The sequence below is a fragment of the Ursus arctos genome, unplaced genomic scaffold (genome assembly GCF_023065955.2).
Source record: "Ursus arctos isolate Adak ecotype North America unplaced genomic scaffold, UrsArc2.0 scaffold_2, whole genome shotgun sequence".
NCBI lineage: Eukaryota > Metazoa > Chordata > Mammalia > Carnivora > Ursidae > Ursus > Ursus arctos.
In genome coordinates, this window is record NW_026622874.1 from 29,909,377 (window position 1) to 29,963,556 (window position 54,180).

The following is a 54,180-nucleotide window of genomic DNA, read 5'->3' on the forward strand; positions in this document are numbered from 1 at the left end:
TATCAAGTGTTAGTGACTCTACTAAGCAGCTTACATACATTATCTTACTCAATTCTCACCACAGCCCTGTGAAGAAAGTTCTAATATTATCACGCTACAGTGAGGATACTGAGGCATAGAGAGAGTAAGTAGTCTACCCAAGAAACATTGCCAGTAAATAGGAAAGCCAGAATTGACCCCAGATCTATCTCAATTTCAAACTCTTTACCACTGTACTACATACTCTCCTGTTATCCTAAGGTGCGTAGAATAATGACTAAAGCCTTGTATTTTATCTTCCGATCAAAATCCAGAAACCTTAATTAAATATCTATCTGACACAGGAGCCAGCTTGAAGCGGGTTCCCACTGACTAAGTGTGGGACAAATTCGGCACCAAAATTAAGTGCAATGATGAATTATAAACCACTGAAAAATAGGATTCATGAGTTGCCTTACTGATAACAGATAGATAGATACACAGAAACATAGATACATAGATGAGAGATAGATAGATGATAGATAAGTAGACTACTGAGGATTAACTGGTAAAGGTGGAAATATTGCTGGAGCTGGAAAATCATCCTTTGGCAATCATCAGAGTAAAGATGGGATTAGGCAGAAACCATCGATCTGTGATAAATCTAAGGGAGAAATGTTAATGAGCAAGATATTTGCATGTTCTTAAAGCATCTCCCCAAAGACTGCTTTTTAGTTCAAAGGAGGGAAAAAATTAATTGTACAGGAGAGAAAATTGAACAAGACCTTGACACATGAGAAAAATTTACATTACCAGTAAAGGGTAGATGGACGTTGTGTGTCTCCAGCTGCAATACAATCTTAGAAGGACGAAATGTTAATTTTGCAACATTCCAGCCAAGAATGTACAAACAAAACATCAGACAAATGCAATATGAAAATTAAAAAAAAAAAGGTGAGGGAAAGTGTATTCTTAGAAAATGTAAACATCATAGGAAACAAGAAAAAGCTGCGAAAATGTTCCAGATAAAGGAAGCTAAAGCAGACAAGACAACCAAATGTAAGCCTGACCCCAGGCTTGATGCTTCACGTAAGCTGGGGGGCAACATGGACAATGATATCAAAGACATTGGGGTGCCTGGGTGGCACAGTCGGTTAAGCGGCTGACTCTTGGTTTCAGCTCAGGTCATGAGATCAAGCCCCGCATCAGACTCCACGCTTAGCTCTGAGTCTGCTTGGGACTCTCTCTCCCTCTCCCTCTGCCCCTCCCCCTATCACGTTGTCTCTCTCTCTCTTTCTCTCTCTCAAATAAATAAATCAATCGTTTTAAAAAAGACATTATTAGATCAACTGACAACATTGGAATATGGGCAATGTACCAATGTAAATTTATGAAGTTGGTAAATGTACTGTGGTTATGTGGAGAATATTCCTATTTTTAGGCAATGCACATAACATTTAGGGATGAAGGATCCTGATGTATGTAGCTTACCATCACCTGATTCAAGGGAGAAAAGAGAGAGAGGGCCAGTGCTAAAGCAAATGGGATAAAATGTTAACAATAGGTGAATCTAGGTAAAAGATTTACCTTTTAATCTTGAAATTTTCCTAAGTTTGAAAATATGTCCAAATAAGAAGATTTTTTTTTTAAAGGTCAGTCTGATACCACATAGCAAGCGGTGGTCGGTCCGAGTCCTTAAATTGTGTGGAGGGGAGAAAAGGAATGACCTACACTGAGTCATGAGAATAATTGTCATCAGATGTCATCAGATGCAAGAAGCTTAAGGCTGAGCTGATTCCCTGCAGTTTAGGGGTTCACCAACCAAAACAAGGAATTATGTGGGTCACACAGAAAACAGACTCACAAGTGAACAAATTCAAATGATTCCACCCTGAGAAACATCAGGAAAACCAACATCTCTGTATGTGTAAGACAAAGGTTTTTAGGCGTGGGCCTATAGCCCACTTACTTCAACACAAGTCTACCCAGGAGAAGAATTGGCCCATTCAAGCTCACCTTCCATTTGCTGCTCCTTGAAATATGTGGGGACTAAGAGGTTCTGTGCTGGTTGGAAAAGGTAGTTGACAGAGCAAATTGCTAGCATTGACAAGGATATGGTAAGTGCTAGAGCTTGGGGAAACTCTAGAATGAGTAACAAATTCGTGGACAGCTTTTGATGATGGGATTATTGTTATTGTCACAGATTTGAGTTACTTACTAGGCCCTGAGGATACAGAAAGATAAAAAAAAAATCCCTGTTCTCAGGAAGATTTGGGAAGAGAGACACACAAAGGTAAACCACAGGACAGCAGGTGACAAGTATGAAATGATTGTTCTTGTCACTGTATGTTAGAGTTTATGGACTAGGACAATCAGGAAAAGCTACTGTGGGCATGGAACACCAAGTAAGTGGTAGGGGTAGGCCCTTGCTCCCTCCCTTCTTTCCTCCCTTCCTCCTTTCCTTCCCTCCTTCCTTTCTTCCCTCCCCCCCTCCGTCTTTTGCTCCCTCCTCCCTCCCTCTCTTTTTCTTTCTCTTTCTTCCCTTCCTTCTCTTTCTTTCTTTCTTTCTTTCTTTCTTTCTTTCTTTCTTTCTTTCTTTCTTTCTTCCTATAGACATTTTTTTCAATAGATATTTATTCTGTTTTCTAATTGCAAGGTACTGTGCTAGACACTTAAAGAGAACAGTGAGATAAAAGATGATGCTGAGAGGAAGAAAGAAAGGCACATTTGCGGATTAATTGATGATAATAATGGCTAAAATATAATGGGCCCCTTATGTGTTGCCTGTAGTTGCCATAACACTTGAGCACAAACATAGTGGCTTAACATGACAGAAATTTATTCTCTCACACTTACAAAGGCAGAAGTCTGAAATCAAGGTGTTGGCAAAACCACGCTCTAGGGAAGATTTCTTGTCTTGCTTATTCCAGCATCCGGGGACTGTGGGCATTCCTTGGCAACCTGTCTCCACCCTCCCATGACCTTCTGTTCTGTCTAGTAACCCCATGTGTCTCTTCCTAGTACACTTGTCATTGGATTCAGGGCCTACCTAGATAATCCAGGATGATCTTTTCATCTCAAGATCCTTAATTACATCTTCAAAGACCCCTTTCCAAATAAGGTAACAGTTGCCAGGAATTAGGACACGGACGTATTTTCTGGAGCAAGTCATCCAACCCATTATAGGCCCTTTCCATGTGCCAGGCATTGTCCTAAGCATCTTATATGTATTAACTCACCTCATTCACAATAACCTAATAAAACGTTATTATTTTGGTCCACAGTGAGGAAACGGAAGTGCAGAGCCATTAGCTAACTTGGAAGCATTACTTAAGATAATTTGGCTTGAGTGGTGGGCTTGTGTTGAGGAGGCGTGAGAGAGAAGTTTGGCTAAACAAGTTCAGGTCCTGTGCAGGATGCCTCAAATACCTAGATAAAAGGCCCTATTCTGTGGGTAATGGGCAGCCACTGAGGGTTTTGAGCAAGAGTATCATGTGAGCATTGATGTACGAGAATATTGATCAGAAGGCACTGTGTTAAGTAGATTGGAGGAGGGCGGGAGCGGGAGGCCTATTAGCAGCGCTCACGTAATTGCTATGAGAGCTGTGTAGGCCTAGACTGCAGAGCAGGCCACAGACACAGAGAGGCTTACTTAATAGCTTATCCTTCTTTCATCCCAACATGTGGAGCCAACTCCATTTTCCATTAGACTCAGCTCTGCCATCTTCCTGGGTGCCATTCCGGGAGGCAATTGAGAGAGAGGCCAATCTCCATTTGCCCCAGTTTAGCAGACACTGGTTTTTCCATTAAAGGATTGCTCTCAAATTGGAAGGTACCGAAACAGTGCCTAGAAATGCAATCCCCGTACCTTTGATTGCGGTCGCTTGTAAGACAATGGCACTTTGGGGACTGAAGGATGTCTCTCTTGAGGTTTAGAGATGGTCAACTCTGACCTGATGATGGAAGAAGCCTTGAAGCCAATTTAAAGCATAAATAAAGTCCATAACAAGGACTCCTGGGAACGGTCGTTGATGCAGCTACCATGAAGCCCCATCTCGGCTGTCTTCCTCCAGAGTCAGCAGACAGGCGGAGGCAAACATCTCTAGTCTCACCTCTCATCTACTCTTCTTGGTGACCATTGCTGCTCCTGTACAATCTGAATATTAAACACCCCTTATTCACTGTTAGTCTTTTCGTCTCCTTCTGATATTTGATCAGTAACACCACGAAACAACATTTCCTATTGGATAATACATGGCTTGAGTCCGAGGGACCCCCAATCATACTCTGAGTCCTCAGCCCAACCTATTATTCAGGCTTCAGGAGCCATCAACGCTAGTCAGAAATATCAAAATGTTTCAAAAGCTCGAAAGTCTTTTTTTTTTTTTTTCTGCCACAGTGAAAACAAAACCTGAAATGCCTATTTCACACCTGGAGTTTAATTTTAAGGAGGGCTTTCCTATAAGGATAAGATATTTGATTCATTAAAAAGTTTTCAATACAGAAGTAATACCATCCATTACAAAATAAAATTCAACTACCACTCTGGCACGTGAATGTAAAATTAACAAGTAAAATATTCTTAAGTTTGAGGAGACTATCTTAACTCCATGTAATATCGTTCCAGGGTTAAAAAAAAAATTTTTTTTTTCTAATACATTTGTCCTCTGTGTGCTCTGAGGGCCACCAACATTGGAATCCTGCAGGGGCTTCTTGGAAATGCCACATCTCAGGTGCCGCCGCAGCTCTCACTGAATCTTGAAGCAGAACCGGCAATTTACCAAGGCACTTCAGGTGAGGGCCAGTTTTGCGCTGTTAGTCCTTCGGAAGACAGCTCAGCTGTGACCGAACTGGAAAGACAGAAGCAGACAGAAGAAGGATTAACTAACTCATTCTACAGAATGATGTGTGAACAGGACCGAATTTTGGAACACGCCCCTAGGGCATCAGACTTCGGAGTGACCTGTTAAGGAAATGTCACTCACAAGTAGGCCACCTCCCCTTGGTCCTTATAGTAATTACAAATTAATCAGAAAATCCTAGAACCAGAAACTTTAGAACTGGGATGAACGCCAGAATCTAGAGTAGTTAGTGCCTGTTAGGTTTTGAGCCTCAAACTGGGTTTGTCCCCCCCCCCCCAATTTGGGTATGAAGTTAAAAATAAACACATTCTTGGTGCGATTAGGGCCTCACAAACCCTGGGACCTGGAGCACATTTCTTCATATCTTGGAATCTCAGCCCGTAACCTGTAGGATCTACTCGGCAGGCTTCACAGAGTCGCCATATACCTGAAGGAAGGAACATGGAAGCGCTTTGAAACCTGTGAGAACCTCGAATGTTATCATAGGGCAGATTTCAAGGCTGAGTCCCAGTTTCGTGCAGTTAATTGCATCTCGTGTGAGATAATATCACAGCAAAAGTCTGCTTGAAGTAAAGAAGAAGGTGAGCTAATTAATAAGAAAATGTCATGGTGTTTCCAACACCGTCCAGAAGGAAAAGGTGCTCTGATTCTCATGTGCAAGGGCAGATGGGTTACCGTGGGTGTTCCCTGTTCAGGTCCTGCTGACTGAATGCATGAATTACTGAGCTTGAGAAAGGTGATTTATTAACATTCATTCATTCGACAAACACTGACCGAACCAGGCTGGCTAGGGTTACAGTGCTGAGCAAAAGCACGTGCTGCCCTTGCCCACAGGGAGCTCATAAGCTAACCAAGGAGTAGATAAATGTTAATTGCATCATTGTTCTGGGCCACAAAAGATCAGTCCGAGGAGCAAAGAGCACTTGCACTAGAGAGATTTGACCTGGTCAGAGGTGTTAGAGAAGACCTCCCTGAGGACATAGCCCTTGAGCTGAGAGCTGAAGGATAAGCAAGAGCTAAAGTGGGGGAAAGGGAGAAAGAGAGAACGGTGTGTGCACAGGCCTTTTTGCAGGAGGGAGAATGGTGGTCGGAAAGGCCAGTCCTGTTAGGTGATGGCTTGAGGCTGGGGAGGGCAGCCAGGGCCAGACCATACCCAGCCCCATGCACTTGGGTTCCTCCCAGAACACTGGGAGGCCTCTGAAGGATTACGCTGTGGTGGTGATGGTGGTGGAAGCTGTGTGTTTTGCAATGACCAGACCTGGGTTTTGAAAAGGTGACTCAGGCAGCAAAGGAGAGTATAACGCAGGGGCAGGAGGGCAGAGTGTGTGCAGAGACAGGCAGGAGACTTTTACAGCCTAGGAGAGAGAACGGAAACGCTCCCCTCCACAGAAGATCCAACGGCTGGTCTAGTTCTCTCCTCCCTGGTCAGCCTTGTTTCTGAATAGCCCGGTCCACCAACGGGGAGGCCGGCTGTGTGCAATGGGCTCTCCCCTCTAGACAGAGGAAGTGAACAGACCAAGGGTCCAGCCAGCAAATCAGTCCATGTTGAATCCATGGGAATCCGTCTCGAGCAGGTGAAATGATAAAAACGCAGTTTCTGAGTCTGCAGGTTGAAAATGCAGCCCTGCCTCCATGGTAACCCCAAGTACAGGCAGCCTGAAAGGGCCAGGCTGAGAGTGTCGGCCAGGCAGCAGCACCCCCCTTACTCACTTCCTAACTCCAGGGCAGAGGTCATCTCTTTCATCCACTCACTGAAAAGATGTAGAAAGGTCTAGGGAGGCTAAATAACTTCTCCAAAGTCACAGAGTAACTTCTTACTTTTTAAAGATTTTTAAAATTCATTTGAGAAAGAGAAAGAGGTAGTGAGCAAGGGGAGGGGCAGAGGGAGAGGCAGAGAATCTCCAGCAGACTCCACGCTGAGCATGGAGCCTGACTCAGGGTTCAGTTGGAACCCTGAGATCAAGACCCTGAGATCATGACCTGATCGGAAAACAAGTCAAAAGCTTAACCGACTAAGCCACCCAGGTGCCCCTGAAGTCACACAGTAACTTAAAGGACCAGTTCCCTGGCCATTCTAAAACTCATTAGGGGTGTGATACTTTCAAGATGCCCTACTCGTCAGCATCATCTTTATAGACAAGTAATGGAGAGAGTCATAGAAACATGCTTTTAAATTAAAAAAAATTTTTTTTTAAACTTCTGTTCGTTGTACTTTAATTACAATCTCCAGCTCCTAGAATAGAGGGCTAAAGAGAGAATGGGCATTCCATCTAAACTGACTACCTGAGCCTTCAATAGTTTCTGGTCTAATGTGACGCTGCACGCACGAAATTCACAAATGTCTTTAACGAGCCTTTCTGTATAGGTGTCACTGCCTTTCCTTCTCGAGTTAATTTCCAGGCATGACTGGAGTACTTTGATCCAGTTTTCAGTCTCCAGGAAAAATGAGCTTTCCTTTGCTACTCACTCTCACCCGCCATTCCTTAGCCTAACCAAGTACAAAAAACTCAGCGATTGTCCTGGGCCTCTCAATGTACATTCTACTCTACACTGTTCCTGCTTCCCCTTTGCTTCCTCATAGGGTTTCCTGCTCTGACCCTTTCTTTCATATGGTTTCCCTTACACCCCTGAGCCCTTTTGTGATGTTTCTGGGCTTTATTACTGCATTGTTACTTGTTTATTCTTTTTTCTACTGCCTGTTCCCTCAGGGAGCAGCTACAAATTCCAACCTTGGCCCTCATGCTGTTGCTAGAGATTTTACTGTATATTTGTAATAATTATTCAAGTACATTCCAAAACAAACAAACAAAAACACCCCAAACAGATCCATTTCCCCCATCATTTTTGCTTGAAGATTGAGCATTAGAAGTGATTTACTGTCAACCAAAGTCAAATGCAGTCTGGTTTTCACATGGTTTTCTTCTTCCCGTGGTGCAGTCATGAGTGTGATAACCGAGATTCCGAGGTGTGTCTGTGTGTAGCAGTTATTTGCGAGGGTCCTTAGAAACCTGCCTTTGGGATGGATCGTCTTCAGGCTGGCTTCCTGCCTTGGGCAGCTCCAGGTCGGGGGAGCTTGGCATTGAGAGCAGGGAGGGGTCCTTAGAGGCCTTTGAGATCACAGTTTGTGTTACACATTTGATTTTTCACTCAAATTGGCAGTGTCTTTCCAAAAGGAGCATTATTTTCTCATCTTTAAAGTATGCTGAGTTTAGTCGGTTTGGATACTAAGCGAAGTATCAGGAGAGTTCTCAAGATTTAGGAAGAAAAAGCCAAGCCATTTTACTCAACCAGGGACCACAACCTCCAGAGTTGTTGGTGAGTAATAGTTACGGTCTCCTTCCGTGTTAACACCCCCCTCCTGGCTGTGTTAACATTGGGAAAGACCCACCAGCTGACAAAGGACAAAGGACAAACGTCAATCAAGCTACCGAAGTATTTTGACTACAAAGTGCTGGGGGGAAGAAAAGTTTATTCAACTGAAAGGTTTTGCTGGTATTGCTCTTTGTGGAGTTCAGGATTATAACTTTTTATAACCTGGAAAATGTAGCTCCCTCCCCCCTCCTCCCCCTTCACATGTGAGAATAAAGCACATTGTGAAATGGCTTTTACAAAAGAAAGAAAAGTCTGTACAAAATAGGTTCTCATAAGTGACTATTGGGTTGAATTCAACCTAAGAGCCTGTTTGTTGGTTGGTTTGTTTTTGAGAGAGAGAGAGAGAGAGAGAGAGAGGAGAGCACAAGCGCCTGCCAGCGCCAGAGGTGGGGGGGAGGGGCAGAGGGAGAGAGAGAATCCTAAGTAGGCTCCACCCACCTGGCCTGGCGGAGCAGGGCTTGATCTCCTGACCCTGAGATCATGACCTGAGCCGAAATCCAGCATGGGACGTTTAACTGGCTGAGCCACCCAGGTGCCCCTGAGCCTATTTTCATACGGGTCTGAACATCTTCCAATTCGGTCTGCTCAGTTATTGAAGGGATTGCTATCCCGTTTGCTGAGCACCGCAGCCTTCTACGTCTCCTTATCGGGTCCTCTTTGGGCATGAAATTCTCACATTTGGAGAAATCCATTGTTTAAACGAAGGGACACAGCAGCTCCCAAAAGGCAGCAAAATGGTCTTCCAACATGGGGTATCTTGACCCGTAAGTGGCTCCCCAAGTTCTAGAGAGGAGGGGATGGTTGGAAGGAAGGTTGAAGCTGTGTTTAGGGGAGATTATGAATTCCAAAGACCCATCTCCCCACTCCTTAGCACTGTCACCATCCAGATTTCATTTCAAATTTAGCACATTAAAAACGGGCTATTTTCCCCTTAAAATCAGCTCCTCCCTCCACCCTCTCCCCCAGCTTCCTCACCTGTTTAAAGCAGTATTTTCCTTATCAGGTTAAAACATTTGAACTATCTTTATTAAATTCTTCTCCTCAGTTTTCACTCTCCCAATTCACCATCAAATCCTATCAATTCCCCCTTTTCTACTGTCTTGGAAACTTTTCTCCTTTCTTTTCTACGACTGCAGAACAGAAATAGAAGATGAGGATCCAGCTCTGTAGTTTGGATGGAGAAATGAGAAACACACCACATACAAATGGGGGGAAAAAAACAGAAATAGAAATATTTTTTAAAATGCAAAATAACACGGCTCCAAACTAGCCTTATATATAGATCGTGAGCACTGGCTAGCACTGCTTTTGTCTTGTAGCAATCCAGAACAGTGGGGGTTCTTCCTCCTGTTCTGGGGCTGTGGTGAGGCCTTTAGGGGGTCCAGCTTAGGTTATTCTGATCCCAGCCACCCCTCCGCTTTAGGAACAGGAAATCTTCACTTCCAGATGAACTAATCATCACTCAGAGTACAATGTGTATGTATATGCACTCTAGTGTTGGCACAATTTATTGAGTATTTCATCATAACTTAAATATTTTATATGTTTATATTTTACTTCCACCTGGACAGAAGCTCCTTCTTCTGTATTCTTAACTGCCCCTCCTCTTCCCCATAGCAACCAACACAGGGTTCAGCTCCTTGTAGTCTATAAATAAAATGTTTGTTAAATCACAGAGCCTTAGAATTTTGACTCAGAAAGAATCTTGAGTTCCTCTTGCCTAATCCTTTACTTTATGGGTAAAGAAACAGGTCTAGATAGATCAGTTGACTCTCCCAAAGTCACACAGCTGGCTAGTGACAAAGCAAGGACCAGAACCCCGGGTTGCTCCTGCTTGACGTCTGGACCCTAAACTGTCCTTAGATAATCAGTGACAGAAGGTCTCCTAGGGTTGGTGGTGAGAGGGGTGGTCTGCTTTACTGAAACATTCTCAAAGATTCAGTTCATGCCCCTTGCAGGACCTCTCAGAAGGCCTTAACTCCTCAGCCCCGTGGGGAGCAGCACTCGTTTTATGAATGCGTCGCCCTCGTCCCTGGTCTTTACAGGAGGGCGCACCCGGGAGCCTCGCACCCACCGACTCCCCCTCTCGGCCCCTCCCTGGCTGCCTGCTGTCACACAGCGGTCAGGGTCCCTGGTTCTCTTCTATTGATGCCGGCCGGTGGAGGCCATGAGAGGGAGGGTCTCCAGCCCCTCGCCAGGGTGGTGGTGGTGGGGGGTGTCCTTGGCTTCGCGGAGAAAGAACTCAAGAGCAAGCCATGGGGCACCTGGGTGGCACAGCGGTTAGGCGTCTGCCTTCGGCTCAGGGCGTGATCCCGGCGTTATGGGATCGAGTCCCACATCAGGCTCTTCCCCTGTGGGCCTGCTTCTTCCTCTCCCACTCCCCCTGCTTGTGTTCCCTCTCTCGGGGGCTGTCTCTATCTCTGTCGAATGAATAAATAAAATCTTTAAAAAAAAAAAAAAAAGAGCAAGCCATTCAGGGAAAGAGACAAAGGTGTATCTAGAAGAAAGGGGCTACTTAATAGACAAAGTAGTGGTCTCTCCTCCCAGGTGAGGAAAAAGACCTCCCCCTTTCCCTCTAACGGTTTTCTAAGTTGTTGTGTGTGTGCGCGCGCGTGTGTGTGTGTGTGTGTGTGTGTGTGCGTGCGCGTAATTGGCTGACGTATAGGAAGGGGCTTACTGCTTAGCTTTATCATTTACACTGAGCGGTGAGTTTTTCTGTTGTCTTAGGGTTGTGGAATTACCCACAGGGAGCAATTTTAAGAATGTTCAGCTTCTATGACTTTCACTGCCAGAGGGAGTCGGGTCTTGTGGTCTTCCATGAGTGGGATCTTGTGACTCTTTTTATGACCTGACTTTTAGGTTAAGGGTCAGCCTAAATACCAAAATGGCTTTACTTTGGTCAACTTGTCTCTCGAGCCTCCCTTCACCACGTGGACTCAGCTCGGAGGATCAAAGTCTGTTGGCTGCCCGAACCCCGTACGTGTGTGGGGCGCCGCGAGGACCCGCAGGGCCCGAGCCGCGGCCCGGCCACGCGGGGGACCCCGCTTGCCCCGCCCCCTCCTGCTGCACGCGGCCCGCGCCCCCAACCCTCCCCCACGACGCCCGCCGCTGCACCCGGCCGCGGCCCCCGGCCCACGCCCGGCTCCAGGAGGGAAAGGCCCCGCCCCCATCTGTTGGAGCCTTGACACCGCCTCCTCCCGCCCCGCCGAGCCTCCACCCAATAGCGAGCGCGGATGGGCGGGGTGCGGAGGCTGTCGTGAGGGGGTCCTGGCCAATGGGGAAGCGTGCCGGGCCTGGTGGGCGGGGCGTCGAGGCCTTGTCACGCTCGGGTCCGTGTGAAAACGGGGGTTCCGAGTGCAAAGCAAAGTTTTTTTGTAAACCGTCTGCAAAGGCGGGGGGGCGAAGAAGGCGCCGGAGACCGGGCCGAGTGCAGCTCCCGTGGCCGCCGCCTTTTTAGCTCTTCAGGCGTCGGCTTCCCGGTCCGAGCCACACCGGAGGAGACCAGCGAGGGGAAGACCTGCGCGGAGAACCCTGCAGATGCTCGGAGCCTTCGTAGCGCGGAGCTGCCTGTCGCCCGCCCCCGCCGCCCGCCTGCTCCTGCTCCTGCTCCGGCTCTTCGTCCCCGGGCTTCGGGAGCCCCAGCTCCCCGCCGCCACCGTCACCACCGCCGCCGCCGCCTCGGCCTCTGCCGCCCCGCTGTGGGTGTGGGGACTGGTGGGGCTGAGCCGGGCCTCCGCGCCGGCTCTGAGCACGGACGCCTGAGGAGCTGTGCGCTGCCGGCCCGCCGGGGACGCCCGCAGGCGCGGGGGCTCGGCGGCTTGACCCGGGGCTCGTCCCCGTCCCGCCGCTGAGGCCACACAGCGGTTTCCCGAGCGGCCCAGTCGGGCGGCGAGAGCCCCGCGCCGCCCTCCCGCCTCCGCCTCCGGGTCGCCGGCCGCCGGCGACTCGCCGCCACCGCCAGTGTAGCCGCCCGGCCGCGCTCGGCGGGCCCCTGAGCCGCAGCCATGGGGTGCTGGGGTCGGAACCGGGGCCGGCTGGTGTGCATGCTGATGCTGACCTTCATGTTCATGGTGCTGGAGGTGGTGGTGAGCCGGGTGACCTCGTCGCTGGCGATGCTCTCCGACTCCTTTCACATGCTCTCGGACGTGTTGGCGCTGGTGGTGGCGCTGGTGGCTGAGCGCTTCGCCCGGCGGACCCACGCCACCCAGAAGAACACGTTCGGCTGGATCCGGGCCGAAGTGATGGGGGCTCTGGTGAACGCCATCTTCCTGACCGGCCTCTGCTTCGCCATCCTGCTGGAGGCCATCGAGCGCTTCATCGAGCCGCACGAGATGCAGCAGCCGCTGGTGGTCCTCGGGGTCGGCGTGGCCGGGCTGCTGGTCAACGTGATGGGGCTGTGCCTCTTCCACCATCACAGCGGCTTCGGTAACGACTCCGGCCACGGCCACTCGCACGGGGGTCACGGCCACGGCCACGGTCTCCCCAAGGGGGTCCGCGGCAAGAGCAACCGCACCGGGGACAGCGACGACAGCGTGACCCCGGGTGAGCAGAGGCCCGACCAGGAGGAGACCAACACCCTGGTGTCCAGTAGCAGCAACTCCAACGGGCTGAAACTGGACCGGCCAGGTGAGGAGAGAGTGGCCACCGCAGGTGGTTGGGTCCGGGGAAGCCGGGACCCCAGCCTGGCCCTGGGCGGGATGGCCCGCACGCCCCCTGGTGCCCGCGCCGGCCGGCGCCGCGCCGCCGCCTCTAACCCTGCAGGTCCCGCCCCCGCGGGGCACACGAGGAAATAGGACCCCTTTCGGCCGGGTGCTAGGAGCCGGGGCGCGCGGTTGGGGGTGACGGTGGGGACTGCGGTTTTGGGAGTGGGAAAAGGGTCGGGAAGGGGACCGTCAGCCCTCTGCAATCCACAGCCGCACTTGGCCGCCCTTACGAGCAGTCCTTTCGAGAGACTGTCTGATTTTGGTTTTCACAGAATCAAAAGCGCTTCCTAAGTAAATTTCTTGCCCCCCCCTTGGGAAACGGAGAGAGTTCCCAATTCATCCTTAGTTGTTGGCCATTTGAAACCTTGCCCTAAGTAGTTCTTGTGACCTTTAAGCAAGTTTCTTAGTGTTACATTCAGAGCCATCTAGCCATTGACTTTCCTGAGCTCAAAACCCTGGTTAAAGGTTCCTTTTATGAAGGGCAATGTGTACTTCAGTTACTTGTCTGAAGTCTGAGCCTAATCCTGCAAATCGTAGATTTAGGACCTGTTTGGTCATGTTTAACATTTCACTTAGGACTTTTCAAAGTCAAACTAAATAAAAGTGATGGTAACTTATTCATCTTATTTTTTACTGGGTGCTTTTCATTCTAAATATAATTGCTCTTGAAGGCAATTTGGAAAATGTTGAAAGAAAAGAGATGGGAAAAAGAATCAACCAAAGCCCAACTACCCAGGCTCTTAATGATGTTAACAATTTGGTGTATTTCCTTCCAGTTTTTTTCATTTACATTTATTTGCTTAGTGGTATGTTACTACATGGACAACTTGTGCTTTTTTGAAGGTGCAGGATATCATGTTAACAAAATTGAACTTGTACATTGAAAAGGTTTCATAAACAATTGAATTTCCCCCTCACTCCCACTCTGCAGGGTATTACTCCAAAGAAAATTAAGCTGCTCTGGTGTGTACACAGCAATTCCTTTAAAAGATGGGCACGTTTGGTTTAAGAACTGGTAGGGTAGATAGAGATATTTCAGCTTTTCCTGAAGTTGATGATTGTTGATGGGTTTATATTGCTAATTTGTCAGTTTCTAAACCCTCTCCACCAAGAGACTCTGTGGTTTATATTCCTGATAAAAGTTTGAGTTAGCCACAACCCTTTAATGACAAAGAGTGACTAGAGCAGTGTGTCAAATCAGGCATTTGTAGTGGACTTCTCCATAGTTGCATTTAGTTTCGTGGGGGATAGTATTCAGTCTTATGGTTTCTTTTTTTTTCTTTTTTTAAAAGATTTTATTTATTTATTTGACAGAGATAGAGACAGCCAGCGAGAGAGGGAACACAAGCAGGGGGAGTGGGAGAGGAAGAAGCAGGCTCCCAGCGGAGGAGCCCGATGTGGGGCTCGATCCCAGAACGCCGGGATCACGCCCTGAGCCGAAGGCAGACGCCCAACCGCTGTGCCACCCAGGCGCCCCCAGTTTTATGGCTTCTTTTTGTATATGCCAAAAAGTATAGCGGAATGTTCACAGGACCCCACCCCCACAGAAGAGATGAACTTTTTTTTGGAGATGGGGAGGTAGGAGGGTGGTAAGGAGAATGGGGAAGCAGTATCTTCATAATGACTCCATTTAGGCCTGGCCCTTATGCCCTTGCTTGTTCCCAGTAAGTCAGTTTATACTAAACTGCCCTGGGCACATTTTTAAATGACGTTCCATGAAAAATGTTTACCTCTTTCACTAAAATGGAATTAGATGAAGATGCTTGTATAAACACTTCAGATGTATTTGATACCACATTTTTTCTTTCTTTATAGATCCAGAAAAGTCCAGAAATGATGCGGTGGAAGTACAAGTGAATGGGAATCTTATCAGAGAAGCTGACCATGTGGAATTGGAAGATGATGATAAGGCTGGACAACTTAACATGCGTGGAGTTTTTCTGCATGTCTTTGGAGATGCTTTGGGTTCAGTGATTGTAGTAGTAAATGCCTTGGTCTTTTACTTTTCTTGGAAGGGTTGTCCTGAAGGGGAGTTTTGTGTGAATCCATGTACCCCTGACCCCTGCAGAGCATTTATAGAAATAATTAATAGTACTCATGCAACAGTTCATGAGGCCGGTCCTTGCTGGGTGCTCTATTTAGATCCAACTCTTTGCATTGTAATGGTTTGTATACTTCTTTACACAACTTACCCATTACTTAAGGAATCTGCTCTTATTCTTCTACAAACTGTTCCTAAACAAATTGATATCAAAAATTTGATAAAAGAACTTCGAGATGTTGAAGGAGTTGAGGAAGTTCATGAATTACATGTTTGGCAACTTGCTGGAAGCAGAATCATTGCCACTGCTCACATAAAATGTGAAGACCCGACATCATACATGCAGGTGGCCAAAATCATTAAAGACGTTTTTCATAATCACGGAATTCACGCTACTACCATTCAGCCTGAATTTGCTAGTGTAGGCTCTAAATCAAGTGTAGTCCCATGTGAACTTGCCTGCAGAACTCAGTGTGCTTTGAAGCAATGTTGTGGGACACGGCCACAAGCCCCTTCTGGAAAGGATGCAGAAAAGGCCCCAACAGTTAGCATTTCTTGTCTAGAACTTAGTGACAATCTAGAGAAGAAGCCCAGGAGGACTAAAGTTGAAAGCATCCCTGCTGTTGTGATAGAGATTAAAAAAATGCCAAACAAACAACCTGAATCATCTTTGTGAGTCTTGAGAAAGATGTGATATTTGACTTTTGCTTTAAACTGCAAGAGGAAAAGACTCCATTGAAATTCTAAGTTTGCCAAGTAGTGTAATTGAAGTCCTTGTCTGGTCACACAGTTTAATTCTATTTTTGTAAGAACATAATGGGACTGCTTAACAGAGTTCTATATTACAACTTTGTGATAATTAGTGCAGAGTACAGCTATGCTGTAACAATTTTGGAAAGCCAGTTTTAACACTATGTTACATTTTTGTTTAAAGTAAGTATAAACCTTATATAACATAATGACATTTGATTTCCAGTTTTTCCATGGTAAAAAATTAATTAGGGGGATAAATAAATTAAAATTGTTACTGGAATTTCTCTGCTTTTCTTTTCCCCCAGTGTTATACTTTGTTTTTTAGAGTTATAATCACTAAGCTTGAAAAATCATCAACAGGTTTGTTTCCTTTGACGTTTTGCCCTCTGAAATCATTACATAGCATAATGGCAGCATGTTTTTGAGAATGACTCATGGATATTATTAGGAAAAGTTCCCTTTTTTTCCTTCACATGGGGTATTTGTAATACTAAAGATCACTTACTATCCTGGATTCTATATTGCTGAGTATTATTCTAATAAACAGTTGAGATAATTAACAAGTTGAACTACAGTTTACATATATATAATAGGGCATATGGAGAGTAAGAGCAGGGAAGATGGTTTACCAAATTAAATATTTAGATTGTTGGAAGTTAATGTTCAAGACCGCATGTTTTGTTTTACCAAAGTTAGTCTAAAATGTGGACATGTTCACCAGCATTACTTTCTCTGAAAGATTGGCATTAGGAACATTGAGCTCAAAGTTTACTTAATGAAATACATACAGTAAATATTTTTAAGGACCTTAAAGCTAATCTGATAGTTCCATGTTAAATGCAAGCTTATTTGTGTAATCTTTCAAATTGTAGATATTTAAACAAAACTTAAAGACTTAGTCATTTCATGGTGACCAATCATGAATGGATTCAAACGGAGCTTTTTTCGAGTACAACCAGCAGTTCTTGTGCTTCGCCCAGAGCTATTGACTTAGGAAAAGAAGGAAATCTAATGGTTAATGCAGTTTAAATGTTAAATTCTTAAAAAACAAAGTTAAAGCAAAATTAATAATTAAGATTCTGTAGGTCATCCTGTCTTGACACTGCTCAGATCTTGCAGTAGTGGCTTATTTTGTAAAGATGCCACACTATCTACACAGGAAATTGTTCTTGGCTATTTCGTTGTTGCTGTGGGTTTTGAATCCATACACAAATATTATTTAAGGATATTTAAGTTATATTTTTCTTGACAGAGAGGGGTTATGCTTTGTGAAGAAACTAGATTTTTGTCCTCATAAGGATGAATATTAATATCAGTTATCATGTATAGCTCTATTTTTCTAGAAATAAGGAATCCTGACTACTTCAGTAACTTTTATAGCTGACTACTTTTGGGATGGCTATCTTTTGGGATTTGAAATAATTCATTGTTTAATGGGTCTTAAGATGAAAGTGTTGGCATTGGACAGTTAACTTTTTAAAGGGATCTTTTGTGGTAGATGGTGTCTTTTTCTAGTATAAGCCTGTTGCTGGCAATGGGCCTATTTAAGAACAGCCGATTTTTCCAGTGAGAATGAGGTAATTTTAGGAACACAGTTTGTAAGTTCACATTTGCTATAATGGGCCAAAACCATAACCTGCCAATTTGCAGTACATCTTGATCTTTTAATACTCTTATCTGATAATTGTGTAATTCAGTTCCTAAACCGGAAGGTACTTTCAATTTTGCAGAAAAATTTTAAACATGAAATTCGGGAATCTCATCGTATGGGTAAACGAGAGAAAGCTTCAAACTGTACTGTATCACGTACATTCCTGATTCAACACTTAGAACTACAAACCATTAAGATCTTCAAACAGTTTATGTTACAGAAACATTTTGGTAATGACACATAGAGTAGGGTAACTGGTAAAGTACATTCAGTGGGGTTTTCCTTACAAATGCTTTATTGGGTCTTTCTTAAAGGTTGTATAATGTATAAGACATCAGCTAAATGAGGATTTTTCTTTTTTTTAATGGTGTATAAGCGTGGGATAAGGGCTTTTTTTTTTTTTCAAAGTGCTTTGAAGGTAACAGCCTTTAGATTTCAGTTACTTCACTTTTCATAATTTTTAAATCGCTTATACATAACAAAGTGGTACCATAGAATTCTTTTTTCAAAGGACTTTGTTATAATAGCAAAATCCGTGGGCACTGACTCACCTTTTGAGTTTTAGCAGAGAATTATTTATTTCTTTACAATGCACTTTCTAACCCATTTTTAGCATTATCTTTTAAAAAATGCTTTTATATTTAAATATTGTGGGATTTAAGTGTCTTTTCCAAAATAGCTTATTCCTTCCTGAAAGAAAATGAGGGAAATAACCCTGAATTCGTAGGACACTTAAACTCACTATTTAAATATGCTGTTTTATAGCAATGCATCAATTTTAGGAGGTGCATCTCTCCTGCTGGCTCTTTTATATTTGAGCAAGATCAGTGTATTTAGAATATGTGTTTAGAAACTTGTCTGTTGTCTCAGTTTAGTGAAAAGGAGGTGCTGCATGTGCCTGAAATAAAACCAACTCCAATTTTCCCAAGCCCAATGCCGCCTTAGTGAGGAGAGATTGCCTTCTCCCTTGTCACCTTTCAGCTTCTGTGATTGTTTCATAAGGGGTTTGGGGAGGGCATCTGCATTGTAAAAATACGGACTAGAACCTTAAAGTCAAAAAAGGGCAAAAACTTTGGTGTATGAATTTTAGCATTTTAGAAAATAATGTTTGAATAACTAAGGTATGTAATTTGAATCGGAAGAATGTCCATCAAGAGCACCTTGGAAAAATCTCAGTAGGTAGAAGACTGTTAACATGTTTGTATCCTGTTAACATGCTCAGTTAATTTTGAATTTTCGAAAGCTTTGAGGGAAAGGGCCTATGGAACCTAATGTGAAGTATTTAGTAGGCTAACTGGTATTAAGTTGAAGATTCTTTTACTGTTTATAAGCAGATACCATTTGAATGATATAAATGTCATTTACCTGCTGTCTTAAGATGTTCACACATACACAAATATGGAGAATAATTCTACAATATAGAAATATTTATTTTAATAGAGTTTCAGTTAAGGCATAAAACAGTGTTAAAACTCTTGGGAAGGTGGAGGGTTTTTGTTGTTTTTAAATGGAAAACTGTCAGATGCAGTGTTTGGCCAGCTGCAATGGGAATTGTACTAGCACTCTTTTGATGTAGCTCTACCGATACTATGTGGCGATGCTATTTTGTTATACTGACAAGCTCTGGACTATTTAGCCGTCATTTTCACTGGCACAAGAGCCTTTTGTATGTCATTCAGTTTAAACTTTTAAACCAAAAATTTTGTGGTCCAGTGTCTTTGGCCAAAAGATGCTGGAGGGAATGTAACATACAATTATTATGTGGCTATATATAAAAAGACACAAATTGCCATGTTATGGTCCTGCCTTGAAACAGCACAATGAAGTGTATCAATGTATTCTGTGATTCTTTATGAAACTTCCATGTTGTGTTGTTTTGTGTCGACCATAGCCTGTCGTTTGGGCCAGATGTGGCACAGTTAAATGCAATTATCATCTCATTAAATGCAGATGCAGATAAAAAGTCCTTTAGTGCTGCAACATTTTACCTAACTTTTTGTATGTTTTATGACCGTGCGTTGTTTTCCAAAGCTGTTCCTACCTCACCATGAGGCTTTATGGATTGTTATGTATTATAAATGTTCTTTATGAGACAGACTACTGTGTTTCTTCTCATTTATTAAAAGTTAAGTAGAAAAATAAACTAATTTTAATATCTACTTCATTGTTTTGTGCATGTGGCCTCCCCACCTGTACTAGTTTGGGTTATGTAGACTTCAGGGGCTTAAAGGGGAATTGGAGCTCAAGTGTTGCTAGGTGTACAAGATGACCAGGTTAGAGGATAGTATTGTGGAAGGAAAAAAATGGGCAAAAATTGCAATAGAAGTAGAAAGGGTAACACAGCAAAGGCTCACTAACATGAAATAGGCAATGGCTGTGAAATTTTTTGTTACAAACATTAAGCATTTACATTATGTAATTACAGGTTAACCTGCTCTTTTTTTTACTTGCTCTTTGTAAGTATAGTTACTAACAAGGATTATTAAATACTTTACAATTTCCTTAAAGAACTTGTGCTCCTGGCTAGGAGATAAGCAGATAAAATTGCATAAGAAAAAAATCATTTGGCAATAAATGGCAATAGAGAAAAGAATTCATAAATACAGTAATACTCCAAAGAAGGGATGAAGATCTTTGGAAAGGATTCATGTAGGGTAAAACTGAAAGGAGGGATGGGGGCTGAGAGGCAAGGGGGCATAGAATGGAGGACTGAGGATCAAGAGGTAGGACCTTGTTAAAGAGGGATGCCTGGGTGGCTCAGTGGGTTAAGCACCTCCCTTCGGCTCAGGTTGTTATGATCCTGGGGTCCTGGGATCGAATCCCACATTGGGCTCCCTGCTCAGTGGGGACCCTGCTTCTCCCTCTCCCTCCGCAGCTCCCCTTGCTTGTGTCAAGTGAATAAATAAAATCTTCGAAGGAAAAAACGCTTGAAGTGCCAGTGTCAACTGGTTTGAATTTGGTTTTATAGGAATAGAGGAAGCCTTCAGTATTTGGATAGATGAGAAAGAAAAGGATACAGGATAGATTTGGAATGACAAGTAGAGAAAGTGAGACAGGAAGACAAATCCATTTACTAGGTAGTGCTAAGAGAATGAGCGAGTTCTCAAATACACACGCCCATATCTACGTGTACCGCATTTCAGTTGATTCCAAGCTCATCCCTTTTTTATACTTTAATGTTTCTGAAGTCCGAATGCATAGATAGAATCAATAGTATCTTACTACTGTTGGCCAACTTACTTTCTTATCTGGATGTGTCTTACTATTAAGGATTCAGAAAAGAATTCTCAGGCAATATGGGCTTTTAAGAAGTATTTGCCAACATTCCCTAGAACATAATTTCATGTACTATGCATTGCACATCTGGATGAAGGCTGTTGCTTTTGAATTAGACTAAAAATACTCTTAAAAAGTCAGGGACAGCATTGTTTTTTTTGAAGAATTTCATAGACGTTTCTGCGTCTTCAGAATTGACCATTTTTGCTCCCCCAACCCTAGGCTATATAGCCTTTTTTTTTTTAAATCAAGGAATTTATGGCACTTTGTTGCATTTGCTTATTTACAAACTTGTTTCACGTTGTTGAACAAATTTTGTTGTAACAAACTTTGTTATAAACTTGCACAACACAAACTGTGAGGTCCGAGTTGTCTATATTTCCTCAGGATTTAGCACAGAAACTGGCACACTGGAGGGTTTCAAAGGTGTTTGAATGAATATTGAGGAATGGGGGAGTGGAAGAAATAAGATACTCTTCATAGCTAAAATATACTGAGCACTGAAGATATAGTAATAATACTACTAATAGCTATAATATTCTGGGCACTTGTAAAAATATACTAAGGGACACATGCTTTCATTGAATTCTTACAAGCCATTAGGCATATTTCATTATTCCCATTTTACAGACTTGTTCAGCGCCTGACCCAAAGTCATCTGGCGAGGATGCGACGGAGCCAGGACTGGAATTCCGCAAAGGCATCCGCCAAGTAGCTTGCTTTCCCATCACTTCATATCATCAACAACCAACTTCATAAGCAGATTCAAAATGAAGAGTTCTCTTTAATTTTCCTCCGAGCAGCAATAGAAAGGCCAAAGAAATGAGGAAACTAGATTTTAAAGCATTTGCTATTTATTTAAGAAAATCATGGTAGTCACCATAAGAAGAATCAGAACTCTTCCACCTGAGTTAGACTTTCTTATGTTATGATTTAGTGTCATTTTTATTTTGCGTTACGCGAGGGACAGGAAAAACAATCTTTTTTAAAATTCAGAGCCTCTCCTGGCCTTGTGGACAACTGTTAATCTCTACAAACTGGTAGTATTTTCACCTAAGCTACCATATAGCGTTGTCGCAGGTATTAACTGCTGCTGTTGGAACACAAAAACTATGGCTTCAGTATCCGTTAATGCTGAAAACAGCGGGTCTTTGGGGGTATGAGGAGTGGAGGTGATTGAATGAAGTCAATGTGGGTGAGGAGACACAGGGAGGGGCCCTTCTACTTTTCAACAGGGGAGCTGTTAGCATTTGGGTGAGATAATTTATCAGAGAACAGGAGTGAACCATGCACTGAGTTAGGGACCCTGGCTTCCTTCCACACAAATGCCAGAAGCTCCTGCCCCCCCCCCCCATCAAGACACCCTCACTGTTTTAAATGTCCCCAAGGAGGCAGAAGGGCCCGATGGGAAACCATAAAAGCTAACCAGTGAGAACTCACTCCTCCAGCCTCTCCCACACAATCCGAATGCTACATGTAGTCTCCCCCATTTACATAGACTGGTAACAGAGATCCTTCCTGTTTTGTTCAAACTTCGGTTCCAGGAACCATTCTTTCCTGCTGCATAGTCACATAGAAAGTGAAGTCTAAAGGTGTGATTTCTAAGACTTATAAGCATTGATAGGACCAGGTAGACAGGAGCTCCTCTGACAGGTTGAGAAGATTGTTCTGCTCCAGAAAGCAGTGCAAATGTGGCCATCTGATTTGGTCATGGAACCCTTGGCTATCTCTTCTGAAGTATAAAGTAAAAATGCGTTTCTGGAAACATAAAAGGGGTTAAAACCAGTGCCTTTTTTAAAGTGCAAACTCGAATATTCAAGTAGAAATTGAGAATGATTTACCCTGTTTTTTTTTTTTTTCTTCTAATGGTGAAAATGTCTAGGACAATATTGGAAAAAACTTACCAGGACTTTTTGTAGCTTGAATCAACAGTGACCTTCAATGACACCTGCCCGAGGCTCTTGCATCAAGATTCCTCTGGAAGGTGATAGTGATGCAGCAATGTTTATTGATAAAGCCACTGGGTCTTGAGTTTCTATACATTATTCAAAGTCAGTGAGCTGAAAAAAATTAGGTAGCATATTATGGTAGAATAATGATCCCCTAAAGATGTTCATGTCCTAATTCCCAGAAGCCATGAATCTGTGACCTTACATGGCAAAGGGACTTTGCAAGTATAATTAAGTTAGGAATCTTGAGATGGGGAGATTATCTCAGATAATCTACATGGACCAAATATAATCATAAGCGTCCTTAAAGGAGGAGGCAGGAGGGTCAGAGTTAAAAGATAGGATGATGGAAATATGGATGGCAGAAGTAGTGTTGCAGTTAGAGAAATTGGAAGGTGCTACACTGCTCACTTTGGAAATGGAGGGAGAGGCTGCTAGCTGAGGAATGCAGGTGGCCCCTAGGAGCTGAAAAAGGCAAAGAAACATCGTCTGGAAGGAGTACACCACTGCTGACGCCTGAATCTATTCCTTGAGACCCATTTTGGACTTAGGACCTCCAGAACTATAAGATAATACATTTGTCTTGTTTTAAACCACTAAGTTTGTGGTGATCTGTTATAGCAATGAAAAATGAATATACATGTATCACTGTATAACTATAATGTACACACTAAATTGGTGATTTATTATTTTGCTCTCATTGGAGTTAAATTACAGGCTAATTTGTAAGTAAAATTTTATGAGAAAAGGGCTAGACACTATAAATGGTGATATAGCTTTTTGTTGAAATACTTATGCGGTAATTGACTTTGGATGTGTATGTGAATGAAGCATTGATCTGCGGTATTAACGTGAGAAGGAATGCTCAGATTGAACACGTGACATACAATGCAGAGTTTTCTTTACGTATACATGTCGCCCGAGTTTGTATGTCAAGGCACCAAGCTTTAGGGATAAATACTTCCTTAAGGGCATTAGTGGGAGTCCAGACAATCTCGTGTGTTCCCATGAGACCCAGTCTGAGCAAAAGGAGAGCCCGTGGTCAGTGAAAGAACCTTGTATGAATTGGAGATGTCATCCTGAGGCCACCTGCGGTAACTACGGAGTGTCATTCACACAGCAGCCTCCCCTTTCCGCTTCCTCCGTTTCCTGCTTTCATTCCACTTGGTCCCTCCTCTCTATCCTCTCTATCCTGCTCTTTCTCAGCCCAGCCCGTTATTAGGCATATGACCTTGGCAGGTTGGATACTCCTTGGAGTTTCAGTTTTCACATCTGTGAGATGGGACAATGCATCCTTTATGAGGTCCTTGTGAGGAATACCTGGGACAAAAACTAAAATGTATCTAGCACATTCCATGTTCTGGCACTGTGAGAAATGTTTACCCCATGTTATCCTTAACGATCACTCCATGAACTAAATGCTATTATTAGCTCCACTTTTTTTTTTTCAGATTTGTTTATTTTGAGAGAGAGGGAGTGAGCAGGGGGAGGGGCAGAGGGAGAGGGAGAGTGAGAATCCCCAAGCAGACTCCCTGCCCAGTGTGGAGCCGGACTCAGGGGTCGATCCCAGGACCCTGACTCAATGTCAAGAGTTGGACGCTTAACTGACCGCCACGCAGGCGCCCCATCTCCACTTTAAAGATGAGGAAACGGGGTGAGAGAATGGAGTGATTTCCATAAACCTGGTGAGTGGGGAAACCAGGACTAACCCAGCTCTGTCTAGGCAACGCCCCTGCTCTTGGCCATGACATCAGCCCCACAGAGAGTCAGCCCGGTCTCTCATCTCCGGGGCTCTTCCAACTCAGCTGTTACTCCAGGCATTCAGCTCTGCAGCCCGACGCCCTGGCTTCAAATCCCAGGCTCCAGAGCTGTGCGACATTGGCTAAGACACTTAAACTTTCTGCCTTCATTTCCACATCTGCAAAATGAGGGTAAGAAGAGTATTTTTCTTAGAGGGTTGTTTTAAGATTAAATGAATCAATATAAGTAAAGCACTTTGAACAGTGCCTACTCCTTATTAAGTGCTCAGGGAAGATTGGCCAGTTATTTTATTCCCTTCCTAGTTCTTACTTCTCCCTTCTTTCCATACTTCTCTCCCCCCCTTCTTTCTTTCCCTCTCTCTCTCTCTCTCTCCCTAAACCCAATTTGTGACCCTTAAAGCCTTGAATAATCCCTTTTCTAACTCTTGGACTTACACCAGTCCTCTTCAGTGATAACCACTTTTCTCTCTGTCTTTCAAAATCATTGGACATTTTCCCCCCGAGGTGACTTTGTAACGCGCGTTAGCCCCATCTCGGGAGACAGGAGTGTCCGGAGGGCAGAGATGATTACCTAGTGATCTGTTCTATGACTGCTCTGGGGGAAGGAGGGAAGGAGGAAAATGATTCAGGCTCAAAACAAGAAAGACAATTCCAAAGATCGCATAGGCTGTGGAAGGAACCAGTGAGAGGTGCTTCCATGAGTCTGGTGTTCGATGCAGGCGGCAGAGCCTGCTGGTGATTTCTGCTCAGGGCAGAGCTTGGACCCAATAGTTCTGGGATCTTTCTAGCTGAGATGTGGGGATTTCCTGAGAAGTGCTTGTGAGGGGCAGTGATATGGTCCAGGGAAAAGAGCCCGGGGTGATTTTCCTCTGCACTGGCCCCACCACCTGCAGTGCCGGGGAGACACATCCGAAGGAGGTAATGACATTCACTTCCATTCTGCTTCTCTTCCCCTTCCTCCTCCTCCCGCTCCTCCTCCCCCTCCTCTTTCTTCTTTTTAAATCAGTGGATAATGTAATTTTCACTTTTTCCCCCCCAATGGAACTGCTTGAGAACCTCCGAGCGGGCAGTGCGTGAGTCTGGTGGGTCTGGTGAGCGAACCCCTGAGCCCCGCGGCTCCAGTGTTTTTCCTGGACGCCACGGGCGCTGTGGGTGCTCTGAGCTGCGTTAGACTGGTAAGCTGTGTTTTCCCCGCTCTTCATTATAACTTAGCAGCAAGTCACATAAGGAACGACTATTTGAAATGAACAGTGAATGAACAGCAAAAAAACAAAACAAAACAAAAACAGTGATTTTGCAGATTTGCTTCAATATCTGTTTCCCTGGGTCCCTCTGCCGCGTTCCTTTGGGGACTTTTATTTTATAGAACATCCAGGGTCTACCCTCCTCCACACTCCGCTGTACAAAAGAGAAAGGATGGTGCTGGTTCCATCCCATGAGGTTTTTCATTTATTGGAAGTCAAGACCTCTCTTGCCCACAGTGTGGGATTTGTGGAGAAGGGCTTGCAAAGAGCAACCTGAAACTTCTCTTACCTCATCGTTCCAAGCACAACACTCGCATTTTGTATGTATTAAAAAAAAAACTAGCAAATTTTGTGAAGTGTTTAAATTAAGTTTTAAAGCCCTTTTTGTCTACTTTTGATGCCAGAACACATGGTAATATTTCAACTTGTACTTTAAAACTATATACATGTATATGTAAATATATGGGTCTACAAATTTTTTTTTTTTTGCTTAAATAAATAAAAGTCAGTCGAACAACTTACACTACTTGTGAAACGGCAAAAAGTTGAAATGTGAGATCACATTTAAAAGAGACTTTTAGAACAATTTTAGTGATATATTAATTTAAAGTAAAAATATTGTTTCCTGTAAATCACTCTCCGCAAAAGTGACAAAGTACCAGGGCCCAGGGGCAAATGAGATGCTGGCAGTAGTGGGGGTGAGATGACATGCACTGGAACGTGAACGGCTGCAGCAAGTCAGCAGGCTGGGGAGGGCAGGGGTGTGGGTTGTCCTGGATGCTTGGCTGCCCCGGCTCTTTGTCAGGGGCAGGAGCAGCGCTCAGACACGTGAGTCGGGAGCAACTCCGCTGAGGGCTCGGGCAGGAGTGGAAGTTAAGGGGCCATGTAGGCACCTATGAGCCATCAGGGCCCAGCTCTGTATGGCCACAGATGCACGGTTCATCTGGTGTGGTAGTTCGCGCAGGGGTGTCAGAGACACCCAGATGGGGGCTGGAGTCCTGCGACCTGTCCCTTTCCTCTTTATCACCCTGGACGCATCACTTTGGTCTGTTTGGGGTAACAGCAGTATATGCTTATGGGATTGTTGTGAGGGTTGAAGGAATAATGCACCTGCGGTCCTTGGCACAGGATCTAGTATTACATAAAGGCTCAGGAAATTATTATTGGACCTCACTGCAGTCCCAGGAGGCAAATGTTCTCCCTTGACCCCCCACAAAATGAGGTTTAGTGAGACTGAGTTTTGATCTAGATATATTTTTTAAAAGATTATATTATTCATTTGAGAAGGGGAAGGTGCAGAGGGAGAAGGAGAGAGAATCCCAAGCAGACTCCGCTGTCGCTGAGCCAGACAAGGGGCTCGATCCCACCACCCCAAGATCATGACCTGAGCTGAAACCAAGAGTCCGTCGCTTGACCGACTGGGCCACCCAGGCACCCCTAGATTAATTATTAAACTAGATTAAGTATTCATCTAGGCTAGGCCTACATTCCCATGGGGCCTCCAAAGCTCTTGATTTTTCCCTGAATGCCACACTTAAACCTTGTGGGGGTTTTCTAGGATTTGGCCGTTCTCCTCCGAAGCACAGATTGATTTCTTCATTCAACAAATCCTTACTGAGCGCCTCTCCTGCAGCGGTTAGCGCTTCACCCCGAGCAGAGACACAGATCCCCGCCCTTGGGAAGTTTACAGTCTACAGAGAGATAAGATAAAGAAGTACAGTGTGTATTAGATTAGCGAGTGATGGAGTCTAAGGAGGAAAAAAATAGCCGGGAAGAGCGCTGGGAGATTATGGGTGTGTTTGTGTGCGTGTCGGAGCGAGGCTTGACGTCAATATTTTAGATATAAAGGCCAGAAAACCTGAAAGAATGAATGAGATATTTGAGTAGAAAGCTAAAAATGCAGAAGCCAGCTCCTGGGGTTTCTGGGGAAAGAGACTTCCAGGCAGAGGGACCAGGAGGGTAGGGCCCTAAGATGAGAGCTCATCAGCTCCTAGAGGCCAGAAGTGGATGCCCCTGGGGAAAGGTCTGTGCTTCTAGAAAGAATTTCTTTATTATTTATTTGATCAGGCTGAGAATCAGCTTTCTTCCCCCAAAGCAGGTTTTTCTAAAACTTGGACTTCCCTTTACGAGCTGCCGCCCCTTGGTTGGGTCACTAAAGCCCGAGGTTGAAGCAACGCGGAGGAACAGTGTTGGCTTAGCGGCGGTCTGATTTGTTGTGTAATGGCAGGGACTTCCTAGATGACTCAGCAGGGTTCTCTGCTTGAAAGTCAAGCCAGCCGATGAGGAGCTCCAGCCCCAGGCCTCCCAGGTCTAGAGGATCCCCTGTAGGGCAAAGGAAGGGACTATTTCTCTGAGCCTGATCTTGACGTCATTTAGCTGCCTGGACTCCTGGAGCTTTGAGCAAATAAATGCTTTATCCCTAAAACACAGATCTTCCAGCTTGACTTTGCCTCCCTGGAAAAGAAAAAAAAAAAAAAGAGAGAGAGAGAGAGAGAGAGAGAGAGAGCCTGCCCCATGCGGTGGGTGAGAACATGGACTTTGGAACAGGAGAATTGGTTTAAGTGCTCACTCTGGCAATTACGAGTTGTGTAGCCTTGAGCAAGTGATTGACCTGAAAAATGAGGCTCTTCTCACTTGAGTCCTAGGAGACTGGGGTCAGGTGCCGGGAGGTGGGAAGTGTGCCCAGCGCCGTGCCAGCAGCGAGTAGAACCTTGCCAGATCACCATGATTATTTTTACCCTCTTGAGCATTCCCGTGCTGGTAAAACAGCCACCCCACTACTCTGTCCAATTCCTAATCCTTACCCAAATATTGATACAATTCTGGCCCCTGTACTTTCAGAATCACAACTGAAAATGGATGGCATGATCTCCATATGCAAAGTAAATGTGCTTTGGAGGAACTAGGGTGGGAGGTAAATTGAACCAACTTTTGATTCCCTGCCCTCCCCTTATATGGAAGGGGTGGGTGTGTTTCCCCTTTGATCTTAGAATGTGTTATTCTCCTTGTGCCTTAGACTCCTCATTTACAGACGGGTTCTGGTGAATGGAAACCTGTTTTGAATGTAGCAAGAGAGATTACTATTTAAAAAAAAAATCTACATTGTGTGTGTTTTAAGAATGTAGATTCACTATCTCCTAATGGTTTGGTTTGCTAATTTTGTGTTTGCAGAACCATTTGCTTTTCATCAAAATTTTCCGTGGATCTCCGTGGAGTTATGATCCAAAGGCTTTGCATTACAGTGTTTTCCCCATATATAGTTTATAGGGGGTGCAGGGACAGTCATTAGCCTGGGATTTAACTTGTCTTGGGTGAAACGCACATGGGGCACTGGAGGTCACTGAGTTAATGCTAGTCACCAGCAATTAAAGGCCTCCAGAGACAAGAATTTGCACTCCAGCTGCCTTCCCCTCTGTCCTAAGGCGCCTCTGGTCAGGGTGGCCAAAGCCATCTACTCAGCACGGGCGTTTTAAAAAATAAACTAATTCTTAATTGCACAATTTATATCCCGATTCATTCTCTTAGTAAGCAATTTAAACGATACTGACAAGGCTCAAGGACGTTTCCCTCGGTTTTCAAGGAGTGTTTGAAAAAATAATGGATTTTGAATTTATCAAAGGTTTTCATTTTCTACTGTTCTAATCCTATGGTTTTGTCCTTTGATCTAATCACCGTCCCCCTATAATACTCAATTTGATGTCCTTCAAGACCTTTTCCTATGTGTGTGTGTGTGTGTATATGTATGTACTGATACCTGTGTGTGTATATACAGTCAATTAATATGGATACCATATTTATATAGGCATTTAAGCTATATTCATATATATGTGTATGCATATATTCTTAACATATAATTAATACCTTTATTAATTTATGCAGGATTATTTTCTGTGGAGGTTGTTTCTCAACTGAATTGGTCTGCAACTTGCTTCTTTATGCAACAATATGCGGTTCATAGAGATTTACTTTTTCCTTTGGAACTACTGCATAGTTTCCGCTAGTGATAAGTTTATCACATGGGTAAGGCTCCTACTGATGGGTGTTTAGGGTGGTCTGGGTTTTCACTCCTGGAGACAATTTTGCAATGAATTGTCTTTAACCACATTTCCTTGTGCCCGTGGGTCTGCTTTCTAGGAGGCTGATTTTAAGAAGTGTCATGGGGTATATGGAATTTAAATTTATTAGATACTGCCAAATTGCCCATCAAAGGGCCAATTTAAATTCCCACCGACAGTGCATGAGAGGACTTGAAAACTTTTCATATTATTAAACTAAGATTCTTTTTTTTTTTTAAGATTTTATTTATTTATTTGACAGAGAGAGAGACAGCCAGCGAGAGAGGGAACACAAGCAGGGGGAGTGGGAGAGGAAGAAGCAGGCTCTTAGCAGAGGAGCCTGATGTGGGGCTCGATCCCATAATGCCGGGATCACGCCCTGAGCCGAAGGCAGACGCTTAACCGCTGTGCCACTCAGGCGCCCCTAAACTAAGATTCTTGTCAAAAGTTTGGCAAATCCAAATCCAATTTGGTTTTAATTTGCATAAAACCAAATCCAATTTGGTTTTAATTTGCATACATTTGAATACCAGTAGAGTGGAGTATCTTTTCAGGTCTTTATTGGCCACTGATATTTCTTCTTCAATGAGTTTCTTATTCAAATTCTTTCCATAGCTTTCTCATTCGGATTGGTCATCTCTTTTACACTAATTTGTAAGAGTTTTTAAAATATATTCTTGATAGTAATTATTTTTTTCTCCTAGGCTATTGCTTATTCTTAAAGTTTGTTTATGGTATCTCTTCACACACAAAGCACTTATATTTTTGAAGTAGACAAATTAATTACATTTTCTCTTTATAATTTTTGCTTTTTGAATAGTTTCAATAGATGTCCCTAGCCCCATGGTAATAAACATTTGTTAGCATATTTTATTTTAATACATATACACATATAATTCACACATACATACATATATGTAATTCACATGGAATTTATCATCAGGTATAAAATGTATTTTTTGAAATGGGTAAGGCTTAAATATATATGGTACATATATTCAAATATATATTATATATATTTTTATTTTTGATTATTTTAAAACAACTCACAGAGATATTACTCATGAGTATTATATACTATTATTTTCTTAAAGCCTTGTCAGTTAGAAATATATATATTGAAGTACTTATATATTCCTAGCTCACTGGACATTTTTTTTTAGATTTTATTTATTTATTTGAGAGAGAGAAAGGGAGCAGGGGGAGGGGGAGAGGGGTAGGGGGAGGGACAAGCAGACTCCGTGCTGAGAGCAGAGCCCCACGTGGGTCTCGATCCCACACCCTGAGATCACAACCTGAGCCGCAATCGGGAGTCAGACGCCCAACCCACTGAGCCATCCAGGTATCCCCTAACTCACAAGGCTTTAAAAAAATAATAATAATACATAATAATCATACCTGACAAAATGAGTAGAAATGTCTCAGTATAATCTAATACCCCGTTCAGGTTAACTTTTCTTTGCTTGTTCAAAGATATATCATCATGTTCGTTTGAACTGGGATCTAAACAAATTAGTGGGGGGGGAGGTGCCTGGGTGGCTCAGTCAGTTAAATGTCTGCCTTTGGCTCAAGTCATAATCCCAGGGTCCTGGGATCAAGCCCCACATTGGACTCCCCGCTCAGTGAGGAGTCCACTTCTCCCTCCCTCTGCCTGTTCCCCAGCTTGTGTGCGCTCTCTCTCTCAAATAAATAAATAAAATCTTATAAAAAAATTAGTGGGTGGATATGTTTCTTGATTTTCTTCTACTCCGTAGCAGTTCTGCCCCTCTCACCATTTTTATTTCCTTATGAATGGTAAGGAGATCGTATTTTATTAGTGATATTCTTGGTATCTATATTTTTAATCATTCACATCACAGTATAGATTGCTAAATTTGTTGTTTGTACGTTTGTTTTGTTTTTGAGGTCTTGACTTTTTTTTAAAGACCTAAGTTTTTTTAAGTTGTAGGTTCACAGTAACACTAAGAGGAATGTGCAGATTCCCCATCTACTCCCCACCCCCCAGGCACAGCCTCCTCCGATTATCAACATCTCCCACCAGAGTAGAACATTTGTTACAATCAATGAATCTACATTGAACGATCATAATCGCCCACAGTCCATAGATGGCCTTAGGGTTCATTCTTGGTGTTGTACATTCTATGGGTTTGGCCAAATGTACAATGACATGTATCCATCATTATCCCTTCACTTTTTCACGTGATTAATTTGGTGAAAAAAACTGGCCATTGGTCCTGAAGAGCTTCCTGTGTTCAAGGTATGTCTGCCTCACAATGTCACTTAGTGTTCCCAGCATTTCCTGAAAACTGGTAGTTAGCTTTCAAGTCTTCATTAGATTCAAGTTCAAATATTTTGGCAAGGATATCATGACATTTTTTAATGAGGTAGCTGGTGTATATGAAAGGTAGTGGTTTTGTTCTGTTTTACTTTGTTTATATCTCAATTTTGTATTTGGCCATCTTGCTAAATTTTGTGATCAGTTATAACAGTCTACCAATTAATTTTCTTGTATTCTCTAGTCAAACCATTATATCATCTGTTAATAATGGTAGATTTTTCTTTTCCCCCCAACATTTATACATTTATATATTTATACATTTATGTATCATTGGACAGAGCATCCTATAAAATGTTGGAGCATAGAAATAATAATAATTAGTCTTTACCCACTTTAATGGGATTGCTTTAGTGCTTTACAAAAATATGCCACTTTTGTTATACATTTTGGCTAATGCCCTTTAACAAGTTTACAAAGTTTTGTTAGTTTTCTAAGAGTTTATTTAAAAAATCATGAATGGATTATGAATTTATCAATGGCTATTATTGTTTATTATCTCTTGAAGCGAGATATTTCTTTAATTTCATTAGTATAGTAAATTACACTAATAGATTCTCTATGTGAACTATCTTTGAATTCTCAGTTCAATTCTTTAAAAAAATTTTTTAAATTTAAATTCAACTAATTAACATGTAGTGTGTTATTAGTTTCAGAGGTAGAGTTCAGTGGTTCATCAGTTGTATATAACACCCAGTGCTCATTATATCACGTGCCCTCCTTAATATCCATCACCCAGTTACCCTATCCCCCCACTCCCTCCCCTCCAGGAGCCTTCAGTTTGTTTCCTATGATTAAGAGTCTCTCTTATGGTTTGTCTCCCTCTCTAAGTTTCTCTTGTTTTATTTTCCCCTCTCTTCCCCTATGCTCCTCTGTTTTGTTTCTTAAATTCCACACATGAGTGAAATTATATGAAAATTGTCTTTCTCTGATTGACTTATTTCACTTAGTATAATACCCTCTAGTTCCATCCACATCATTGCAAGAGGCAAAATTTCGTTTTTTTGATGACTGAGTAATATTCCATCGTGTGTGTATATATATATACCGCAACTTCTCTATCCATATATCTGTCAATGGACATCTGGGTTCTTTCCATCGTTTGGCTATTGTGGGCATTGCTGCTATAAACATTGGGGTGCAGGTGCCCCTTCAGATCACTACATTTGTATCTTTGGGGTAAATGCCAGTAGTGCAATTGCTGGTCCTACGGTAGCTCTATTTTTAACTTCTTGAGGAAACTCCAAACTGTTTTCCAGAGTGGCTGCACCAGCTTGCATTCCCACCAACAGTGTAGAGTGTTCCCCTTTCTCCACACCCTCGCCAACATCTGTTGTTTCCTTACTTGTTTATTTAAGCCATTCTGACTGGTGTGAGGTTGTATCTCATTGTGGTTCTGATTTGTATTCCCCTGATGCCAAGTGATGTTGAGCATTTTTTCATGTGTCTGTGGCCATCTGTATGTCTTTTTTGGAGATACGCCTGTTCATGTCTTCTGCCCATTTCTTGATTGGATTACTTGTTCTTTGGGTGTTGAGTTTGATAAGTTCTTTATAGATTTTGGATACTAGCCCTTTATCTGATAAGACATTTGCAAATATCTTCTCCCATTCTGTCGGTTGTCTTTTAGTGCTCTCTACTGTTTCCTTTGCTGTGTAAAAGCTTTTATCTTGATGAAGTCCCAATAGCTCATTTTTGTCTTTGTTTCCCTTGCGTTTGGAGACATGTCTAGCAAGAAGCTGCTGTGGCCGAGGTCACAGAGATTGCTGCTTGGGTTCTCCTCTAGGATTTTGATGGATTCCTGTCTCACATTTAGGTCTTTCATCCATTTTGAGTCTCTTTTGTGTATGGTGTAAGGAAATGGTCCAATTTCATTCTTCTGCGTGTGGCTGTCCAATTTTCCCAGCACCATTTGTTGAAGAGACTGTTTTGTTTTGTTTATTTCCATTGGATTTTCTTTCCTGCTTTGTCAAAGATTAGTTGACCATAGAGTTGAGGGTCCATTTCTGGGTTCTGTGTTCTGTTCCATTGGTCTCTGCGTCTGTTTTTGTGCCAGTACCATACTGTCTTGATGATTACAGCTTTGTCTGAGTTCAATTCTTACTTGGTCTTTTAATACAATGCTGATTACAATGTTGATTTCCCAACATTTTCTTAAGATTTTTGCATCTGTCTCACAGTTATATCAGACTCTTAATTTCTTTTCTTGTGATAGCCTTGTTTGGTTTAAGAATCAAAGTTAAGCTATCATCTTCAAATGAGTTGAGTGGTTTTCCACCATTTTTTCGATGCTGTGGAAGAGGTTATGTAAGCTAGGAAGTATTCATTTCTTGGATGTCTGGTAGAGTTGTCCCTCATAATTATTAAATATACTTTGTATCTATAGTCATATGTCTTTTATTTTTCTTTCTGTTCTTTTTTTTTAAGATTTTATTTATTTATTAGAGAGAGAGAGAGCAAGAGAGCACAAACAAGGGGAGCAGCAGAGGGGGAGGGAGAAGCAGTTTCCCCGCTGAGCAGGGAGCCCGACATGGGCTGATCCCAGGACCCAGAGATCATGACCTAAGCCAAAGGCAGTGAGCTGCCTAACCAACTGAGCCACCCAGACACCCCATGTCTTTCATTTTTCTTAGTGTTTACTTTACCCTTTCTTTTTCTGTTTCGTTATATTTACCAAAGGATTATCCATTACATTGTGCTTTGCAAAGAAACCTCATTTCGTTTTAGAAACAAGGGCAAATTTGTTTTTGAATTATTAATGTTTAGTTTCAACCATTTTTTATTCCTTTACTCTATTTCAGTTGGATTTACTTTGTTTCTCTTTTATTAGCTTAGTTTTTTAAGTTTGAGCTCATTTGTTTTTGAACTTTACAATTATGTAATGGGTATTTAAGATTATAAATGTTCTGAGTACTGACTTGGTTGAATCTTTGCAGATTTCAGTATGTACTCTGATTCTGGATCATTTCCACATAATATGTCATCACCATTTTGACTTCCTGTTTAATCCAAAGGTAAGTAGAGTTTGGGGAGCTATTTTTTTTTTATGGTTTCTAATTTTATTGTATTATAGTTAGTGAATGAGGCTATACAAAGTTAACATGTTAGAATTTGCTGAAATTTCTTTCATGGTCAATTTGTGATGAATTTTGTGCAAATTTCATGTGTATTCCATTTGTTTGTTGGGAGCAATTTGTTGATTTGTGTTATTAAAACCCTCCCTACATCCATAATTATTTTTTGTCTGCTTAATTAGTCATTTTCTGAAAGAGATGTGTAAAACTCTCCCAGTATTGCTATGTATTTATCAGTTTATACTTGTGATGCTATCAGGATTTACTTTATATATTTCAATCTTGTGTTTAAGCATCTCGATAATCATTGCTATTATATCTTCTTGAGAGATTGCTCCTATTTCTTTTTATCACTTTTAATGCCTTTTATCTTGAATTCTATGTAGTCTGACACTTATGTTGTTACAACTATTTTCACTTTCTTTCCGTTTGCTTCATATATCTTTTTTCATTTCTTTATTTTCATTTTCTTTCGTCATTTTTTTTTAAAGTACATCTCTAGTTTAAAGTCTATGGCTGGATACTTTCTAAAAATGCAGTTCTAGATTCTGTTTTTTAATGGGCAAATTTAATCTGTTCATATTTATTGAGACTACGGATTATTTACAATTGGTCATGCCATTTTGTGTTTTAGATTTCTGTATGTTATAGTTTTGCTTTTGTTTTTGCTTTCTGCTTTTTGCTCCATTTTATTTCCTTTACTTACTAGAAAGTTTTACATTCTACTTATATTTTTGTAAGTGCTTCAATTCCTTTAAATATTTAACATATATTCTTAAGCATACTTTTTTATTTTATTTTTATTTTTATTTTTATTTTTAAAGGTTTATGTATTTATTTATTTGACAGAGAGAGACAGCCAGCGAGAGAGGGAACACAAGCAGGGGGAGTAGGAGAGGAAGAAGCAGGCTCCCAGCGGAGAAGCCTGATGTGGGGCTCGATCCCAGAACGCCAGGATCACGCCCTGAGCCGAAGGCAGACTCTTAATGACTGCGCCACCCAGGTGCCCCTTAAGCATACTTTTTTAAAACAATGGCTAGAGTTCAATCTATTTTTTTAATTGAAGTATAGTTGACATTAAATATTATGTTTGTTTCAGGTGTACATTATAGTGATTCAATTATATACATTACAAAATACCACGGTAAGTGCAGTTACCATCTGTCACCATACGAAGTTATTATGACATTATTGACTATATTCCCTGTGCTGTATTTTTCATTCCCATAGAGTTTGTCTATATCAAAGCCCCTTGAACAGGAAACTTAGCATTTACTTTTCTCCTCTTTCATTCCACTGCACAACCATCCATGCTAATATTTTTTACAATGTATTTTTTTATTGTGATAAAATATATATACCATAAATCTTACCATTTAAGCATTTTAAGTGTGCAATGCAGTGGCATTAAGCACACTCACATTGTTGTGCAAGCATCACCACTCTCCATTTCCAGAACTTTTTCATCATCCCAAACAGAACCTCTGTACCTATAAAACCATAATTCCTCTTTACTGCTTTCCTCCAGATCTTGGTAACCTCTATTATATTTTCTGTCTCTATATATTCATCTATTCTAGGTACATCATATATGTGGAATCATATAATATGTTCTTTTGTGTCTGGTTTATTTCACTTGGCATTATGTTTTCCAGACTCATCCATGTTGTAACATAGATCAGAATTTCATTTTTTTAAAGGCTAAATAATATTCTGTTGTATGAATATACCACATCTTGCTTATCCGCTCACCTGTTAATGAACATTTGGGTCATTTTCACCTTCTATCTAAGGTGAATAATGCTGCCATGAAGATTGATGTGCAAGTATGTTTGAGTCCCTGCTTTCAATTCTTTGGGGTATAAACTTACAAGTGGAGTTGTGGAATCATGGTAATTCTATGTTTAACTTTTGGGGAAACTACCAAAATATTTTCCACAGTGGTTCCACCATTTTACATTCTCACCAGCAATCCTCTGGGATTTCAATTTCTCCATATCATCCCCAACACTTGTTATTTTCCATTGTTTTGATGATGGCCAACATAATGGATGTGGAGCAGTATCTCATTGTGGTTTTAATTTGCATTTTCCTTAACGGCTAGTGATATTGAGCATCTTTTCATGCGCATATTGGCAATTGGCATATCCTTTTTGGAGAAATGCTTATTGAAGTTTTTTGCCGATTTTTCATTTTTGTTGTTTGTATTTTTGTTGTTAAGTTTTAGGAATTCTTTATATATATATATATATATATATATATATATATATATATATTTGGATTTTCTCCCATTTTGTGAGTTGTCTTTTCACTCTTGATAGTGTCCTTTGATGCACAAGAGTTTTGAATTTTGATGAAATCTAAGTTATCTGTGTTTTTGCTTTTGGTGTCTAACCAACAAATCATCACCAAATCAAATGTTGTGAGGATTTCCCCCTATATATTTTTTCCCACTAGTTTTAGTATTCACATTTTGGTCTTCGATCCATTTTGAGTTAACTTTTGTATATGGTGTGAGGTAAGGAACCAATTTCATTCTTTTGCATGTGGAGATCCTATTTTCCTAATTTTCCTAATACTATCTGTTGAAAAGACTGTCCTTTCCCCCATTGAATGATGTTATTATGGGCTGAATTATATTCCCCCCACCCCAAATTTATGTGTTGAAGTCCTAACACCCAGTACCTCAGAATCTGACCGTATTTGGACATAGGACCCTTAAAGAAGTAATTAAAGTTAAACGAAGTCATATGGATGGACCTTAGTCTATAGGACTGTGTTTGGAGTTGAGTCTTCAAAAAGTGATCCAGTTGAAATGAAGCTGATAGGGTGAACCCTTAATCCGATATAACTGATCAGATGTCCTTATCAGAAGAAAAACAGACATTAGGAATGTGTTCTCATAAAGAAGAGGCCACTTGAGAACACAATAAGAAGATGGCCACTTGTAGGCTAAGGAGAGAGGCCTCAAGAGAAATCAAACCAAATTTAATAATATTAAGTCTTCCAATTCATAAGCATGAGATGTCTTTCCATATCATCACCAAGAGTAACTGTTGATATTACCTGGGTTTAGTTCTAGAAATTTTTGTTTGTTTTGGGGAGTTTTTTTTTTTTACAGTAAACATTTATATACACCTAAATATAGATATGATATAGCACAGAAAATACACATACATACGCATACATGTACTTTTGTGCATGCACAAACACATGTGTGTTTCACCTCACTGCTTCTTGAAACTCACTTATTCCTTATGGAGTCATATTTCTTCTTATTGGAAACATCCTTAATTATTTCAGAGACAGTCTACTTTGTCTGGACATGAAATTCTAGCTCTGTTATTTCCCATTAACATTTATAGAGGTATTGCTTGTCTTTTTTTTTTTCAAGGTTTTATTTATTTGAGAGAGAGAGACTGATTGAGAGCACGTACAAGCCAGGGAAGAGGCAGAGGGAAGGAGAAGCAGACTCCCCACTGAGCAGGGAACCCTATCCAGGACTTGATCCCAGGATCTTGGGATCATGACCTGAGCCCTGAAAGCAGATACTTAAGACTGAGCAACCCAGGTGCCCCTATTGCTTGTTTTCTTACATCCAGCATAGCTGATAAGGGCTCACGTCAATCTGAGTTTCTTTCCTTTGTAGACAATCCTTTTTTTCTCCCTGATAGGATTTAGGATTTTTTCTTTGTTATTCTGAAATTTTGCTACCATGTGTCTACATAGAGCTGGCTGAGAGGAAGAGTAGGGGACAGGGTACGTAGGGGTTCAACCCCTATGTGTCTTAGGGGCTCTCAGTATCCACCTTGTCCGAGGATGGGGTTCTCTTGGTACCGCCCTCTTATTATGAGAACAGTGACCTTCTCCGTAATCACATGTACCTTCTGCCTTTTAGGGACTCCACACAATTTCTGGCCCAGAAGAGGTTCTTCTTCTTGTTTTTGATTGATTATAGATTTATTTCATTTTTAAGTTGTATTTTTCAAATATAAGAGCTAAAACAATCAAATTTTTGAAAGAAACATAAACTGTCTTTACCATCTTAGGCTAACAAAGATTTCTTAAATAAGACACAAAAAGCATAAACTATAAAAAAATTAATAAATTTTACTCCACCAAAATGAACATCTTTTGTCCTTTGGAAGACATTCTCAAAATAATGAAGAAACAAGCCACAGACTGGGGGAAGATATTTGCGAAACACCTATCTGATAGAGGAATCATGAGCAGAATACGTAAAGAACTCTTACAACAATTAGAACAAAAGGGTCCTAGAGCGCCTGGGTGGCTCAGTTGTTAAGCATCTGCCTTCGGCTCAGGGCGTGATTCTGGGGTCCTGGGATCGAGTCCCGCATTGGGCTCCCTGCTCTGCTGGGAGCCTGCTTCTTCCTCTCCCATTCCCCCTGTTTGTGTTCCCTCTCTCTCTGGCTGTCTCTCTGTCGTCCTTTTTTTTATTATTATTGAGGAAAAGATGTAAGCAGACTCTTCATCAGCGAAGGGGTCTGGATGGCAAAGAGACGCATGACAAGATGTCCAACATCATTAGAATTAGGGAAACACAAGTTAAAGCTACAATGAGATATCGCTACACATTAGCTGGAATGGCTAAAAAATAAAAAGTGCTAGTGAGGGTCTAGAACAACTGGAGTCCTCATTCATTGCTGAGAAGAATGCAAAATGGTGCAGCCACTTTGAAAAACAGTTTGGCGCTTTCCCACCAGGGCCCGGCAGCACGGCTCCCGAGAAGGGTGGAGAGAAGAAGGGCCGTTCTGCCGTCGACGAGGTAGTGGCCAGAGGATACACCGCCAACATTCGTAAGCGCATCCGTGGAGTGGGTTTCGAGAGGCGAGCTCGTCGGACACTCAAAGAGATCCGGATGTTTGCCGTGAAGGAGATGGGAACCCCAGGTGTGCACGTTGGCACCATGCTTAACAAAGGTGTGTGGGCCGAAGGAATAAGGAATGCTCCACACTGTATCTGCGTGCGGTTGTCCAGACAACGTAACGAGGATGAAGATTCGCCAAACAAGCTCTACACACTGGTCACCTATGTACCTGTTGCCACTGTCAAAAATCTACAGATAGGGGCTCCTGGGTGGCACAGCGGTTAAGCGTCTGCCTTCGGCTCAGGGCGTGATCCCGGCGTTATGGGATCGAGCCCCGCATCAGGCTCCTCCGCTGGGAGCCTGCTTCTTCCTCTCCCACTCCCTCTGCTTGTGTTCCCTCTCTCACTGGCTATCTCTATCTCTGTCAAATAAATAAATAAAATAAAATAAAAAATCTACAGACAGTGGGGACGAGAACTAGTCGCTGATTGTCAAATAAAGGTATAACACCGCAAAGAAGAAAAGAAAAACAGTTTGGCAATTTTTAATAAAGTAAAATATACGCATACCATAAAACCCAGCAGTCCTACCCCTACTCCTAGGGCAGTTTCCCAGGAGACATGAAAACATGTCCATGCGAGATCTGTGTGAGTGTGTGTAGCTGTCTTATTTGTAATTGTCCAAAGCCGGGAATGACCCACGTGTCCATCAACTGGTGAACAGATGAGCAAATTCCAGCACTTTCATACTATGGACTACTACTCAGGAATCCAAAAAGAGCTCCTGACACACACGACATGGATGAATCTCGCAAACATTATGCTAAGTGGAAAAAAAAAGCCAGATAAAAAAGGTTTATATTGCATGATTCCTATCAAATGACATTTTGGAAAAAGCACAACTGTAAGGACAGAAATCAGGAAGGGAATATACTGTAAGGGGCACAAGGGGACTTTCGCAGGGTGGGGGGGATGGAAGTGTTTTACATCTGCATTGTGGTGGGGATATGACTATATGCACTTGTCAGAAGTCACAGCTATACATTTTTAAAAGGAGTGAATTTTTAATATTTATTATTTTTATTTTTTTAAGATTTTATTTACTTATTTGAGAGAGAGAGAGCATGAGGGGGGAAAGGGGCAGAGGGAGAAGCAGACACCCCGCCAAGCAAGGAGCCCAGTGCAGGGCTTGATCCCAGGACCCTGGGATCATGACTTGAGCTGAAGGCAGACGCTTAATGGACTGAGCCACCCAGGCACCCCAGGAGTGAAATTTGTATATGTAAATTATGCCTCAAAAAATTCTGACATTTAAAAAAAGGGTTTTTTTTTTCCTGTGATTTCTAGCACTTGAGCCAAAAGAGAGAGTGGTAGCTTGTGCTCAGTTGGTCATCTTGAAATGACACTCAGCACAAGATTTTTAAGCAGCACAAGCATCAGCATCCACTTCAGAGCTCCCTGGGTCAGTCTCGCTCTCCTAGGAAGATGGTAATGTCTGTGGAGCCTGGACCAGGGGGACCGGCCATCTTGGTTTGCCCAGGACGGAGAAGGCGTTTCCTGGGACATGAGACTCAAGTATAACACTGAAAGGCCTGGGCAAATTGGGAGGAGTTGGTCCCCCCAGCGAAGGACTGCTTCAGATTCCATTTTTAATCCATCTACAGTACCTAGCAGGGGAAGAGGCACAAACTTGTTGACGGGTGTGTTGTTCAAGAGACGGTCAACAGGCTAGTGACCAGGTTCAGGTGCCTGCCACACAAGGCGTGTGGCCCCCAAGGTCATCATGAGTCAGAAGCAATCTTGGCAAATCCCAAACTCCTGCATCCTGCTGGAGAACCGCCCCGACAGGCTCAGTGTGGGATCCTTTGTCAGCCCTGAGGCATTTCCTCTGTTGGCCTATAACCTAACCTCTTAGCAGTTCAGTTTCTTCATTTATTAACTCAAGTTTGAGTTAAGAGTTAAGTTTGCCGCATCTGATTTAGTCTTTGCAAAAGCCCTTGGAGGAAGCGCGGCTACCCCTTTCGACAGGTGCAGTCTCAGAGGCTCTGCGTCCAAAGCCACACGGTTAACACAATGGCAAATTGGGGTCCGGACCCCAGTCCTGCTTGTTCTGAGCTCAGATACTGAGGCATTTTCCCAAATATCAGGCTAAGTAGCCTATGAAAATGGATAGAAGGCATTCAAGCATTAGTTTTCTGCCTCACTTACCTCTTCCTCCCTTCCCCCAAAATGGAAGGAAACTTTTCTCCCCACAGGTGACTCTATCAGCCAACAAATACAGTTCACTGTATTTAGATTTTCCTGAGTAAGAACTAAGGAAAGAAGAACTTTCCTGGGGGCAGGAGAGAGGGGGAAATGTTGGATAGTCGTGACTGCTAGGCTGGGAGGCGGAAGGTTGGGAGAGGGGTTGCCCTCAGTCTGCGTGGCTGATGCTGTAGCTGGGCCTGTAATCTTTCAGGAAGCTCCCTCCTGTCTGGTCTCCTCTGCCACCAACAACCCAGCACTTGCAGGATGCCTGACCTGGGATTGGCCTGTAACCTGTGGTTGGTGACAAAGCAAACTTGGCTGCCCAGGGCTCAGCCTGGCGCTCCCCCTGGGGCCCTGTAGCCTCGTTAGGTGGTATGTGCCAGGCAGGGCCACTGGGACAGGACCCAGGAGGTCAGCAGCTGGCAAGCATCCTGCAGCCCAGCCCACGAGAAGGTAGGAAAGAATCCCAAACTCCTGAGTGCCTGGGGATGGAACATTCTGCCTTGCTGGCTGTGATTTTCCTCCCCCCTTCCTTGGCAAAGCGAAATAATTAGGTGCATCTCGGCAGCTAAGTCAAAATTAATTTTGCTTCCCTCTGCAATGCGAGTCCAGCTGAGTTGGTCAGGGAGGGGCCCTGGAAAGGTATTTCCACCTTGGCTTGACTTATTAGCTTAGTAGAAATGGACTTTTTGTTCTTACTGGTAGGTTATTAAAACCCTCAAGGAATGTGCAGAAGGCAAATTTAGTTTGAGGAGCCCAGTGGGCCGAGGAAAGGCTGAATAAATAGTGCAGCTGTTTGGATAGCTGGGGTGTTGGAGAGAGGGAGCGTTTGAGGAAGGGCTGCCCCAGGGCCACATCTCCCGCGTGGCTCCTGGGGCTCCACCCGGAGAGGGTCTGCCGGCAGGGTCTGCTGCCCTCAGCCCCATTCCCTTCCCCTGGGTGAGTGGCTCCTCGCCTTCTCCCTGGAGGCCTGAGAAGTGCACTAGCCTCTCGCCCTTGGACTTGATCGCCGCTGAAATCTCTCCCGGTTGAGGAGTGCAGGAGGAAAGGGAGAGGTGACTCGGGGTGACTGGGGAGATGGGGGAATGCCACATCTAGTATGTTCTGACACTCTCTGGAGCAGCGAGCCCTCAGTAGGGTGAAGCAGGCTCCCAGTACAGGAGGCTCCCAGGGAGGAGGCGGCCCTGTGACCTGTCGCTTGTAAAGGGCTTGATTGAGCTGTGACTCAGAGGCGCAGGGTTGGTTATCCATAATTACAGCCTCGTGTGCTGTTGCGTCTTGTCCAAATGCAGAGATCTCTTTGGCCCCAGAACCTCCTTGCCCCTTCTAAGTGGGAGAGGCATTTCTAAAACACAAATGCTCACATCTCCCTACACTCAACTGCACAAAGGCAAGAATCACCTTTCTAGAAGACGTGTGCTCGCTCCTGGAGCCCAGGGGAGCTTTTCTGAACGTGATAGTGATCATGTCAGCCCTCCTCCAGATCTTTAGCAAGACCTAAAAGCCCTGCTGATCTGGCTCCTGCCCACCTCTCAGCCCCTTCTATCAGCCATGATCTCTACGCCCAGTCATTCAATTAGCGCAACAAATAGTAGTGAGCGCCTACTGTGTGCCAGACATGCTCTAGGCATCGAGGATATTCATGTGAACCAAGTAAAGTCCCTGCTTTCATGGCATTTATATCCTAGAAGGGGAGTAAGGCAAAATGTATAGCACGTTGTTGTCTGGCAGTAAGTGTAAAGGAGAAAAACAAAACAGGGAGGGGACAAGGGAGTCCTATTTCATAAGGATGATCAAGGAAAGTCTCACTTATAATGTGTCATTGGAACAAAGGTCTAAAAGAAGAGAAAGGTTGGGTACCCTGGGTGGCACAGTCTGTAAGTGACTGACTCTTGGTTTCAGCTCAGGTCTGATCTCAGGGTTATGAGACTGAACCCCACATTGGACTCCACACTCAGAATGGGGTCTGCTTGGGTTTCTCTCTCCCTCTCCCTCTGCCCCTTGCAGCCCCACTCCCCATGTGCACACATGCACGCTCTCTCTCAAATAAATAAATTAATTAAAAAAAATAAAAGAAGAGAAAGGGCAGGTCAGATATCTGGGGCAAGGACATGCCAGGTAGAGACCAGTACGTGGAAAGGCCCTGAGGTGGGAACATTCTTTCCATGCTCCAGAGCAAGGAGGACAGTGTGGGTGTAACAGACCGTTGAGATCAAAGAAGAACCTGGGAGCTCGCACTTTTTGTTCTTATTCAAGTGAGATGGAGGGTTTCGAGCTGAGTAAGGCTATGACTCTGACATATTTTAAATGGATCCTCTGCCACTTTGTTAACAATGAAATGAAGGAGGGCAGCAGCAGGATCAAGGAGAGCAGTTAGGAAGCTCTTACAGTCATCCAAGAGAGGGGTGAGGGAGGCTTGGGCATGGTCCTATTGGTGGAGGTGGTCAATGGTGGCCAAAATCCAGACCTGTTTGGCACAGCTGTCAGGACTGAGCATGACAGAAACAGGAGTCAGAGATGACTCCAAGTTTTGGGCCGAAACAACTGGAAAGATGAATTGACCACTTACAGATGTGCCAAGACTACAGGAGAAGCAGGTTTGGGGGTAAGAGCAGGACTTTGGTGTTGCGATCAGTACTAGACATCCCAGAGAAGGTGTCAAGTAGGCATTTGGATGTTCAAGTCTGGAATTCAGGGGAAAGCTCTAGGAGTCATCAGCTGTAGGAGGTATTTAAAGCCAGGAGCACCGCGTTAACACTGTCCTTATTTAAATTCATGACCACCCACCTCAATAGGCTCTTGAGAAGACAAAGAAATCCAAGGACAGAGCTCTGGGGCACTTCAGTGATTTGGGGTCAGGAAGATGAAAAAGAGTCACAGAAGGCAAGGGTCACAGAAGGAGTGGCCAATGAGGCAGGAGGAAAAGCAGGAGAGGGTGGTGTCCTGGATGCCAGGGAGGGAGAGCGTTTCAAGGAACAAGTGACCAACTGGGTTAAAAAGTCCTGAGGGGCCAAGTGAGATGGGAACTGAGAATCAATTACGTGGCAAGTAATTGGTCACCTTGAGAAGGTGTGTTTTGTGGAGAAGTGAGAGAAAAGGGCTGATGGAAATGGGGTCAAGAGAGAGTGGAGGATGGGAATCGAAGACAGTACAGGTAACTCTTTTAAGAGTTTACTGCAAAGAAGCAGAGAAATAGGGGCAGGAGCTGGTAGGGGACATGGCACTAGAAGAGGACTGTTTTTAAAAGACAGAAATAGCATCATATCTGTAGGCTAATGGGAGTGACCTGATGGAGGAAGAAAATGTGATGATGAAGGAGAGACGCTATTGGACTAAGGCCCTTGGGTAGACAAAAGAAGATGGGCTCTAGTTTCTAAGTAGAGGGTTTGGCTTCAGATAGGAGCACGAACAGTTCATCCACAGGAACAGGAGGAAACGTGCAATATCCGGATCCACATTTCAGTTGGCAGGTGTGGTAAGAGCCTATGAAAGCTCTCTTGCAAGTTGTCTTGGAGAGTGGGAGGGCGAATGAACAAGGGAAATGAGGTAGGATTGCAGGGGAGCCCTAAGTGTCCACTTGACCTTAGTTGGCTATGAATTTAGAGTAAGGTCAGTTAGCATGCTTGATGTTTTCTAGGCATGTTTAGCTGTTGTCGTAGAGGTGTTAAATAGGTGGAGAGCTAGATTTAACCAAAGTTGGGGTTTTTCTAGAAGAGTACAGTGAGGGGTGCCAGGGTGGCTCAGTCATTAGGCATCTGCCTTCAGCTCAGGGTGTGATCCTGGGGTCCTGGGATCAAGCCCCGCATCGGGCTCCCTGCTCTGCTGGGAGCCTGCTTTTTCCTCTCCCACTCCCCCTGCTTGTGCTCCCTCTCTCACTGGCTGTATCTCTCTCTGTCAAATAAATAAATAAATAAATAAATAAAAATAAATAAAATCTTTAAAAAAAAGAAAAAAAAGAGTACAGTGAAGGAAGAGGAGGCAAGAGAGTTGAGGGTATGCAAACGAGTCGCTATAATGATTGACCAGATCATCTAAACTGGGTGAGAGGGGCATTGGGAAAGCGGAGGGGAAGGGAAGGTTGGGTAAGTCTCAGGAGATGGAAGAATTATTGGAGTTCAGGTACCAGGGGAGTGAACTGGGAAGATAAGAGGTGTGGAATTGAGATTATGGAGTTAATGGTAATAACATCTCTGGGGCATGACCATGACGGTGAGCCCCGGAAGTGAGGGGAAGACAGGATGACTAGGAGTGAGGAGGCGAAGAAGAGACCAGGTGTGCCAGATTGCCTGTTGACTTCAGGCTCCCTTCCCCTCTGTGCTCTGCCCAGTACTGCAGGGGCTAGAATTTCCCAGAATCTCCTGCCAATACGCTTCTGAGTTTGTTTCCACAAACGAGGAGGCACTTATGATAGACTTGGAAGTAGAAGAGAAGCAGAAATATTATTGTTTCTCCAGCAGGGCAGTGCTGGACAAGTACACAAGCTGTGGGTTCATCGACAGATTTGCAGAACTCTGTGGGTGGCTTCTGTCGCATCACCTGCCTTCCTAGTGGAGTCAGCTCACTGTGGAAAGCTTCCTGTGTTTCCTGTACCTTCCTGACTTTCTGAAAGCAGGTATCGAATTTGAATTCTATGGCAGCTTCTCTGACCTGTCTTTCAGGATTTATTTATTTATTTATTTATTTATTTATTTATTTATTAAACCTTTAACTCCTTGTATTGAATACTTTGTGCTTGAAATACCTGGAGGGGTTTCTGGTTGTTTGCTTTCTTTGTTGTTTTTTAATACACCAGATTCCTCCTACCAGAGGTTTTTGTCCCTGCTGCCTTCCCCAACCCCCCCATTCAAAATGCTCTGCTCCAATGCCCCTGCCTCAGCTCTGAGCTCAGGTGATCCTTCCTAGTCAACCTTGTTCCAATTATTTATTGCTGCATAATGAGCTACCCCAAAATGTATAAACAACAACCATTTTACTATGGTCAGGAATTCGGACAGGGCACAGTAGGCATGGCTTCTCTGTGGTCCACATGTCTGGGGCCTCAGTGTGGAAGATGTGAACAGCTGGGGTAACTTGGCTGGCTGAGGACTAGAATCATCTGGAGACATCTTAACTCTCACATGTTTGGTGCCTGGACTGGGATGGCTCACAGGCTGAGCTCAGCAGGGACTGCCAACTTGTGCCCACATGAGTCCTCTCCATGTGGCTTGGACTTCCAAGCATGGTGGGCCCAGAGCCATTGGACTTCTTACAGGGTAGCTCAGGGTTCCGGAAGTGAGTGTTCCAGTGAACGGAGCAGAGGGACTTTTATGTTCTCACCTCTGAAGTCATATATCGGTACTTCCAGTGGACTCGGCTGAAGCAAGCACGAGCCACCCAGACTCAAGGGGAAGAACATAGACTCTTCTTTTCCATGGGAGGAATGTCAAAAACCTGACTTTTGTTTCTTTCAGTATTCGGCTCCTTGTTTGTCTGTAGTCATTGCGATGAGAGCATAAGTCAGGGCTTGCACATTCTAATGAATGGCTCCCGCAGCCAGGCAGGGGAGCAAAGCTGGCCAGGTATAAGAGACATGAATGGCTAGGGAACCAGAGAATGTTCCAGCTCTTGGAAGTAACCAGCCACCTCTCGGCACTGGTTAATTGTTATCCCTAGGGAAGGCATGCCCAGTGCTGCTAGAGCTTCCAATTTTTCAAGAGGATCCAGAACTCAGGGTGTTTATGTAAAGCTTTCCAATTTTAACAAGGCTGTGCCGGCCAACTGCCTGGAACCTACTAGGCTCAATAAATAATTGTGGAAGAAATAGAAAAGTATCCCTGAAGTCCTCTCACACACCCGCCCCCATGCCCACTGCCATTCCTGTCCTGGGTTTCTGCTGACAACGAGAAAAAAGAAAATGTATCATGATGTGAGGAGTGTGGGCGGGGCGTTCCCACCCCTTGGTCAGGGTGCTGTAGGCGATGATGGGGCAAGACTAAGAAACTGGACTCCCACATGGGCCTGGCCATTTGTATGATCCACACGGCAGCTCAAGAGGACACTGTGACCTTCCTCTGCTTTCTTTGTCTTCTAAATGCTTAAAATGATCTGAGATACAATGAACGAAGGTCTGGCTCCTCTCACACAACACGTTACATCTCTTTTGTTTTGTTCGCTCTGTGTCCAGGGCCTAGAGAAGCCCCCTGCCATAGAAAGCGCTCAGCGGCTTCTTACTTAGTGAAGGGATGTCAAGGGGGTATTAGGGGTAAGGCCCAGGGGGCAAAACACCCAGGGACAGGTCCCCGGATATATGAAGAAGCTGGGATTAAAATATACACATAGACACACGCACACCCAGTTTGGTACAAAATAGGACTACCGCTGATGCTTTAGTATGGAAGGTGTTCCTTGTACTCTAGCGTCAGGTTTTTGAAAACGCTTGTGCAATTTAAAAATGCATGTTAAAATCAGTTTCCCTATAGGATATTACAGGAAAGAAGGGGATTAAGAGATTTCGGAAATCCTTGGGAAACATTACAAGCTTCATGATTCTCGTCTATTTCAGGCAAAACTGTGAATATTTAAATACGGGATATAAATGCAGAGCCTGGGGATGGAGAGAGCGAGGAGCAGAGTTTCAGCGGAAGGGGGGCTTGGCCTCCCTAAATTTGCCTGGGGGTTCATAGCAACAGAGACTATTCCGTTTTCCCTTTTTTTTTTTTTTTTTAGTTGTTTTAAAGACATTTGGAAGTTTTGATCTTTTTCCAGGCAGAGCTCACGTAGCCCCGCCAGCCGGGAAGTCAGAAGTTTTGTTTTGTTGTGTCACAAAGGTATGGGGTGTGGTGCCAGTGAGCGCAGACAGAGCACAAAGTCCCTTCCTCCGGAGACTGATGGCCTCAATCCGCAGCTGCTCACCGGTGGCCAGCCGTCCTCCCCCTCGGTCCACTGATGTCAGCGGTGCTGGGGACACAGAGGTGGCAGCCTATTGTGATGTCACTGGCAACAGCATGTTCAAGAGAAAGCCAGCCCTGCACAGAGAACCGAATATCCTTGCAGTCTTTCTTCTACGGAACTGGGCTTGGAACCGGACTTGCCTGACCCCAAACCCTTTCACTCTCCGTGAGTTTTGCAGATGAGCCTTAAGTCTTTTCACACCTTCAGTGGATACGGCCCCCTAATAAATGGTACTCATTTCTCAGAGGCAAGAAGTTAGGACAGTCTCTGGGGGTCCGCCCCCACCCGGCCCCAAGTCACACACAGCGGGTCGCGTGGTCTATCTGCTCGCCATCCAAGGCAGAATTCCAGCAGCAGCTCGGGGCGCAGCTCCCCAGCTTGGTGGGGTCTAGTAAGAGGGATGCTCTCCCCTCCCCCGCGCACCAGGGGGCCGCCCAGCTGCCTGCCCCTGTAACAGCACGGGGAGCGCGGGGGACCCTCAAGAAGTGGGTGTTCGTGGAGGAGTAGCCACGACTGAGCCCCCCCTGGGCGCCAGCTGCAGGGCCGGCTTCTCCCCCAACACATTCTCCTTTAACCCTTACAGCAACCCTAAAAGGCAGGCGCGCTTCCCACCTTACAGACGAGGAAACTGAGGTTTTAGGAGCAGCGCGGACTCGTCCACACTCACAAAGCTACCTAGCAGAGGAGCTAGGATTTGAATGGAGTTAATCTGCCTCCGTAGCAGTTCCTGTGGTAGAAACCACGGAGCGGGGGCGGGGGCGGGGGCGGGGGCGGGGGGGGGGTGCGAGTGCCACGTGGGGGCGGCGCGGGGGGGCGGGGGCAATGCTTAAGGTGCCTGTTCCCAGCGCTGAGGGCATCCAGAGCAGAGCCGGCGGCCTTTGATCTGGGGGGGGGGGGGGGTGTGTGGACGTGGGGAGGCAGCGTCCCGGCAGGGGAGGAGGAGGAGTGAATGAAGGGAAACAGGTCTGGCGGTAGGTGGGGCGCTTGGCAGGCTGGATGGCAAGCTCCTCTGGGCCCCTTGGGGTTTGGAACTGGAGGGCGCTGAGGGCAGGGCCACGTGCAGAGGTCACGGCTGGGCTCAGCCCGACCTGAGCAGTCCTTGCTGTGGTGGTTTTCAGCAGGACCCACCAGACGTGCCCTAGCAGCTTCCGGGCTTCCTCAGGCCTTCCCTGTCTCCTTCCTAAGTCACTGGGCTAAGAGAACAGAACATGCCCACAGGGCCAGCTGCCCAGCCGGAGCCTCAAGCAATTCTAGCGCGCAGGCAAGCGAGAGAAGAGAAAGGAATAATCTGTTCCTTAAGTCATCAAATATTTATTGAGCACCTACTAGATGCTGGGTGCCACCATGGAGACCTGAGACCCAGCAGCAAGCCAGAAAGACAGACACCTCTGTCCTTAGGGCGCTTCTCGTGGGGACCAGGGAGACAGTGCATAATCACCATAAGAAATAAGTGAGATCTTAAAGACTGAGATAAAGACAAAGCGAAGCAGAAAAAGGGGGACCAGTAGTGTGTGTGACCGGGGCTGGGGTTGATGCCGGCTGTGATCTTCACATGGTGGTCAGGGGTAGTGAGGCGCGATGCGTGCAGCTCCAGAGGAAGAGTATTCCAGGCAGAGGGAACAGCCAGGTCAAAGTGCGGAGGCAGGACAACACAGGCTTGTGTGTCTGAGCCGGAGCTAGAGGGGAAGGGCATGGGGGGAGCAGAAAGAGATGAGGATTGGCAGATCCGGGGCAGAGAAGGGAGACTAGCTCTGAGCAGAGAGGGGACGTGACCTGCCGTCTGGGTGTAAAGGACCCTCCCTGTTGTGGCAGGAAGAAGGTGGAAACAGAGACCAACCCGAGCCCCGGGGCGAGGGGGATCCCAAAGCAGAAGGTGAGGGCGGCTTGGAGCAGGGGGGATGCAGCGGAGGTGGGGGAAGACGTTAGTTCTGGATGTAGCTGAGGGAAGAGCCAAAGGGCTCTCTGACAGATTGGATTTGGGGACAGAGAGAAAAAGAGGAAGCAAAGAAGGCCTGGGGGTATTTGACTGACTTGGGGAGCACTGGGAGCTCGCAGGGGCTGACGGGAAGGACAGGGAGGAGCAGAGGGAAGAGCTGGAGTACAGCCTCACACCTACTACCCCTGAGATGTCTGTCACTCGGGCTGGACATCTCGGGTAGGCAGGTAGACATGTGACTCAGAGGCAAGAGAAAGGTCTGGACTAGAACTGTGTTTGAGGTGTCGTCCTTTAGACGGTGGCCGTGAGCCTGAATGAGGTCACCAAGAGTGTGAGTACAGACCGAGAAAAGGAGGGGCCTTGGGGACTCCGGTGTTGAGAAGCCCAGGAGAAGAGAAGGAGCAAGCAGGAAGGGAGGAGGAGAGCTGGGAAGGCTGGCGTCCCGGGGCCAAGTGAAGGACGAGCTTCCAGGGGAGGGGAGGACCCGCTGTGTGGGGCGGAGCTGAATCCAGTCTAGCTGCCTTTGCTGGCCCCGACCTCCCCTCCCCTCCCCTACGCTGAGCTACGATATCCACTCCTGGGGGTGCAGTGAGGATGAAGCGAAATACTGGCTGAAGGGAAGGGCGTTTTGAAAGCTCCTACCAAACAGGAGTTTCTTTCTGGAGGAGAATTCACACACATAATAACGATGAGAAAAATAAAATTATCATGACCATAATGATGATATACTGCTTATTTATGTCTCAGGAAAAAAATGTCTAAGGAATGCCCTTGTCAGTAGTAGTAGCTAGGGAGAAACCCCACGGACTAGCGGGTCACCAACAGTGCCTGTGGGGCGCAGGCTGGAATGGAAGGGCCCAAGGGCCAAGGAAGGGCTTCCCATGGCCGGAGACTTCACAGAGGAGGGTCCCCTAGGCTGGCTCCACAAGGATGTGGAGATGTAGGTGGGCAAAAGGGAAGAGACATCCATGTGAAGGAAAGGGCGTCTTGGAGGTACAGAGCAGGGACTAATGGGGACCTGCTTGATTAGAAAAGCGCAGATTGGGGTGTGTGTGTGTGTGTGTGTGTGTGTGTGTGTGTGTGTGTGTTGGGGGAACAGGGACAGTGCAGAAGATATTGGCAAAAAATAAGGTGGCATCAGATTTTACACACAGTGGCCATGCTCTGTAAACCAACAACCAGGCCACCAAGCCTAGGTTCGTGCCCAGCCCTGTGCCCCAATGCACCCCAAACCTTCCCCCAACACAGCCTCCATCTCTCCGAGTGCAGTTGCCTGAGTAGTGCCCCCCCCCCCCCCCCCCCGCTGCAGGCTCCCTGGAGGAGGGATGAAACGCACACGGAGGCTGAGGGAGAGGGTCCCCTCAGGCCCTCTGGCCAGTGAGACCCCAGCGCAGCCCCGCACCCAGCCCCCTGGGGCACGGGGTTACTGGGAACGGGCTCTGCCGCCCCAGTTCTGACCGTTCTAAGGCCTGCCTCCGAGTCTCGGGTGCCTGTCACTGGTTCTTGCAGACGGCCGGGTGCCTGGGCGGCCCCACTGCTCCGCCAGCCCGTGGCCGATCCCAGCTCTGGAAGGCCGGGGAGCACCGCAGACAGCCGCTCCCGGCACAAACACTGGTGGAGGGCTCTTCATCCTCTTCACTGGGAGTCAGAACCCGTCCAGCTCCTGCCCTGCTCTGGCCTCCCTCAGGCTCTGATAAGGAACTATTTTTGCTCTCCACCCCTCCCCCACGTGCCCCTCCTGTCCTGTTCGCTAGGCCCCAGCGGGGCTCTCAGAAGGGGATTCCTGAAAGGCCCGGCACTTCTCGGGACAGGGAGGGGCCACCAGCTGTCAGGCAAGCAGAGGACAGGACAGAAGCAAGTGACTCAGAGGAGCAGCAAGAGAGAGAGAGACACAGGAAGGAGCAGGTGCAGGGAGCGGTGGGAGTGGGGGCGGGGGAGCAAAATGGGACCTGCAGGTTGGGCAGAGTGGGGCCTGGGCGGAGGTGAGGAGGAAATGGAGGAGGGCTGAGGAGAGACAAGGAGGCAGGCAGAGTGCAGGCCCCCAGCAGCACCCAGGCTGAGCCCGCTGAGCCCGGGACTGAGAAATCACTGCAGGAGTGGGTGGCTCAGGCTGGGACCCACAGGCCGCCCAGATTTCCCCGAGCAGAGGAAGCCCTCAGCCCTGCCCCTGAGCATGAGGCCCTCTGCTGCCCTCCCTTGGGGCCCTGCGGGCTCACAGGCCCAGTAAAGCGTCCAGAGATGGCAGGGGTCACGCAGAGCCTTTCTGTCCCTCCCCAGCAGGGATGGGGGTGGGGCCTCAGTAGCTCTGGATCTTTGGGGGTGTAGATGGGGTGCAAGGAGAGAGAGGTTCTGGGAGAAGGAGCAGAAGGGATGGAGAGGTCTAGAAGAAGGGCAGGTAGAGGGGTTCTGAAAAAGTGCTAATTTTGAAAAAGAGTGAAAATAGAGACTTTTAAATTTTTTAAAAGATTTTATTTATTTATTTGCCAGAGAGAGAGAGAGCACGAGAGTCCAAGCAGGGGGAGCAGCAGAGGGAGAAGCAGGCTCCCTGCTGAGCAAGGAGCCTGATGAGGGACTCGATCCCAGGACCCTGAGATCAGGACCTGAGGGGAAGGCAGATGCTTAAGCAACTGAACCACCCCGGCGCCCCAAAATAGAGATTTTTTTTAAACTTCAGTGTCCGCTACTTGAGGCTGCTACGCAGTAAACGTTTACTACACAGCGTGTGCTTTGTGGGTTGGTCACGTTGTAGCTGATCTGTGAGCTGCTGACAGTGGAGGCCATCAGGAGGGGTGAGGGTGTGAGTGTGTGAGAGGGCGTAGGGGGTGTGTATGTAATTGTGAGTATGTGATTGTGTGATTGCGTGTGAGGGTGTGTGTGATTGTGAGAGTGTGTGTGGGGGTGAGGGTGTGCGTGTGTGTGCATGTGACCCCTCGGGCTGGCCGTCCTGGGGTCCCGTGCGGACCTCAGACAGGATTAGACGTGCCTGGCTGACGGGCTGCCCTGCACAAGTTCTGCTCCAGTCCCTGCAGCCGCTGCGGAAAGGACTCACCCCAGGAAGGAGGTGGGTAACCAAACTCCCCCACATTAGGGGGACAAGTGACCTGCGGCCCATCAGGGGAGGGGACAGCCCAGCCTGACACTCTCTAAGCACGAGGGAGAGGACTCTAAGTAAAACGGAAAGGTGTTCCCTGGAAGACTCTGGCCCTC

At 44.9% G+C, this 54,180-nt stretch overlaps 2 protein-coding genes across 2 annotated transcripts; both read left to right on the top strand.

Annotated features, from left to right (window-relative positions):
• The first annotated feature begins 11,549 nt into the window (after positions 1–11,549).
• SLC30A1 (solute carrier family 30 member 1) lies at positions 11,550–19,499 on the top strand. Its single transcript, XM_026509096.4, has 2 exons — positions 11,550–12,818; positions 14,711–19,499. Exons 1-2 carry the CDS (start codon positions 12,197–12,199, stop codon positions 15,610–15,612), a joined length of 1,524 nt encoding a protein of 507 aa, XP_026364881.2. The 5' UTR covers positions 11,550–12,196; the 3' UTR covers positions 15,613–19,499.
• An 18,471-nt stretch (positions 19,500–37,970) lies between these two features.
• Positions 37,971–49,544, top strand: LOC113262978 (60S ribosomal protein L31-like). Its single transcript, XM_048225359.1, has 3 exons — positions 37,971–37,980; positions 39,758–40,130; positions 49,283–49,544. Exons 1-3 carry the CDS (start codon positions 37,971–37,973, stop codon positions 49,542–49,544), a joined length of 645 nt encoding a protein of 214 aa, XP_048081316.1.
• Positions 49,545–54,180: the final 4,636 nt, after the last annotated feature.

Excerpts from the sequence above, each read along its gene's own strand:
- SLC30A1 (XM_026509096.4), top strand. The coding sequence starts at position 12,197 with ATGGGGTGCTGGGGTCGGAACCGGGGCCGGCTGGTGTGCATGCTGATG. Across the intron at positions 12,819-14,710 it reads GCTGAAACTGGACCGGCCAG|ATCCAGAAAAGTCCAGAAAT; the intron begins GTGAGGAGAGAG and ends CTTTCTTTATAG.
- LOC113262978 (XM_048225359.1), top strand. Across the intron at positions 40,131-49,282 it reads CTACAGATAGGGGCTCCTGG|AGGCAAGAAGTTAGGACAGT; the intron begins GTGGCACAGCGG and ends CTCATTTCTCAG.